The 71877-nt window shown below is 44.7% G+C and overlaps 3 protein-coding genes across 4 annotated transcripts; 1 reads left to right on the top strand and 2 right to left on the bottom strand.

Annotated features, from left to right (window-relative positions):
• Positions 1-6109: 6109 nt before the first annotated feature.
• Positions 6110-14887, bottom strand: cenpt (centromere protein T). Its single transcript, XM_080021345.1, has 13 exons — positions 14779-14887; positions 13196-13376; positions 12880-13003; positions 12690-12756; positions 12426-12574; positions 10422-11098; positions 10136-10187; positions 8250-8318; positions 7820-7907; positions 7472-7639; positions 7235-7339; positions 6839-6969; positions 6110-6354 (listed from the first exon to the last, which is right to left on the bottom strand). The coding sequence occupies exons 1-12, from the start codon at positions 14862-14864 to the stop codon at positions 6840-6842; spliced, it is 1896 nt and encodes a 631-aa protein (XP_079877471.1). The 5' UTR covers positions 14865-14887; the 3' UTR covers positions 6110-6354; position 6839.
• Positions 14888-18857: 3970 nt separating this feature from the next.
• On the top strand, positions 18858-22989 carry LOC307245791 (uncharacterized protein). Its single transcript, XM_080021468.1, has 6 exons — positions 18858-18989; positions 19082-21589; positions 21791-22010; positions 22318-22403; positions 22758-22822; positions 22913-22989. The coding sequence occupies exons 1-6, from the start codon at positions 18939-18941 to the stop codon at positions 22971-22973; spliced, it is 2991 nt and encodes a 996-aa protein (XP_079877594.1). The 5' UTR covers positions 18858-18938; the 3' UTR covers positions 22974-22989.
• Positions 22990-36054: 13065 nt separating this feature from the next.
• LOC307245792 (RUN domain-containing protein 3A-like) lies at positions 36055-62452 on the bottom strand. 2 transcript variants are annotated; one of them, XM_080021469.1, is made up of 11 exons: positions 62272-62452; positions 52564-52679; positions 52145-52272; positions 50690-50775; positions 50114-50203; positions 49952-50032; positions 38290-38440; positions 37835-37992; positions 37181-37324; positions 36945-37042; positions 36055-36814 (listed from the first exon to the last, which is right to left on the bottom strand). In XM_080021469.1, exons 1-11 carry the CDS (start codon positions 62346-62348, stop codon positions 36711-36713), a joined length of 1233 nt encoding a protein of 410 aa, XP_079877595.1. In that variant the 5' UTR covers positions 62349-62452; the 3' UTR covers positions 36055-36710. The 2 variants fall into 2 exon arrangements, with proteins under 2 accessions (XP_079877595.1, XP_079877596.1); XM_080021470.1 differs by having other exon boundaries at positions 36680-36814; positions 37181-37265.
• Between the last annotated feature and the right edge of the window lie 9425 nt (positions 62453-71877).

The raw sequence follows: 71877 nt of genomic DNA, 5'->3' as shown, positions 1-71877 counted from the left end.
GTGTAGTGTTACAACTAGTGTCTAGTATTATAACTACTATGTGTAGTTCTATAACTGTATGTCTAGTTTAATAACTAGTAGTTAGATCGAATTGACTAGTTGTATAACTTGTATGTGTAGTTGTATAATTAGTATGTCTAGTTTTATAACTAGTTTGACTATTTTTATTACTATGTCTACTGTAATAACAAGTGTATTTTTAACTAGTATGTTTAGTTGTACAATTAGCATGTCGAGTGTTATAACTAGTGTTAGATCTAGTGTTATAACTAGTTATAACTAGTATGACAAGTTTTATAACTACTATGTCTGTGATAACAAGTGTATTTTTAACTAGTATGTTTAGTTCTACAATTCACATTTCTAGTGTTATAACTAGTGTTATAACTAGTGTTATAACTAGTGTTATAACTAGTTTTATAACTAGTATGTCTGCTGTATTTTTAACTAGTATGTTTAGTTGTATAATTAGCATTTCTAGTGTCATGACTAGTTTTATAACTAGTATGACTAGTTTTATAACTAGTATGACTAGTTTGATAACAAGTGTATTTTTAACTAGTATGTTTAGTTGTACAATTAGCATTTCTAGTGTCATGACTAGTTTTATAACAAGTATGACTAGTTTTATAACAAGTGTATTTTTAACTAGTATGTTTAGTTGTACAATTAGCATTTCTAATGTCATGACTAGTTTTATAACTAGTATGACTAGTTTTATAACAAGTGTATTTTTAACTAGTATGTTTAGTTGTACAATTCGCATTTCTAGTGTTATAACTAGTGTTATAACTAGTTTTATAACTAGTATGTCTGCTGTTATAACAAGTGTATTTTTAACTAGTATGTTTAGTTGTATAATTAGCATTTCTAGTGTCATGACTAGTTTTATAACTAGTATGACTAGTTTTATAACTAGTATGACTAGTTTTTTAACAAGTGTATTTTAACTAGTATGTTTAGTTGTACAATTAGCATTTCTAGTGTTATAACTAGTGTTAACTAGTATGACTAGTTTTATAACTAGTATGACTAGTTTTATAACAAGTGTATTTTAACTAGTATGTTTAGATCTACAATTAGAATTTCTAGTGTTACAACTAGTGTTAACTAGTATGACTAGTTTTATAACAAGTGTATTTTAACTAGTATGTTTAGTTGTACAATTAGCATTTCTAGTGTTATAACTAGTGTTAACTAGTATGACTAGTTTTATAACAAGTGTATTTTAACTAGTATGTTTAGATCTACAATTAGAATTTCTAGTGTTACAACTAGTGTTAACTAGTATGACTAGTTTTATAACTAGTTTTATAACAAGTGTATTTTTAACTAGTATGTTTAGTTCTACAATTAGAATTTCTAGTGTTATAACTAGTGTTATAACTAGTGTTAACTAGTATGACTAGTTTTATAACTAGTATGTCTGCTGTTATAACAAGTGTATTTTAACTAGTATGTTTAGTTCTACAATTAGAATTTCTAGTGTTATAACTAGTGTTAACTAGTATGACTAGTTTTATAACTAGTATGACTAGTTTTATAACAAGTGTATTTTTAACTAGTATGTTTAGTTCTACAATTAGAATTTCTAGTGTTATAACTAGTGTTAACTGGTATGACTAGTTTTATAACTAGTTTTATAACAAGTGTATTTTAACTAGTATGTTTAGTTGTACAATTAGCATTTCTAGTGTTATAACTAGTGTTAACTAGTATAACTAGTATGACTAGTTTTATAACAAGTGTATTTTTAACTAGTATGTTTAGTTCTACAATTAGAATTTCTAGTGTTATAACTAGTGTTAACTAGTATGACTAGTTTTATAACTAGTTTTATAACAAGTGTATTTTTAACTAGTATGTTTACTTGTACAATTAGCATTTCTAGTGTTATAACTAGTGTTAACTAGTATGACTAGTTTTATAACTGGTATGACTAGTTTTATAACAAGTGTATTTTTAACTAGTATGTTTAGTTCTACAATTAGAATTTCTAGTGTTTAACTAGTGTTAACTAGTATGACTAGTTTTATAACAAATGTATTTTTAACTAGTATGTTTAGTTTTACAATTAGCATTTCTAGTGTTATAACTAGTGTTAACTAGTATGACTAGTTTTATAACTAGTTTTATAACAAGTGTATTTTTAACTAGTATGTTTAGTTCTACAATTAGAATTTCTAGTGTAATAACTAGTGTTAACTAGTATGACTAGTTTTATAACTAGTTTTATAACAAGTGTATTTTTAACTAGTATGTTTAGTTCTACAATTAGAATTTCTAGTGTTATAACTAGTGTTAACTAGTATGACTAGTTTTATAACTAGTTTTATAACAAGTGTATTTTTAACTAGTATGTTTAGTTCTACAATTAGAATTTCTAGTGTTATAACTAGTGTTAACTAGTATGACTAGTTTTATAACTAGTTTTATAACAAGTGTATTTTTAACTAGTATGTTTAGTTCTACAATTAGAATTTCTAGTGTTTGAACTAGTGTTAACTAGTATGACTAGTTTTATAACAAGTGTATTTTTAACTAGTATGTTTAGTTGTACAATTAGCATTTCTAGTGTTATAACTAGTGTTAACTAGTATGACTAGTTTTATAACTAGTTTTATAACAAGTGTATTTTTAACTAGTATGTTTAGTTCTACAATTAGAATTTCTAGTGTTATAACTAGTGTTAACTAGTATGACTAGTTTTATAACTAGTATGACTAGTTTGATAACAAGTGTATTTTTAACTAGTATGTTTAGTTGTACAATTAGCATTTCTAGTGTCATGACTAGTTTTATAACTAGTATGACTAGTTTTATAACAAGTGTATTTTAACTAGTATGTTTAGTTGTACAATTAGCATTTCTAGTGTTATAACTAGTGTTAACTAGTATGACTAGTTTTATAACTAGTATGACTAGTTTTATAACAAGTGTATTTTAACTAGTATGTTTAGATCTACAATTAGAATTTCTAGTGTTACAACTAGTGTTAACTAGTATGACTAGTTTTATAACAAGTGTATTTTAACTAGTATGTTTAGTTGTACAATTAGCATTTCTAGTGTTATAACTAGTGTTAACTAGTATGACTAGTTTTATAACAAGTGTATTTTAACTAGTATGTTTAGATCTACAATTAGAATTTCTAGTGTTACAACTAGTGTTAACTAGTATGACTAGTTTTATAACTAGTTTTATAACAAGTGTATTTTTAACTAGTATGTTTAGTTCTACAATTAGAATTTCTAGTGTTATAACTAGTGTTATAACTAGTGTTAACTAGTATGACTAGTTTTATAACTAGTATGTCTGCTGTTATAACAAGTGTATTTTAACTAGTATGTTTAGTTCTACAATTAGAATTTCTAGTGTTATAACTAGTGTTAACTAGAATGACTAGTTTTATAACTAGTATGACTAGTTTTATAACAAGTGTATTTTTAACTAGTATGTTTAGTTCTACAATTAGAATTTCTAGTGTTATAACTAGTGTTAACTGGTATGACTAGTTTTATAACTAGTTTTATAACAAGTGTATTTTAACTAGTATGTTTAGTTGTACAATTAGCATTTCTAGTGTTATAACTAGTGTTAACTAGTATAACTAGTATGACTAGTTTTATAACAAGTGTATTTTTAACTAGTATGTTTAGTTCTACAATTAGAATTTCTAGTGTTATAACTAGTGTTAACTAGTATGACTAGTTTTATAACTAGTTTTATAACAAGTGTATTTTTAACTAGTATGTTTACTTGTACAATTAGCATTTCTAGTGTTTTAACTAGTGTTAACTAGTATGATTAGTTTTATAACAAGTGTATTTTTAACTAGTATGTTTAGTTGTACAATTAGCATTTCTAGTGTTATAACTAGTGTTAACTAGTATGACTAGTTTTATAACTAGTATGACTAGTTTTTTAACAAGTGTATTTTAACTAGTATGTTTAGATCTGCAATTAGCATTTCTAGTGTTATAACTAGTGTTAACTAGTATGACTAGTTTTATAACTAGTATGACTAGTTTTATAACAAGTGTATTTTAACTAGTATGTTTAGATCTGCAATTAGAATTTCTAGTGTTACAACTAGTGTTAACTAGTATGACTAGTTTTATAACTAGTTTTATAACAAGTGTATTTTTAACTTGTATGTTTAGTTGTACAATTAGAATTTCTAGTGTTTTAACTAGTGTTAACTAGTATGTTTAGTTGTACAATTAGCATTTCTAGTGTTTTAACTAGTGTGTCTAGTTGAATAGCTTCCAATTAGTCTTTCATTGTTGTTTCTACGTAGCGCTCGCTGTACATAGTGTGAGCATTAGCATGTAGCTGAGTGACAGGAGGGAGGTGGAGCACCGGGAGGTGGAGCACCGGGAGGTGGAGCACCGGGAGGTGGAGCACCGGGAGGTGCTCAACTCCGTTATTACCAGACATTGTCCTTCAGAAATAAAAAACGCTGTCGACCAATCAGGATGCAGGACTCAATGTTTAATAATTCACACAACTTTATTGAATGAATAAACAAATAAAACAGAACAAAAAACAGATTGGAGAACTGTTCCTCCACCTCCTCCACCTCCTCGTGTCTGGTGGAGTCGGGTTCTGCTCCTGTATCATCTGTCAGGGACCGGAGACACATCAAAGTCGAGCAGTGAAAAGAGGAGGTCCACAGCCACCTCCACCCCTCCACCCACAGGACGCTCCACCCTGCTGCAACCAGGATGAACCAGGATTTGTCTCAGTTTCATTTCATCCTTTTATCCTCCCAAAACCTCCACCTGCTCCTCCCAAAAACATCCTTATATTCCACATAAAATTCCACACAAAACATCCTGGTGCCCCTCCCAAAACCTCCACCCAAACCCCCTCCATATCTCTCACAAAACAGAAGCCCAGTGAATTAGTGTCCATCTGCCATCTAATCTCTGCAGCAGATCTGGTTTCAGCCTCTCAGGACTTGCAGGAAGAGGGTGGAGGAGGGTGGATGATGACACAGCATCTCTAACTCCATCAGCGTCTGGAGCCAGTGATGGAGGCAATTAGCCTCGCAAGCTAATTAGCTAAAAGCTCGTCAGGAGCATTAGGAACATCCTTAGTCCGTGCAGTTACTGGCTAAACTGCACTCAGCGTGGGTGGAGCTTCAACAAGAAGCAGGTGGAGGAAGAGGAGAACACTGATGAATGGACAAAAGCAGATGGGATGAGGGAGGGAGTGAGGGGAGGGATGAGATGGAGGGGAGGAGGGAGGGTGGAGGCAGCTGGATGGAAGAAGATGAACCTGCTGCTCTTCTAATTCTTAAACATCCACCATGACGGAGATGAGTTTCCATCATGAACAAAGCATAGTGGGCGGAGGAGGAAGAAGAGGAGAAGCAGATGGTAAACAAGCTGTGATGGCTGCTAAAAGGTCAGCCACCCACAGGTTGACCCACAGGAAGGAGGTCAGAGGTCAAATGGAGCAGCCACAAGGCAAGGTCTTCAGCCATAACCCCCATTTTCAGCCCTCAAACCGAGCGCGACCAGCAACAGCCTGAAGGTCACACTGTTAGTGACAGTGTATCCAACAACAGGCAGACAGCTTGGAGGCTGCGGACGTCAGCAGGTGGAGCTTCCTTCTCACTGTGCTTCCAGGAGGCTTCAGATCAAGTATCTACGCTGTATGATGTACATACAACAAGCGGTGCTGCTCAGTGACATCATCGAGGCTTCCTCAAGGTCCTCATGTTTGCGGTTGCCATGGTTCCTCAGGTCCCGTCATGTAAATAAACGTTGTTTCTGATGGTGGTGTCTGAGCAGCTCAGTGGAACGTCACAGGGTTGAACACGTTTCACAACCTGCCGCTCACCTTCCATCCGCTCTGCACAATACCTCTAGCCACCCTCCCATTCAAACAGGTTTCCAGGCCACCGCGTCAGGGTCGGCCAATGACAACCACCGATCTAATATGGGGCGGGGTTCATACGATGACAATGCAGAGGAGAGCTGCGGAGGCACCTCACCAAGATGGCCGCCGCTGACGTGGAACGGTTCATTTACTGCTGTCACTATGGCGACAGCAGTAAACAAACTGGACGGTTTATTTGGAGGTCCATCCGATGCTCTGATTGGTTGGAGGTCCATCCTACGCTCTGATTGGTTGGAGGTCCATCCGACGCTCTGATTGGTTGCCCAGACGATGCCAGGCTACATGATTCAGCCTCTGCACCAGGCTCCAGTCAGTCCATCCATCTCTTTGTCGTCTGTAGTTTGACACCGTTTGCTTGTCTGTCGTCGTCCCCAGCAACAGCAAGTGGGTTTGGGATTAACTCCTTCCTCACCTTCCTGTTCCATAACTAATAACAACATAAAACTACCACAGTACACAGCCTGGTTAAAAGAAAAAACTATATTTAAACTCTTATATTCTCATTTCATCAACCTGAATTCATTCATAACTTTGATCTCCATTCAAATAAAACTGCTTCTAGTTCAGTTCTTTGAATTTCACAGAGTTTCTGTGATTTTTGGGTCAGTGTACTGCTGCCCCCTGCTGGCCAATCCACACACTGCACCTTCTACTGCCTCGGGGAAAAAAACGGTTTCTTTTCTCGGTTCATCAATAACATTAATCAATAATCATATACGTCATTGACATCAACCATCATAAAACAAGCAACATTTTAAAGACGGGTCATTCTGAAAGGGTCAAAGTATTAACATTCACCACAACCTTGGAAGAAATTAGACAGCTTTAGTAATAGCGACTAGCAATAGAACCTAGAAATAGTAACTAGTGATAGTACCTAGTAAAAGTACCTAGTATGATAACTAGTAATAGTAACCACAGGCCACACCTCATTTCCTCATCTTGGGGATGACCACGTTGCCACTGGTTGCCACAGGGATGAGCAGCTTCCTGGATTCCATCGGGAGATACTTCTCAATCAGAACCTCGACAGGAACCTCATCTGTGATGTAGCCCTGTCTGCAAACACAGGAGGTGGAGGAGGAGGGTTAGAGACAGGAAGTAGATAAAGATGGAGGAGGTAGAGATAGAGGTGGTAGATTAAGATGGAGGAGGTAGAGATAGAGGTGGTAGATTAAGATGGAGGAGGTAGAGATAGAGGTGGTAGATTAAGATGGAGGAGGTAGAGATAGAGGTGGTAGATTAAGATGGAGGAGGTGGAGGTAGAGATAGAGGTGGTAGATTAAGATGGAGGAGGTGGAGGTAGAGATAGAGGTGGGAACACCTCCTGAGCAGCAGCTCAACGTCCTCCCTCTCGATGGTTTTACTCTTTCTATGTTTTGCGAACGTCTCCAGGTCGTCAGCGAGTCGATCCAAGAATATTTCCATCCTGAACAGGAAACAGCAAACAGCTGATCGGTGTTGGTGTTTTGAAGATCCGCTCCTAACGACAGTTCCAGATGTGTGTGTGTGTGTGTGTGTGTGTGTGTGTGTGTGTGTGTGTGTGTGTGTGTACACTTACACCTGCTCCAGGGCGGGGCCGACGTCCTGCGACACCCTGGTCTTTGCAAAGTGTTTGAACCTGTTGACCAGGAAGCTCCTGGGGAGGCGGGGCTTCCTGTCAACAGGAAGGCGGGGCTTCTTCTGCCTCCTGGGGGGGTGGGGTGGGCGAGGGGTTTGGCTGCCCGAGCTGCGGCAGGATGAGACGGAAGAAGACCACAGATTTTGGGGGACCTGATATGTTGACGTTAAGTTAAATCCCACCTGCATGGCTGCAGGTGGGATCAGCTAGCCTAGCTCCTGGGAAACGCACCCTCCAGCATCTGAAAGTGAAGGAATCAACTATCCAAGGTGTAGTTTTTAGACTCACTCTGTGGTAATGTTGGGAGAAGCAGCTTGAGGGACTACAGGGAAGATAATCTTCTGCCGCACGAAGGCCGGCGTCTTCATAGGAGGTTCTGTGGAGGATCAACATCCTGTTTACATCCTTGGTCAACACCAGTATCTACAACAAACATCCTGTTTACATCATACATAGTCAAGTTAAAGAGCCTCTAAAGCCAGAAGCCTGCTCTCAAGGTGGGCAGGTTTTTTGTGGGTGGGTGTGGCTAGAAGATCGTAGGACACACCCCTCAACCACTGTACTGACTTACCGGACTTACCTGTAGGGGCGACACTTTAGACCACGCCATGGCTACCACAGCTACTTCCTGCCTACCACAACTACGACACCACGGCTACCTCCTGGCTACCAAAGCTACTACCACCTGGATGTTAATGTGGCTCAGAAGCAGACTGACCTTCCTCCTCCTCCTCCTCCTCCTCCTCCTCCTCCTCGCTCAGCAGCAGCTTAGGCTCCACCTGGGGGACTAAAGGGGGGACGGGGGGTCAGGGAGTGAAGTTAAAAAAGCTAGAAGCCTGCTCACAAAGTGGGCGGGTTTCCTCTGGGTGGGTGTGGCCAGTGGACACGCCCCTCATCCACTTACCGTAGGCCTGTGCAAACGGGCGCCAAACCAAAGTAAATTCATGCACAGACCATGGAGAGCTAGTCTGGATTCACCTGTAAGGGCGCCACTTTAGCCCGCTGCGTTATTCTTCATGATTCAGGATTTTTGTTTCTGAAAAATGTCCCTTAAACTATAAACTAAAATAACGAACACATTGTTCTGATGTTTCTCCAATAAATACAGGTACTCCTCACTTAACGACCGAGTTCCTAGGACCAGGTCGTTCAGTGAGAACAAATTGAGTCCTTATTTCACAGTAAGGGGGCATGTACATGGAAAAACAAACATAGAAACAAACAACAACATGTACATGGAAAAACAAACATAGAAACAAACAACAACATGTACATGGAAAAACAAACAGAAACAAACAACAACAACATGTACATGGAAAAACAAACATAGAAACAAACAACAACAACATGTACATGGAAAAACAAACATAGAAACAAACAACAACATGTACACGGAAAAACAAACATAGAAACAAACAACAACATGTACATGGAAAAACAAACAGAAACAAACAACAACAACATGTACATGGAAAAACAAACAGAAACAAACAACATGTACATGGAAAAACAAACATAGAAACAAACAACAACAACATGTACATGGAAAAACAAACATAGAAACAAACAACAACATGTACATGGAAAAACAAACATAGAAACAAACAACAACATGTACACGGAAAAACAAACATAGAAACAAACAACAACATGTACATGGAAAAACAAACAGAAACAAACAACAACAACATGTACATGGAAAAACAAACAGAAACAAACAACATGTACATGGAAAAACAAACATAGAAACAAACAACAACAACATGTACATGGAAAAACAAACATAGAAACAAACAACAACATGTACATGGAAAAACAAACATAGAAACAAACAACAACATGTACACGGAAAAACAAACATAGAAACAAACAACAACATGTACATGGAAAAACAAACAGAAACAAACAACAACATGTACATGGAAAAACAAACAGAAACATCAGACGACAACATGTATCGACAAAACAGAATTAATTAAGTCCAGGAAAACTGGAACTACAACTGGTCACGTGGCCTCTTCCCGTCATAGTTATGGCAGCAAATGAGGGAGAAAAGGAGAGGGATGCAACCAGGAGGCTGCTGGGGTGTTCAAAGCAGGTGCTGGGTGTGTGTGTTCACCAGTGAGTGTACAGGACGTGTTCCAGTTGGTTGTGGTGTGTATCAGGTATTATGCGGTGGCGCCTCCAAGCAGCGGAAAAAGCAGCCCCCAGGCCCAGCCCCGAGGAGCATAACCCAGTCCAGGGGCGCGACGCGACGCCCCTGGACTGGCGCACACATACAACCCACACCCAAGTGCAGGCACAATACGCAGCCATAGGCATTGAACCCGGGTCGCGGACGCCAGGCAGGGACTGCAGGCTCAGATCTGCGGCGACAGACTAACCCCGCCCGCACCCCCCACCTGCGCTCTGCGCAAAGGCGCCCCAGCCAGCAGGGGGCCCAGCCGGCTTACCACGCCCCCAGACCAACCCACCAGTGCCCCGCCACCCTGGATTTCACTCAGGTTTCACATGTTTTATGAATAACATTTCTAAAAAAAATGAACTATTGCCAGCGAAATGGGGCCTGCCACACCCCCACAGTGATATGGTATGCAGACTCACCAGTATCCATGGCGATGGGATCTTCCTCCAGAGTTAGGCATCCTCTTCCTCCCTGAAGAGCCTCAGAGCCAATCACACACTCTGAGGGCTGATCTTCCTCCACTGCCTCCTCTGCCTCTGATTGGCTCTCTGCTGCCTCCTCTGCCTCTGATTGGCTCTCTGCTGCCTCCTCTGCCTCTGATTGGCTCTCTGCTGCCTCCTCTGCCTCTGATTGGCTCTCTGCTGCCTCCTTTGTCTCTGATTGGCTCTCTGCTGCCTCCTCTGCCTCTGATTGGCTCTCTGCTGCCTCCTCTGCCTCTGATTGGCTCTCTGCTGCCTCCTTTGTCTCTGATTGGCTCTCTGCTGCCTCCTTTGTCTCCGGTTGGCTCTCTGCTGGCCCCTCTGCCTCTGATTGGCTCTCTGCTGCCTCCTTTGTCTCTGATTGGCTCTCTGCTGCCTCCTTTGTGTCCGGTTGGCTCTCTGCTGGCCCCTCTGCCTCTGATTGGCTCTCTGCTGCCTCCTTTGCCTCTGATTGGCTCTCTGCTGCCTCCTCTGCCTCTGATTGGCTCTCTGCTGCCTCCTCTGCCTCTGAATGGCTCTCTGCCGCCTCCTTTGTCTCCGGTTTGCTCTCTGCTGGCCCCTTTGCCTCTGATTGGCCCTCTGCTGCCTCCTCTCCCTCTGATTGGCTCTCCGCTGGCCCCTCTGTCTCCGATTGTCTCTCTTTTGGCCCTTCTGCCGCCCCATCTGCCTCCGATTGGCTCTCTGCTGGCCCCTCTGCCTCTAATTGGCTCTCTCCTGCCTCTAGAGGCTCTTCCTGTCTTGGCTCTTCCTCTTCCTCCTGCAGGCTTCCGTGCACACTGGTAGGCTGAGCGTACAGCGCGGTGTCATTGTTGATGTCGTCAGCCGTGATGTCATCGACAGACAAACTAATCAGATCGAAAGTAGAAAGTCTCTCAGTGCCAATAGTCTGGTGGAGAGAGTGATCTGAGAGAGAGAATAATGAAAGCAATGATGAATAACAGTAGCAAACAGCAATGGTATTGAATTGAATGGTATTCAACTTACTGTATTACGTTTTAGGAGTCAGTTAGTCGGTCTATTAGAAAGGAATTCTTTACTTTTATTTCTTTTTTTCCTAGGACATATTGTGTGCTATCACCGGGTGCGTTGCATTACATTTCACTGCATATATGTATGAAAGTATGTATATGTATGTGACAAATAAAAATCTTGAATCTTGAATCTTGAATCTTGGACCAAGTATCACGCCCTGTGCGCCCCCTTCTGGATGGTTAACGTATCACGTGTTTCTCTTTAAAAAGCTAGTAGCAGTCTACTCACCAGGATGTTGGGCCATCTCCCTCCGTTGCACCGCTGCACCAAACTCCACACTGAGCGCCGGGTGTGCACGGCTGGAGCGTGCATGGCCGACCCTCCTCAGCCCTCCGGTCACATTGGTAACATCCCCAGTCGGAGTCATCAGACTCTGCGTCACAGATCTGAAAAGAGACCGACTGTATGTGTGTGTTGGCCACAGCTACTATTCCCTGGCTACTATTCCCTGGCCATCACAGCTACTATTCCCTGGCTACCACAGCTACTATCCCCTGGCTACTATTCCCTAGCTACCACAGCTACAACCTGACTACCAGTAGGGATGTGCACAATTAGTCGATTAAACTTTGCTACCCTCGCTAATCAGCACCAGATATACTTCTCGGTCAAACTTATTAGGATCAGCAGTCTCAAAGTAACACACCCCTAGTCTAAGTTTAAACTTCCATTTAACGTCAGGGAAATTACTTGTTAGGAACATCCCTAGCTACCACAGCTACTACTCCCTGGCTATCACATTTGTTGATAGAGACAAGTTTCAGACTCTGGCTACAAACCGAACGTAAATAAATTTTACCCCAAAGAGACAGAAGACACTGAGCACAGCTCATGTCCCGATTCTTCAGCTGCTTCACACTCTATAGGGAAAACACACACACACACACACACACACACACACACACACACACACACACACACACACACACACACACACACACACACACAGTGTGTCAGTACTGTGTGTGTGTGTGTGTGTGTCAGTCCCTCAGTCCCTCACTCAGTCTTTACCCAAACGGTGGTACTCATACCTCTGATAAAAAGATTGAAGATGTAATTTGAAAGCTATTACTTTGGAATATACAATCTTATTTACATGAAGAAAAACATTTTTTAAATGAAATCATTTCTTTCAATCCTAAATAGGAACTGACTGGTGTTTTACATGTTGATTTTGGGGCTTTCTTATAATCCTGACCGGCATCCTGCTGCAGCTTCCTCTCCAGCCTCCTCACGAAGCCCGTGGCGTTCAGGCTGCGACGCGGCCGCTTCCTGGCCAGTGGCGGCACGCTGGCGCCGGCGTTGGTGTCCATGTGGGCCAGCGTCATGTCAATACTGGACAGTCCGCTAAGAGAGAGAGACCGTTCAGCGGGGTCGCAATCACTGGCCAGAGACCCCACACCATCACAAAGAACCCAGCGATTGTTTTTTGGGGGGTTTTTTTTTAATAAAACAAACTCACCTGGTGCCGGTGATCTCAGCTTCACTGGCCTCTAGTCCCTGCTGCACGAGAGGAGAAACCTCTGGTTCTGGAACCCAGAGAGATGCTATTTAACACACACACACACACACACACACACACACACACACACACACACACACACACACACACACACACACACACACACACACACACACACACACACACACACCTGTCTGCAGGATCTTCCTGAACAGGTGACGTGGTGTGACGTCGTCGTCGAGGAGTGACGTCGTCGGTCCAGGAGTGCGGATCTTCTTGCGTCCAGCAGGGGGCACCGAGGCCCGAGACGCACTCTGGAAAACACACAGGACCAGTCAGAACCTCCTGGGACCAGTCGGGGCCTCCTGGAAGGGCTTAGTCTGACAGTTGTAAAACGGTGAAGTCTGTTCTCTTTGGCTTAGTGCCTCCTAGTGGGCGTGGTAGGAACAGCACCCCCTGCCGTGCAGGGCGGCGTCTGCGTCTCAGGTGCTGCCATGACAACAAACCTGCAGCAGCTTGTGCTTCAGGCATCGCTTCAGGACGCTCTGCGGCGCCGGAGGAGCAGTGGAGCTCCTACGCTTCCTGCCGCTGCGCCGCAACACGCTGTCATCCCACGCTCCGCCCTGGGGCCCTCCTCCGCCCTGGGGCCCTCCTCCGCCCCGGGGCCCTCCTCCGCCGCGGGGCCCCCTTAAAGTGACAGTTTGAAAGGTCCAGAAGGTGAAGCAGAGACATGTTTCCATGTTTTCTCTAGGTATTACTGCATCATTACATTGTGGTCATTTATAGGGTCATTTATATGGGGATGGTAGCTCAGGAGGTAGAGCTGGTGGTCTAGTCATCTAAAGGTTGCTGGTTGGATCCCAGGCTCCTCCTGCTAGCATGCTGTAGTGTCCTTGAGCAAGACACTTAACCCCTCATTGCTCCTGATGGCTGCGTCCGTCAGCGTTTGAACAATTGTAAGTGGCTTTGGATAAAAGCGTCTGATCAATGACTAAATGTAAATGTAAATGTTATAGTTAATAACCTTCCAGTAGCATCTGATTGGGGCAGTTAGTAGTACTACTAGTAGTAGTATTATTATTAACAGTTAGTAGTCATAAGTTAGTAGTACAGTAACAGTTAGGTCTAGCAGTTAGTAGTACTAACATTTTTTAGTAGTAGTAGTAGTAGTAGTAGTAGTACTAGTAGTACTAACGGTTAGTGTTAGTAGTGTGTTAGTAGTAGTAGTACAACAAACCATTAGCGTTAGTAGTAGGAGTACAAACAGTTAGTGTTAGTAGTACCAAAAGTTAGTGTTAGTAGTTGTAGTAGTAGTTGTAGTCCTAACAGTTAGTGTTAGTAGTAGTAGGAGTAGTAATAACAGTTAATGGCAGTAGTAGCAGCACTAAAAGTTAGTGTTAGTAGTAGTACTAACAGTAAGTGTTAGTAGTAGTAGTAGTAGTAATAGTAGTAGTAGTAGTAGTATTAGCAGTACTAACAGTACGTGTTTGTAGTAGTAGTAGTGGTAGCAGTAGTACTAACAGGTAGTAGAGGTAGTAGTAGTAGTAGTACTAACACTAAGTGGGGGATGGTAGCTCAGGAGGTAGAGCTGGTGGTCTAGTGATGTAAAGGTTGCTGGTTGGATCCCAGGCTCCTCCTGCTAGCATGCTGTAGTGTCCTTGAGCAAGACACTTAACCCCTCATTGCTCCTGATGGCTGCGTCCGTCGCTGTTTGAACAATTGTAAGTGGCTTTGGATAAAAGCGTCTGATCAATGTAATGTAATGTAATGTAACTAAGTGTTAGGGTTAGTAGTAGTACTAACAGTTAGTGTTAGTAGTAGTAGTAGTACTAACAGTTAGTGTTAGTAGTAGTAGTACTAACAGGTAGAAATAGTAGTAGTTGCAGCACTAACAGGTAGTAATAGTAGTAGTAGCAGCACTAAGTAGTAGCAGCACTAAAAGTTAGTGTTAGTAGTAGTACTAACAGTAAGTAGTAGTAGTAGTAACAGCTAGTGTTAGTAGTAGTAGTAACAGATAGTAATAGTAGTAGTTGTAGTAGTATTAAAAGGTATTAGTAGTAGTAGTAGTAGTAGTAGTAGTAGTACTGACCTCCTAGTGACCGGGCTCCGGGGCTCCTCTGTGAGCAGGATGTTCCTCACGAGAAGCCGAGCAGAGCACTCCTCAGCCGGATCCATTTAGAGAGCAGAGCCGCTGGACTGGAGCTTTCACCGGATAGGCCAAGCCGAGCTGGACCCGAGCTGGACCGTTGGAACGAGGAGTTCAACCGAGACACGCACTGTTTGCAGCGGAGCTTCACCTTAGCTTAGCTTAGCTTAGCTTAGTCAACAGTCCCGCGTCAAATTCAAGTGTAATCTCGCGAGAGTGAGGCGAGATTTGGGGTTGTATATCGGGAACTGTTGTTTATTAACGCAAGCAAACGTTAAAAACCAACTTCACTGTTTTTATATACATACATACATATGTATGTATATATATATATATATATATATATATACATACATACATATGTATGTATGTATATATATATATATATATATATATATATATATATATATATATATATATATATATATATATATATATGTATGTATATATGTATATAAAAACACAAACAAGCTAACTTATCTCTCTCTATATATGACAGAGTCGTCAGCCCCTGGATCATTAAAAAGGGTTAGGGGGTAGCAACTGGGGGATGCTGTCACATGCTTGTGACGTCACTACACGAGCGCCCAAAAACACGGTTGCGTAGCAACGGATTTAAACAGGTTTTAATTGATAATCGTCAAACGATGTGAGCGCGTAATTTATATTTTATATATTCATGATTTCTATATGAGATCATACAAATAAACAACAATAAACCTGAACAATAACCCTTACTTAAGAATTAATTTAACCTCAAAATACAGAGTGAACAAAAGAGCGAGGGGGTGGGGGTGTTCTCCATCCTGCTGCGGGGGCCGGCCGGAGCCTCCACCCTCATCCCGCTGACATCCAAAAACAAAACAAAACAGGAGCCTTTCTGTGTGGAGTTTGCATGTTCTCCCCGTGTTCACATGGGGTTTCCTCCACCTCACGTCAGTAAGGACCCCCACCAAAAACATGCACCATCATGGTCTGACCAGCAATGGACACTTATCACCTGGTCCCCGGGCGCGTCCACGTACGCTGCCCACTGCTCCTGGCTGTGCCCCCGGAGGAAGGACAAGCCAGGATGGGTTAAAAGCAGAGGAGCCATTTCACCGGCCACCATCAAGCATGTGTGTGTGTGTGTGCAAGCATGTGTTGTGGAGTGTCGTGTGATGATTAAAGACTGTTTCTTCTTTCTTCTGTTTCATCCAATGAGACGGAACAGATGGGGGACGATGAATGGGTGGAGCTGCGCAGCATCTGCGCCGTCCAGAAGTCCAACCAGGCGGAGCAACGGCTACGAAGAGCTACGCATTTAGAGCTTTGCCTTAGCTACATCTTTAAAGCTACACCTTGAGCTACACCTTTATAGCTACGCCTAGAGATACACATTTAGAGCTACTCCTAGAGATACACCTTTAGAGCTAAACAAACAGAAGGTAGGAGACTACAAAGAAAAAGTAGGAGACTAGAAACAGGAAGTAAGACGAACAGGAAGTAAGAGACTAGAAACAGGAAGTAGGAGATTAGAAACAGGAAGTGGAGACAAGAAACAGGAAGTTGGAGATTAGAAACAGGACGTAAGAAACTGGCCCTTTCTCAATCTGCGTTCTTGTCTGTACTTGTGTTCTTGTGTGTACTTGTGTTCTTGTGTGTACTTGTGTTCTTGTGTGTACTTGTGTTCTTGTCTGTACTTGTGTACTTGTCTGTACTTGTGAAACGTCATCAGTCGCTGCCCAAGTACTGTTCCAATTCAAAGTACTGATCAAGCCAAGTCCAGTCCAAATGCCAGGATGTGGACTTGCTCCGTCCACTTTATGGAGGATGCATCGGTGGTGACTTGTGTGGACTTGGGACAGACAAGTATCCCACAATGCATTTGGCACCAAGCGGTGGTCATGGTAATGGTCCACGGGAGTCTGTACTCCCCAGTCCAACTTGCCAAGTCTGAACTACCAAGTCCGCAAGTCCGGACTTTGCGTACTTGGTATTGAGAAACAGCTACTATAAACAGGGAGTAGGAGACTGGAAACAGGAAGTAAGAGACTAGAGACAGGAAGTAGGAGATAAGAAACAGGAAGTAGGAGATTAGAAACAGAAAGTAGGAGACTAGAAACAGGAAGTAAGAGACTAGAAACAGGAAGTAAGAGACTAGTGACAGGAAGTGGTAGATTAGAAACAGAAAGTAGGAGACTAGAAACAGGAAGTAAGAGATTAGAAACAGGAAGTAGGAGACTAGGAACAGAAAATAAGAGACCAGAGACAAGGAGTAAGAGACTAGGAACAGGAAGTACAAGACTAGAACAGGAATTGGGAGACTCGTAGCGTCCACCAGCGCCCTCCCACCCCAGAAAACCCCAGTGCTCAATGTGTGCTGTTGGTAAATGCAGTTAAAATGGTGGGGATGGTAGCTCAGGAGGTAGAGCTGGTGGTCTAGTGATCCAAAGGTTGCTGGTTGGATCCCAGGCTCCTCCTGCTAGCATGCTGTAGTGTCCTTGAGCAAGACACTTAACCCCTAATTGCTCCTGATGGCTGCGTCTGTCGGTGTTTGAACAATTGTAAGTCGCTTTGGATAAAAGCGTCTGCTAAATGACTAAATGTAAATGTAAATGTAAAATTGCGGGGTGTGGGGGTGCGAGTCCTTCAGGAAAGTTGAACCCGAATCAGTCGCACCCTCCTGCCCCGCAGACCCTGGTCTGGTTGAGTGTTGTTCAGAGTAGGATTCGTGAATGAGTCTATGCATTCTAAGATGATATGAGTGGTATTAAAATTGCAGGATGGATGAAAAGCACGTCGGGGCAGGAGCGTGATGGGAAGATGGCAGCCACCTGCCACATCCCCACCCACATAGCTCGCACTCCACCCGTCCCACAAACCCTCGGCCTATTGTGTGGTTTATGTACTGGCACTTGGAGAAATAGGCAAAAAACAACCAGATCAAGGCAGGAGTGCAACAGGCCGAGCAACGGCCACGCGGACCTAGTAACCCTTACCCCCACGAGGCATGCCACCCCCTGCCCCTGTCCTCTTGGCACCCCCCGGACGTTCTTAACCAAGTGTCCTGCGAGGTTCGATGCGTTTACTTTTTAAAAATTAGAGTGTTCAAAGCAGGTCCATCTGCACTGAATACCGCAGCTAGGAATAATGGAATAGGACTCTTTCTTTCGGTTCTATTTTGTGGGATTTCTCTCTGAACTGGGGCCACGATTAAGAGGGGCGGCTGGGGCATTCGTATTGCGCTGCTAGAGGTGAAAATCTTCGACCGCCGCGAGACGGACTAAAGCGAAAGCATTTGCCAAGAATGTTTTCATTAATCAAGAACGAAAGACGGATATTCAAAGACGATCAGATGCTGACGGCGGCGTTATTCCCATGACCCGCCGGGCAGCTACCCGGAAAAACCAAAGTCTTTGGGTTCCGGGGGGAGTATGGTTGCAAAGCTGAAACTTAAAGGAATTGACGGATGGGCACCACCAGGAGTGGAGGCTGCGGCTGAATTTGACTCAACACAGGAAACCTCACCCGGACCGCACAGGGAAATGATTGACAGATTGATAGCGCTTTCTCGATTCAGTCGGCGTCAAAAACTTCTTAGAGGGACAGTGGCAACCCTATTAGAGACCCTATTTATTAAGGACGGACAGAACGACAACATGGGTTAAAATGTCAAATACCCAAAATGTTTTAATTGAGTTAAAATAATCTGTAAAATAATCATGACAATAATCATGAGAAAATATGAGGCTGTTTAAAACAAACTGTGTGGGTGTGGGAGCGTCCATCCCAAATAATAATAATAATAATAATAATAATAATAATAATAATAAATAAATCCAACTTTTAAAGATCATTCCAGCATTATGAGGAAAATGTAAATATTTTTTCAAATGTCATCAGAATATTATTTCAGTGCTCTCAGGATCTTAGTGATGCTTTAAGATGGCAGTGGTTTGTCTGAGGCAGTGCACTGAGGCTCTATGTTTAAATTCTAGGGTTTGTAGATCTGTGCTTCAGCTACTTCCTCAAAGTGAAGAAGCAGGAAGTCAGCGTCGCTGTGGAGGAACTTTCTGCGGCGCTTCCTCTTTCAGCACTGGACCTGGACTTGGAACCAGAACATGGATCCTGAAGGTCCGAGCAGAGTGGCCAGGTCTCTGTGGACGATGTGGGTGAGTCCCCTGCACCGAGCGCCTTCTGGTTCTGCTGCTTGACCGTCCATTACTTATTCATCTGCCACCCCCCCCCCCCTTTCCCCCCACAGAGGTACATCAGTGAAGCTGTAGGGAGGTTCCTCAGAGCAGAAAACACAGAGCAGGACCCCCATGGACCAGAACCAGAACTCCTGCAGGACCCCCATGTACCAGGACCAGGACTCCTGCAGGACCCCCATGGACCAGGACCAGGACTCCTGCAGGAGCAGCTGGAGCGGCAGAGCCGCAGGAAAAAAAGCCAACTCTCTGGTCAGGATGAGGAGGCTGATGATGATGGAGAAGATGATGATGACGAGGATGATGAAGATGATGAAGAAGAAGATGGAGGCGTGAGGAAGTCACGTGTCCAAGAAGGAGCTGAGCAGCCACTCAACATCTCCCATCCGGGGCCAGAAGGAGAGGACCTCCCCAGGGCCGTGAGTCCAGAGACGGGTGAAGACGCTGATGGACAGAGAGACAGACAGTCGACAGGAACAGGTGGAGGAGGAGGAACAGGTGACCGTGGATTCCATGAAGACAAGTCCACCTCTGATGCGGGTGGGTCAGATCCTGGTTATGCGCTGGTCCAGGAACTGCCCCCGCCCCCTGAGGACGGAGAAGGAGCTGGAGACATCGCTGCTGAAGCTGAAAATCGGGAGGAGGAAGAGGAGGGACCATCTCAGAGTGGAGATGCTGAGATGGAACAGAAGTTCACCATAGAAGAAGAGAGTCCACAGCAGGGTGACGTAACTAAACAGGAAGTGGTCCTGGAGGTTGTGAAACAATATTTAGAAGAAGAAAAGGTTGGATGCGGAAAAAAAGATGGAGGCAGAGATGAGAAGGCTGAAGTTCTGGAAAGAGGAAGAGTCTGTCAAGTGAAGACCGGATCAGATGTTCCAGAAATTCAGAGTTCTGAAATCAAAGAAGAAAGGATGGGGAGCACAGAGAAAGAAAGGGTTGTGGAGATAGACTCTGCCTTTCCAGGGAAAGCGGAAAGCAACAATGGAGGGGAAATCAGCGGAGAACTTCCAGATGTTTCCCTGGGGACGTGTGAAACGAGCCAAGTTCCTGAAGACAACAATGGACCTGGCCGAGAAGAGGGTGGAACAAGGGTCCGAGAAGTGGATCCTGGAGGAGAGAGGATCCCCCAGTCCCCAGAAGAGGTGGGTAGCAGAGAGACCGATAAGAGCTGTGACAACCTAGTCGTTGGCCCAGAGGCTCCCCATCCAGCATTCGGAGAACATGGGTCCATGGTCCTGGAGGGCGGAGCCCTCCCAGCCCCCTCCTCAAACGCTGCAGAGCCCCGGGGAACCAGGAGCGAGGTGAATAGAAGAGCAGAACACGTGGATCCAGGCGTGAAGGTCACACGGAGAGACCGTTCAGAGGATGAGGCAGGAACATCTGAGACTGAGGAGCCTTTGTTTGGATCTGGACTAGACAGAGTGCCACGTGGATCTGGATCTGCTGCTGGACTCCACAGTGTATCACACGAAAAGACAGTGTTTACAGAGCATGATGTGACTAGATCATCTGAGAAGATCTTCAAACAGGAAGACCTTGTAGGACCAGACCTGGTCGATGGTTCGCTGGAGGACCAGATGGATTCACTCGGGGCTCAGCAGACAGGACTCATGGATCCAGAACCAGAGATGCCAGTTGTCTCTTTGGAACAGGAGTTCAATGGTGATGGAGCTGAGGAGGAAGCATCTGGGAAAAAAGACATAGAGGGACGAGGAGCTGAAGAACCTTCTGTGATAACAGCTTCAGACGGAACCAAGCTGGAGACGTGGCATGAACCATCAGATGGACCAGCAAATCCAGCAAAACCAGAGGGGGTTTCTGAGTCCTCACCAGAGACAGCAGAGTGCAGAAAAAAGAAGAATGAAGATATTTTGGAGACTGTCCTGTCACAGGACGCAGAGTCTAAAACCATCATAGAAACCAGAGGGCGGGAGAGCGAAGCTGTAGACACCAAAACATGCTCCTCAGACCAGGAAGCAGAAGAATCTGAACCAGAATCAGCAAGTGAGACGGGACTAACAGAGCGTCTCACAGGTGACCTTCTCCTGAAGCCTCCTGGTCCTGGATCGGCGGGTCCTGGATCTTCTGGAGCAGCTCGGGACTTACACCAGGTGACAGATGGTCCAACAGAGACAGCAGAACAATTTGGTTCCCAGGAGACTCTGGTGAAGGAACCCATTCATGTCAGAGACCATGGAACCTCAAACGAAACACCAGAGAAGGAGTCATCTGACGCTGAAGGTCCTGGTGATCCAGACCAGGTCAGGGCTTCATCTCCAGAATCCGAACACGATGCAGTTCGTCCAGAAAATTCCTCCAGGAAGGAAGCTGTAGGACCAAAGGCTCCTTCGCTGATGTGGTCAGAAGGTCATCACCGTGGAGACGAGGAGAGAGATGGCCATGGTCCAGTACCATCTACTGGGACTGAATCTTGTGGACCAGTTCCACTGGTGGAGGGCTCCTTCTGGTCCAGAAGGTTGGCGGTTCCAGCTTCAGGAGAGAGGACGAAACACCGGCACAGTTCACCATCAGGGAGCGTATTTGGAACTGAGTTCCAGGTTTATACACATTATCCATTATCCTACACACTATCAATTATTATACACATTATTCTAAACATTATCCTACACATTATTCTACACATTATCCTACACATTACTCATTATCCTACACATTACTCTACACATTATGCTATACATTACCCTACATATCCTACGATCAGAAAGACATGGAACTGACTTCACTTCCTGTTGCCTCAGGACAGTTCATCAGGTCTGGACTTCACCGCCCAGAGGTCCAGGATGTCAGTAAAGAACCCCAGCGTCCGGCCACCGTCGGACCCCCGCTCCCTCCTGCAGAGACCCTCCTTGGAGCCCACTGCCCCCGTGGAGGGTCCCCTGGGGCATCCCCTGGGGGGTACCCTGGGGCTTCCGCTGTGGGGTCCATTGGGGGGGCCAGGCCTCAGGCTGAAACTCCCCGGTTGGAACATCTAATCTTAGAGGAGTTCTGTTGGGTCATGATGTTTGTATTAGTGTACTTTTGAGTTAGTAATCCTACTCATACTTAATATTTATAACATTTCAGAGTACTCTATGTACAGTGGTTCTCAACGTGGGGTCTGGTGACCCCCGGGGGTCCTTACAGGGAGTCATCATAGATGTATTACTGTTTTAAAAGGAGAACTGTTCTCTTTACCTACTTGGTATGCATATAATACTGCAGTATTTCTTCCTGTTTGCTTGTATTGGTACTTGTATTTCCAGTAAATGACCAGTTGATCTTTCAGGTATTTTTCCTGCGTTGAAAGAGAAGGAGGAGGAAGAGAAGAAATACGGGACAGAAGAAGAAGGAGAAACAGGAAACTCCTCTCAGGTGAAACTTGGGATGAACAAACATTCGGTCAATAACAATAATTGATCATTTGATACGTTTGTCGGTTTTATTTGATTAATTTAGTGATTTTTAAAACACGAGGAAAAAAATTCAAAAAAATAAATCCATCAATACGAATCACAATAACACTGTCAAAAACCTTCGCATAATAATAATAATATTATATTATTATTATTATTATTATTGATAATAATAATAATAATACAAACAATAATAACAATAATAATAACAATAACAATAATAATAATAATATATAATATATAATACTAATAATAATAATAACTGTAATTTATAAGACCCTAGAGTTGGTTTAAAGATGTGATCTTCCCACAGGAAGCTGTGTCAGCATCGCAGCTGAATGCTCCAAAGGCAAAATGGCTTCCCCCAAAGCATCATGGGTAAAAACACCATCTGTATCTCACACCAAGCTTCCCCCGATCAATGAAGTCGATCAGTTTGATCGTTTTGACACGTTGTGATTTTTATAGATTTGGAAACCCCCTGATGTCTGAACTGAAGAAGAAACTGAAGAAAGCAGAAGAGGGATGAAGAGGAGGAAGAGGAGGAGGAAGAGGAGGAGGGGGAGGAGGAAGAGGAGGAGGAAGAGGAGGAGGGGGAGGAAGAGGAGGAGGGAGAGGAGGAAGAGGAGGAGGAAGAGGAGGAAGAGGAGGAGGGGGAGGAGGAAGAGGAGGAGGAAGAGGAGGAGGGGGAGGAGGAAGAGGAGGAGGAAGAGGAGGAACAGGAGGAGGGGGAGGAGGAGGGGGAGGAGGAAGAGGGGGATGAGGAAGAGGAGTAACTTTCCTTTCACTGCTTCAAACCAAAACTTTTATCAATAAAATGTTTTAATTCAGTTAAAATAATAAAATGTTTTTATTGGGTTTAAATAATAAAATGTTTTAATTTACGTAAATTAATAAAATGTTTTGTGTTAAAGTGATAAAATCATGAAATAATTATAAGTAATATAGTAATATAATCAATTATGATTTAGTAGTATAATAATTCTAAGTAATATAGTTGTATAATTATAAATTAGTAGTATGATAATAACAAATTTAGTAATATAAATGATTATAATTCAGTCGTTAATAATGATAAGTAATAGTTATAGAATAATTATAATTTAGTAGTATAATAATTATAATTAAGTAGTTTAAAAATTCTTTATATAATAATTTGAATCTAGTAGTATAGTAATTATAATTATTTATAACAATTATAAGTAATATAGTTATTACTATTATAATAATTATACTACTATGTTATAATTATTATAATTTAGTAATATAATAATTATAGTTTGTAAATATAATAATTAAAATGTACTAGTATAATAATTATAAGTAATATAGTTATATAATTATAATTTAATAGTATAATAATGAGTAATATGGTTATTTAATAATTATAGTTTGTTGAGATCATAATTATAATTTAGTAGTATAATAATTATAAGTAATTGTTATATATAGTTGTCAATATAATTATTATAGTTTTGTAGTATAACAATTACAAAAAATACTAGCCACTGGGGGTGCACATGGGGAAGCATGGAAATGTTTAGGTGAGATGGCAGTGGCCTTCCTAACAAGGCTGTTTAACACCCTCCTGGAGAGGGAGAGGATGATGGAGGAGTGGAGAAGAAGTTTACTGGTACCATCTTCAAGAATAAAGGAGACGTCCAGAGCTGTAGTAACTACAGGGGAATAAAGTTGATCAGCCACAGCATGAAGCTATGGGAAAGGGTGGTGGAGGCTCGGTTAAGAGGAGAGGTGGGGATCAGCGAGCAGCAGTATGGTTTCATGCCAGGAAAGAGTACTACAGATGACATGTTTGCTTTAAGAACACTGATGGAAAAGTACAGGGAAGGACAGAGGGAGTTGCACTGCGCTTTTATGGATTTAGAGAAGCATATGATAGGGTGTCGAGAGAGGAAGTGTGGTATTGAATGAGGAAGTCAGGGGTGGCAGAGAAGTATGTAAGAGTAGTAAGGTGTGCAGTAGGCGTGACCAAGACATCAAAGTGGAGGTGGGACTGCATCAAGGATCAGCTCTGAGCCCTTTCTTGTTGCAGTGGTGATGGACAGGTTAACAGATGAGATCAGACAGGAGTCTCTGTGGACTATGATGTTCACGGATGACATTGTGATCTGTAGCGAGAGTAGGGAGCAGGTGGAGGAGAGCCTGGAGAAGTGGAGGCAGCTTTAGAGAGAAGAGGAATGGAAGTCAGCAGGAGTAAGACACAATACATGTGCCTAAATGGGAGGGAGGGCGGAGAAAAGCTGAGAATGCAAGGAGTGGAGGTGGAGAAGGCGGAGGAGTTCAAGTACTTGGGGTCGACCGTCCAAAGCAGTGGAGAGTGCGGGAGAGACGTGAAGAAGAGACTACAGGCAGGGTGGAGCGGGTGGAGAAGACACTACAGGCAGGGTGGAGCAGAGAGAAGAGTGTCCGGAGTGATCTGTGACATAAGGGTTCCAGCCAGAGTGAAGGGGAAGGTGTACAGGACGGTAGTGAGGGCAGCCATGTTGTAGGGTTTAGAGGCAGTGGCACTGACTAAAAGGCAGGTGGATGAAGTGGAGGTGGCAGAGTTGAGGATGTGGAGGTTTTCATTGGGAGGGACAAGGATGGACAGGATTAAGAACGAGGACATTAGAGGGACAGCTCAGGTTGGACAGTTTGGTGGAAAAGTGAGAGGCCAGATTTAGATGGTTTGGACACGTGTGGAGGAGACATGAGAGTTACATTGGGAGAAGGAGGCTGAGGGTGGAGCTGCCAGGCAAGAGGAAAAGAGGAAGCCAAAGAGAAGCTTGATGGAGGTGCTGACGGAGGACATGCAGGCGGGTGGTGTCAGGGAGGAAGATGCACAGAACACAAGGTGTTGGAGGCAGATGATCTGCTGTGGCCACGATTAACAGGAGCAGCACAAAGAAGGGGTAAAGAAGAATTATAATTTAATTGTATATTAATGAGTAATATAGTTATTTAATAATTATAGTTTGTAAATATCATAAATAATTTAGTAGTATAATAAGTAATAGTTATATATAGTTATATAATATATAATATATTAATATAATAGTTAATATAATAATTATAGTCTCGTAGTATAACAATGACAAGTAAGAGTTGTATAATTATTATAGTTCGTTCATATAATAATTTAGTAGTATAATAATTCTAATATAGTAATAACATAATTATAATGTAGTAGTATAATAATTCTAATATAGCAATATCATTAATTAGAATTTAGTAGTATAATAATTGTAATTTAGTAGTATAATAATTATAACTAATACAGTAATATAATTATAATTTAGTAGTAGATTCAAGAGGTTAATTCGTCACATACATATACATACTTCCATACATATATGCAGTGAAATGTCAATGCAGCCGGTGTTTACGCACAGTATGTTCTGGACTTAACACAATAGCTACCTCATTTCTACTTGACTAACTAACTGAAATGCAATGAGTAAATTGAATGATATAGAATAAAATAAAATAACTCAAAGGTAATGCAGAGTGGGGGTATAAGATAGAAATACAGGGAATAGACTTATGTCTATGGGATGGGTATTATGTATATACAGATATGTGCAGTAAAGTGGCATGTGAATGCTTTGGATGGCCACCATCCAAAGCATGTGCATGTGTTGTAGCGTGGTGTGTTGTGTGACAAATAAAGACTGTTTCTTCTTCTTCTTTCTAATACAGAACAGCAATACGGTACAGCATGCAGTAACCCAGAACAGTGATACAGTATGCAGTACAGTATAAGTCCTGCAGGGAGGGGAGGGTAGTTGCAGTGGTAGGTTCAGCTGAACACACCACCCTCTGCAGGGCCCTCCTGTTCTGAGTATTACAGTTCCTGAAGTGTCTGGGAATGAGTGCAAGGAATCAGCTTTGATTTATGACTGCGCGTAACTGCATTGGGCTGGGCTGTTCAGACGGGGAGCTGAAACAGGATGTTCGTTCGCTGACGACCAGTGCAAACTGGAAGCCGTGCCTAATTTAAGAGGTGGAGCAAGGGGTGGTGCTTCATACAGAGTGGAACTTAGTCAACTCCCCCTGACAAGAGGGGTGGAGTAGAAGTATGATAGAAGAAAATAAATAAATGAATATTGAAATAAAATAAAATAAATAGAAATAAAATGTAATCATTATAAAAATAATGAATTAGGTGATATTAGATTGACTAATATAGTCTTTAGAATTAAATGCGTTGTATGAATAAAAGTAAACATTGCTTTATTTCAAATGTGCGAGAAATAAAAAAGCTAATAATGTATGTCTCATTGAATTGTATTATAGTATGTATAAGAATTTAGAGTGGTCTTAAGACACTGAACTCTTGTGTTGTTCTTTTTGTCTTTTCTTTCTTCCTCTCTTTTACTTTGCTGAGTGAAAGCTGAGGGAACGACAGAGAAGATGGAATGTGTCTGAATTGAATCATCCAAGGGGCAGATGACAAAACATCTGGCAGTTCTTCACAGACACCAGGAGCTTGCGGATGACAGCGCATAAGAATTCTGAATCCACAGTGAATCAGGCCAGTACGGATTATCCAAAAACTCTCTTCAATAGACACCTGCATTTACCTATATGTGTGTACATCTAGTTATAACCTACATGATTGCTTGTTCTCACATATAGGATTACAGTAGTTATTTTTCTTATATTGCATTTGCAATTAGTCAGTAAGAGACTTGGCAACGGACTGACTAATCAAGGCATTCGCCTAATTAATCGAGTATTACTGATTTGATTTAAATACGGTTCAGTGCTGTGAATATTCGTTTCATTTTCTGAGTATGATTTACCTTGATTGAGGCTGTTTTGAGAGTGAACATTGACGGACATTTTGATAATTGAAGATAAATGAGTATGATCAGATGTATCAGATCATGAACAAGTGAAGTTGCTTTCATAAGTGGGAAGCTATTGGTCTCCTTTGGGGTTGGAAAATTCAGTTGTTTTTGGTGGAGTGTGATTACACGGTGCTTTATAAATAATTTTTAAATAAATCAATTTGATTTAAAATAAAATAAATGGATACAAAAATTACAAAAGTAATCACTCCTATTGATGTAGTGTGAAAGAATAATCCTCTTATTAAAGATATTGCAAAAATATCAGGAAAATGGAGCAAGCGGTGGCCTGATATTGAACAACCAGGGCCAGCTGAAGGAACTCTTAACCCGGATGTGATTAAAACAATGTAGGTGCTTGTGTCCACATATATAGTAAATCAAAAGAAAGGAAAAAGAGGAAAGAGACGCACAGAGAAAAAGACAAATGGAACTTGGCATTCTGCAGCTGTTCTTAAAGGAGGGACAGACATGGTTCGAAGCTGCAAAGGAAAAAAGAGAACAAAGTAGACAAGAAATAAAGAAAAATGAAAAGGAAGCAGAAAAATTAATGGAGAAGATTACCGCAACCTTCTCACATACAGCATCTGTAAAGAAGCCCCCGCCTTATGAGAAGGAGGTGAAGTTCACTGATGTTTATACCCAGCTCCCATTGATGACAACGGAGGGCAACTATCTCTTCAAAGATGAGGATGAGCAAATAATAGAGAAGGGCAAGGCTACAACAACCATAAAGATTTATCAGAGCTGCAGTATCAAGAGAGGGAACCGTTTGGGAAACAGACAACAAGACAGAAGCCTGGAAATAGGAGAAGAGAGCATGAGTGATTCGGACGAAGCTATTGGAGGATACGACCCAGCAGTCAGACGGATGTGGGCTAAAGCGATGGAAGGAACAAGACCAGGAGACTCTCAGAAAACTCAGCCAAATACAGTTGGTGGATAAGAACAATGAGGAAAAGAAGGCCAAAGAGAAGGTTTATATATGAGCAGAACAGAAAGAATTGTAGGTAGATAATGCACTGCGGCACCCCTAAGTGGAGCAGCCGAAAGAAGAGGATTCTTGGTGGTGGAATGAGGAAGTAAAGGAGCAGCTGTGAAGATAAACACTGATGATTATCTTGATCAAGAACGTGACATTGAGAAAAGTGTGCCACATATGACTTTAATGGTGGCAGGAGGATTTGAGCAGAAGCATGTGGAGAAATCATGAAGGACTGATGGTAGAACGCCCAGACCTACTAGGTTTGATGATTCAGGGAGCACAGTTAGCCTATGTTGATAGGGGGGAGGTAAGAAGAAAAATCACGAAAGAGTATGGGTTTTTGGGCACCGTACTTGCTTGAGCAAATTGGTTATGTCATAGGCAGATGTACGTTTGGTCTGAAAAACAATGTTCGGAGGGGTGTGATGAGTTCACCCGGTCACATTCCAACTCCGACAGGTCCCATGCGTGAGTTGGTCGTGGATTTTGTTGACATGATAAGACCAGTAGGAGTTAATAGATACATATTAGTGGACGTGGATAGATTTTCATGGTGGACTGAAGCATGTCCAACCAAGCGTAAAGATGCTCAGTCAGTTGCCAAGCCAAGTTTTTGTGTCGTGAGGTCATAAGCAGGTGGGGACTTCCAGATCGCATATCTTCAGATAATGGGAAAGAGTTTGTGGATAAAACAGTAAAATTAATTCAGCAAAAATTGGGAATTAAACAATGTCTAGGAGCTGTTTATCATCCGCAAAGCCAAGGTATTTGTGAAAAATTGAATGGTGTGCTGAAAAATCGCATTGTTAAAATCTGTCAGCATACAGGTCTGAATTGGGTAGAGGTGTGTAGTTAGGCGCAAACACTAGTAGAGAAATATCCATTCTGAATATCTGATTCCGTCATAGACTCAATACTATTTTTGACTGAGAAAATTCATGGACAAAGGGGGGAAAAGGAAAGTGTTAATCATATATTGGAATAATGTTGAAGCGTAACGCAAAAGTGAAATTATTATACTGTATTTGATGTGTGTGCAAGATACTGGCTGGTGAATTTTTCTTTCAGGACCAGTCTGAGGTTGGCTGTGTCCAGAGATCGTAACAGCGTAATGGACTTGAACACTCAAACATGGACATTCAAAAAGACACTCTGGTGAGAAAGGCGAGGCAGCGTCTCTACCACCTCAGGCAGCTGAGGAAATTCCGGGTCTCGGTGAGGATCCTCAAGTCCTTCTACTCTGGAGCAGTGGAGAGCATCCTGACAGGCAACATCGCTGCCTGGTTTGGGAACTGTACTGCCCAGGACAGGCGGGCCCTGCAGAGGGTGGTGCGTTCAGCTGAACGTACCACTGGAACTACCCTCCCCCCCTTGCAGGAGTTATACACCAGGAGGTGTAGTAGCAGAGCCCGTAGGATCATGAAGGATCCTCATCACCCCAACAACGGACTGTTTCAGCTGCTGCGGTCAGGCAAGCGCCTCCGCAGTCACGCAGCGAGAACAGAGAGACTGAGACGGAGTTTCTTCCCTCAAGCCATCAGAACTGTCAACGCTGACCTCACCAGGGGTCCTAACTGAGCCATGCACTAGGCCCCACTACCTACTGTACTGTATGTAGCATACTGTACCGCATACTGTGTCACTGTTCAGGGTTGTTCGTGATGTCGTATTGCTGCGCCGTACTGTTGTATACTGTGCTGTATTATCGCAAACACTACCTCACACTATTCACATTCACATGCCACTTTAATTCACATGCCACTTTAAATGCACATATCTGTATATACATAGGCATATTCCTTCAACCTATTCCATTTTATTTCAATTTATTTTTTATTGTATTTTATTCTATATATTTTTTATCTTATTCTATAAGTATTCCACTTACTTTATTACGTTTTAGGAGTCAGTTAGTCGGTCTATTAGAAAGGAATTTTCTACTTTTTATTTTATTTTATTTTTGTACTTTTTCCTAGGACTTATTGTGTGCTATCACCGGGTGCGTTGCATTACATTTCACTGCATATATGTATGGAAGTATGTATATGTATGTGACAAATAAAAATCTTGAATCTTGAATCTTGAATCTTGAAAAATGGAGGATGAAAATGGAAGACGGACCCTAAATGAGGACATCATGATCAGGAGTGTCGAGTGAAATAGCATTGAAGATTGATGGTGTTAAAAAGCAACAGTTCAATACATACATAGGTGTTATGCAGGTTTTTATAATATTGGAGTTTGTTTATTTCAATGTAACCTATATTATTGATGAAAAGTCTGTACTCTACAGTAGATATTTTTAGCAGGACATATTACTTTGATTTAGTATTGTTTTCTATGAAATTTTCTGTAACAGGGTGAAATGAATATATTGGGACCTCAGGTGTTTTATTTTTTTGCAGGATTTTGAGGGACATTGATGATAGGAAGGGATAGGTTCATTGGAAGGTCCGATGGGTCGACCAGCCTGACTTTGGACAAAATTTTTGATTTATCTCTGAGGTTCTGAATGTATGCATTTACATGTAACATCCTGTACAGTTGTCTAAGCCCTTCTTCTTTGCGGTTAATTGATTTGGAGTGCTATAGGTGGTTGCCTGGGGCAGAGGAACCATGACAGAATTTTCCTGTCTTGATTGTTGTTGAAAGAACTAAGAAAGGAAGCTGCCAGGTGGGTTTTTCACTCTCACACTCCACAAATTTATTGTATTGCTACGACTAAGTATGTTCAGAAGGGTATATTATAATCAGTCTGTTTATTAGTAGGTGATTTCTATTAAGCCAATTAACGTTGTAAGTTCAATGACTTTTGTCTTTGTCGAGACTTTGTGTAGTCTCGAAGGGGGGAAATATGAGGTGTCTGGGAATGAGTAGCGTCCCAAGACAGTGCCCATTGTATAAAATAATAATTATTAACAGACAATGCCAGGGGTCTCAAGAGAGAGACAGAGCCCATTGTCAAGGGTCCCGGTGATAAGGGAGGTGAAAACGTGAACGGTGACCTATGTAGGGGAATCAGATAGTCAACATTGTGTCTGGCTTAGCATAAAAGCACCTGCCTGAGTCTCATTCACAGAGAATCCGCCCGGCTCGGTTCTCTCCTGGACATCCTAGGCAAGTCCAGTCTGATGCTGTTCTTTTGTATTATAAATGTTTATTACATTTCACTGCATATATGTATGGAAGTATGTATATGTATGTGACAAATAAAAAAAAATCTTGAATCTTGTAATAAATCCATTATTTTACTCAAGTCAGAGTCAGCAGTCTCTCCTTCTTCATCAACACATCAAATTCATCAAGAAACTACATTCCCAAAGCAGGCAGTGGTGTTGACTGTCAGGATGCTCTCCACCGCTCCACAGGAGAAGGACTTGAGGATCCTTACCCAGACCCGGAATATCTTCAGCTGAGGTGGTAAAGACGCTGCCTCGCCTTCCTCACCAGAGTGTCTGTTTGTAAAGTCCATGTTAAGTCCTCTGTGATGTGGACTCCCAGGTACTTGAAGCTGCTCACCCTGTCAAAATAAGTCCAATTAATCACCAAGGGCGTGTGCGTCCTTGGTTGTAATCCTCTCCTAAAGTCCTCAATCAGCCCCTTAGTTTTGCTGACGTTCAGGTGGAGGCTGCTGTCCTGGCACCAGAGTGACAGGTCAGCCACCTCCGAGCGGTAGGCCTTCTCATCGCCGTCGGTGATCCGCCCACGACAACGGTGTCGTCAGCGAACTTGATGATGGTGTTGGAGCTGGACCTGGCCACACAGTCATGTGTGTACAGGGAGCAAAGTAGGGTGCTGAGGACGCAGCCCTGGGGGGATCCTGTGTTCAGAGTGAGGGAGCTGGACATGTGCTTCCCCACCCTAACCCCACCCTAACCACCTGGGCTTGGCTGAGAGGAAGTCCAGGATCCAGGCACACAGCAGAGTGTTCATTCCAAGCTCCTGCAGCTTGACAGCCTGTCTGGAGGGGACTATATAGTATGATTTTATACTATATTATATTACATATAAAATTCTAATTCTAAATATATACTATTTAGCATAATAATAAGTAATATAATAATAATTTAGTAGTACAATAATTATAAGTAATAAAGTAATATAATTCATTATAATTTAGCAGTATAATAATTATAAGTTATAGGAATTCATCAGATAAATGGGCTCTTCTTGGCATTAGATGAATTACTATCACCGATGGAGGTGGAGGCAGTTCAAAGAGGAGTGAGACCGAGGAGTGAGACCGAGGAGTGAGACAGAGGAGTGAGACAGGGGAGTGAGACAGAGGGGTGAGACAGAGGAGTGAGACAGAGGAGTGAGACAGGGGAGTGTGACAGAGGGGTGAAACAGAGGAGTGAGACAGGAGAGAATGCAGGGGCTGAACTATGGTATGACGCCACCTGACGTGTGTGACGTAGTTTACATTTAAATGTCTGATGTATGCTTTATATTATTATTATGATTATTATGATTATTATTTTATTGATTATTATTATTATTGTATTGGTTGCTATTAATAGTATTTTATTGATTATTATTATTATTGTATTGGTTGTTATTAATAAGCTTTTTTTGATGATGATGATGATTGTATTGGTTATGATATAATGACATGGTGGTGTTGGACAGGTATTTGTCAGGACACAGCTGGGACAGTACCGGACAGACCGGGCCGTTTGGTCACCGTCGTTCAAAGTCTCATGTGCTGTAGTACATTTGTTAAATGACGTGCAGCCTGTATCCAGACCATAATACAATTGTCACAGTTGTTTTAAGGTGGTTATGGGCCAGGGAGCGGCGTAGGGAGCGCGCAGGGAGCGCGCGTTCACAAGAAGCTCGTCCCCGAGATGCTGTGCTCGTAACACTGAGGTTCTACGGAGAGCGTCAAGGGTCAAATCGAACTTATTAAAGGCGTTTGTTTATTACTGTGAACGGGAAATGTCATGAGTGTTTACTTGTAGTTTGAAAAGGGAAAACAACCTGTGTTTGTTGTTTCATGTCTTAACACCAACAAAGACTGTTATTTCTATTAATAAATAATATTGTATTTGAGTTTTCTCTTGAATGTTGTAGACTTCTGGAAGAAATGTCACATAATTACGATTTGCTAAATATGCGATGGTATGAAATGGGACAATACCTGGACGTGTTGATCATTTTTCTATTTGCTCTTCTTCGTGTACTACTTCCTGTGGTGTTGTGATGATGACGTGTTTTTATGTCGTGTTTTCAGGATTGATCTGGCGACGCAGGCCCCCTTCTTTAACCCCACCATGAGTTCTCTGAGCGACCTGGACCGCACAACCACAGGAGAACTGATCCCTGCAGCTGCTGCTTCCAGTGACCGGACCCTGGACTGTGGGTCTTCTCAGCCGGGACTCTGGACCCAGAGACCGGACCGACCAGGCTCCTCCCAGCCCTAGAGGGGCTCCGCCCTGCAGCGCTGTCACACTGCTTCCCCTGAAGGGTCCGAGAGACCAGACACCAGCAGGACACCCTACCAGGCCGTCCCCCTGCTGATGGACGAGACGCTCCCTGAAGTGACCCTGCTGGACCTGACCAACGTGACAGATCCTGAGGGGTGTGTAGCCCCCTCCCCTGGCACAGCCATGTGCACATGGCAAGGGGCGGGACCTTACGATAGCCGCGTATCAACACCCACCACAGGTGGTGGAGTCAGGGCGCGGCCTTGGACCCCCGGCCCCAGACCTTGGGCCAGTTGGAAAACGAAACCTTCCCTGATGACAGCACCATCAATTGGACTGTCGAGACCTCCAACCAGTCCTGTGTTGTGTTGAGTCCTGCCCCGTCCTCTGCCGGCATCCTAGTTGACCAGGCTCCACCCGACTCCTGCAGGGGGATGGGTCTAATTCTGGCTTCTGGAATCTGCTCCTGGATCCTGCATACGAGCCGGCCCCCGTCTGGTCAAGGTAACTGTGGAGATACGGACCCCGACAGCACTGGTCTCCAAAGCGTCGTCACAGAGCCCTTCAACATGGACGTTATGCCGCATGTGGCTTCCGGCTCCAGCGGGGCGCCATGCTCTGAGGTCCAGAAGAGACTGCCCCGGCCGCCCGCCAGGACCTCCATGCTGCCAATCAGGTGCACGGTGCTCCCTGCAGGCGGGGCCGGCCTCCTAGTCGACCAGGCTCCACCAACTCCTGCAGGGGGATGGGTCAAATACTGGGTTCTGGAAAACGGATCCTGGAATCAGCTCCTGGTTCCAGGTTCTGGAACCAGGAGTCTACCGACCACGCCACGTACCGTCCATGCCACCTACCGTCCATGCCATCTACCGGCCACGCCATTTACCGGCCACGCCACGTCCCGGCCTGTACCGGCCACGCCACGTACCGGCCACGCCACGTCCCGGCCTGTACCGGCCACGCCACGTACCGGACACGCCACGCCACGAAGGGCCACGAAGGGCCACGTACCGGACACGCCACGTACCGGACACGCCACGCCACTAACGGCCACGCCACGAACGGCCACGCCACAAACGGCCACGCCATGTACCGGCCACGCCACGTACCGGCAACGCCACGTACCGGCAACGCCACGTACCGGCCACGCCACATACCGGCCACGCCATGAACGGCCACGCCATGTACCGGCCACGCCACGTACCGGGCACGTAACCCCCCGGATGCTGCGCTCATCAAATGAGCGTGGCCTGGCTCTGCCGGCTGTACAACCACGGCCATCCAGTCTGTTCTCATTTGTAGTTCCACGTTGGTGGAACCAGCTGCCAAAAAAACCACCAGAGCAGGGGCTTCCCTCTGTCTTTAAGAAGCACTTGAAGAGCCAGCTCTTCAGAGAGTACCTCCTCTCCTAACTTACAAGTACTTAGCACTACTTAGCAGTATTTATTTACTGTTACACTAATGTCTCTGTCGCAATGCAGCTTCAATGTTATTCTCCCTTGTAAGTCGCTTTGGATTAAAGCGTCTGATAAATGACTAAATGTAATGTAAATGTAAAAAGGAAACGCCCGAAAATTATGGGCTGTGCTGCCAGCTGTCAAGCAATGGTGTGTGTGTGTGTCTGCTGCTCAGCTCCATCTCTGTCCTGATTGATTTGATTGGCTCCAGGTGCTCCACTCCTGGAGCAGACAGGTAGAGGAGGGAGAGACAGGTAGAGGAGAGACAGAGACAGGTAGAGAGGAGAGGGACAGGTAGGAGAGAGAGACAGGTAGAGGAGAGCGACTCCTGACCTGTTTACACATTTTTCATCTGCCAAATAGAAATAATAATAATAATTATGATAACAATAATAACTATGATAACAATAATAATAACCCAACAGGAGATCCTCCAACAGGAGGTCCAGGAGGTGGTTCAGGGTCTCCAGTGCCACCTTCCTCAGATTTGGGCAGAGATGCTCTCGCAGAACTCTGGGCTTTACCAGCTTCTCCAAAGCCTCTATGGGGAGTTTTGGGGAAGATCTCCCATGAGCCTCCTGGTGCTCAGAGTGTCACAGACTCTCAGCTCGTTGGTTCCTTTGGGGTCAGTTTGGTCAGTGTCCCACCGGGTGGAGCCTCCTGGACGATGATCTTTTTACTTTTCTCAATGCATCAAACAGTTGCAGAATAGGAAGAGAAGGTTGAAGGTTCTAAGCCGTGACCTCCCTCTGACTGCGTCCTGGAACCTTCCCATAGCTTCATTTTACTCATTATCCACTTTTATTCAGCTCATGTTTTATTTGTGACCCGACATGCGGCTCCCAAGCTGCATGTTGATGCAAGGAAACACGCAGGCCATGAAAAGAGATATTAAAAAACGTTTGGCAGTTTAATTCAAGGCAAATACAATCTAAAATAACAGTCAATATTAAATGAATTAAAGTGATCTACCAGAGCAGAACAAACATGGTCACATTTCTATATCTCTGGAACAAAACATTGTGTTTGCATAGTCACATCTTCAAGCATCAGAACCAGAGAGCTCCAGATCCGTCCTCGAAAGGGCAAAGCATTTACTGAACTCGTCTCATTTGGACTCAACCCTATGATAAAGACTATTTTCTAGCGACACAACTACCTCTGGTTTTCAGAAGGACAGTAACAACAGGACGGGTCACTAGAGAGAAAGAATCTGTCCGGGTTCCCAATCATCCACACATTTGCGCAAATTCAGAAAATGGTCAATTTGGTCCATAACTCCCGGAGCTGGAGCGTCGTCATCATGCTTGGTAGCTCTGTTGGTGAGACCATGCAGAGACCAAGACACATGCAGGTTTTAGTGGCGTCAGTATGATAAGTAGAAGTGAGAACTACAGCTGGGATGAGTGGGGCGTCGGCTCGAGGCGGCAGAGCAGGAAGTCTTAAAGGGACGGTCTGCTTTGGTTTTCCACTCTGAATTGTCTTTCAGTGTCTGCGGTTCAGGTTCAACCGGGCTCGCTGGAGGTGGAGCTTCTTTGGCGCCCCCTAGCTGGGAGATACGGCGGGGCTGGTGTCAGTGCTGATGTGGACCAGAAACTCGCTGGACTTGAGGCTCAGAGACCTGGAGCTGGAGGAGGGGCCATCCCCACCTAGAGACAATCAATGGAAATATTACTTGTTAAATAATCAATACTAATTTATCATGTTTTTAACCCTAAAATCCAACACAGTTCCATCTAATCTATCAGATTGAATCTGTAATTCTGTTTGATCATGCACCTGTCCTACTCCAAGCTCTGCCCCCTTGCAGCTCCGCCCCCTCATCCGACTCCAGGCTGATCTGCACCGACAGCAGCTCTGTGCTGGGAAAGCACCCCCTGCAGGTTACAGGATGTCATTTTCAACCACTAGATGGAGAGCTAGTCTATCATAACCTGATCAGAACAAACCAAGAAGACCACAGTCTGCTACTTGTGGATAGCGGGAGCTGCCCAGTGCAACTACATGGTTGGTACCTGCGGAAGAGCTGCTGGTCCTGGTGGTCCAGGTGATCCCGGTGGTCCTGCAGCTGGGTGGGTTCCAGCGGAGTCCACAGCCCCTCTAGGGGGGTAGAGACCCCTTTAGTCATACGGTTCGAGTCGCATGGAATCAGGCTCGTCCTGAAAGCAGAAGCTCCAGTAAGAAGCGCTAACCTCTCGCATTAGCATTGAGCATTAAGAGTGTGTGGTGTGGGGATGGTGTGGTTTGAGCAGCCACATCGGTCTTGGGTCTAGGTAATTGGGGCCCAGGATCAGTGTGGCTGTACACCTGTTGCTCGTTGATTGGTCTAAGGAGCAGCAGGTAACACCCCATCAACAGGTAAAACGTCCATCAAGAGGTAAAACTCCATCAACAGGTAAAACCCCCATCCTCACACACACACAGGAGAGGAGCCCTTATCATGACGTGTGTCCATCTGCTTTAGGCTTGTTCTACCTGGCCCACTCTCTACAATAAAACTGGTGTTTTCAACCCAGTCGTCTTGTGTTTCTGTGTTGGAGGACCCTGGAAACGCCACTCGGAAGGCGTGTGGCAGGTGGAACTGCCACAGTCACTTCCTGTTCAGGTGAGTAACTTCTTCTTTGGGAGAGTGACTTCCTGTTTGAGGGCCGGGCTAACAGTGTACTCACAGCTGCTCCTGCAGCTCCAGGACGACAGCCTCCAGCTCCCTCTTCTCCTGCTGGTTATGGCTCTGGACTTCCTGCAGCTGAATCTTCAATTTCCTGCTCTCAGACTCCATGTTCTTCAGCTGAGACTCACGCAGACGCACCAGTTCCTCCAGGTAACCCTGGCAACAGACATCATGGAGACAGAGCGTGAACAGGTCATATCGACCTGTAGAGCAGCATCAGAGTGTTGTTAAAGTTACAGGGTGATATTCTTAACCACTAGGGGGGGGGGTCACTAGTCTATCATAACCTGATCAAAACAAACCAGTAAGTAAAGTACTGACATGTTATACCAGTGACCTCACATTTCATGTTCAAATGTTCAACACTTCATCCAATAAAAGCTTTTCTAACGCGAGGCAGTAGTGATATAGAAGAGAAGGTGTTAAGCCTTTCGGAACAAGATGGCCGCCTACCTTCTGGGCGTTGACAATCTTGAACCTCTGCTCCATTTTACGACAGCGGCTGCTCCAACCCTCCTCCTCCGTCACCAAGGGAACATAAGGATGCTCGGCCATGCTGTCCTCGCTGCCGCTGCTGTCCTCATCCTCACTCAGGTGGTCGTAGCTGGGGACAGAGAAGGTAGGATAGGGGAAGCACAGGAGGTCACCAAACCTGCTGCTAAATACTGGAACTACCTTGTCACCCTACCTGCTGCTAAATACTGGTCCAACCTGTCACCCTACCTGATGCTAAATACTGGTCCTACCTGTCACCAAACCTGCTGCTAAATACTGGTACTACCTTGTCACCAAACCTGCTGCTAAATACTGGTACTACCTTGTCACCCTACCTGCTGCTAAATACTGGTCCAACCTGTCACCCTACCTGATGCTAAATACTGGTCCTACCTGTCACCAAACCTGCTGCTAAATACTGGTACTACCTTGTCACCCTACCTGCTGCTAAATACTGGTCCTACCTGTCACCAAACCTGCTGCTAAATACTGGTACTACCTTGTCACCCTACCTGCTGCTAAATACTGGTACTACCTTGTCACCCTACCTGCTGCTAAATACTGGTACTACCTTGTCACCCTACCTGCTGCTAAATACTGGTCCAACCTGTCACCCTACCTGATGCTAAATACTGGTCCTACCTGTCACCAAACCTGCTGCTAAATACTGGTACTACCTTGTCACCAAACCTGCTGCTAAATACTGGTCATACCTGTCACCAAACCTGCTGCTAAATACTGGTACTACCTTGTCACCCTACCTGCTGCTATATACTGGTCCTACCTGTCACCAAACCTGCTGCTAAATACTGGTACTACCTTGTCACCCTACCTGCTGCTAAATACTGGTACTACCTTGTCACCCTACCTGCTGCTAAATACTGGTACTACCTGTCACCCTACCTGCTGCTAAATACTGGTACTACCTTGTCACCCTACCTGCTGCTAAATACTGGTCCAACCTGTCACCCTACCTGCTGCTAAATACTGGTCCAACCTGTCACCCTACCTGCTGCTAAATACTGGTCCAACCTGTCGACCTACCTGCTGCTAAATACTGGTCCAACCTGTCGACCCACCTGCTGCTAAATACTGGTCCAACCTGTCAACCTAACTGCTGCTAAATACTGGTCCTACCCGTCACCCTACCTGCTGCTAAATACTGGTCCTACCTGTCACCAAACCTGCTGCTAAATACTGGTACTACCCTGGCACTCTACCTGCTGCTAAATACTGGTCCTACCTGTCACCAAACCTGCTGCTAAATACTGGTACTACCTTTTCACCCTACCTGCTGCTAAATACTGGTACTACCATGTCACCCTACCTGCTGCCAAATACTGGTCCAACCTGTCACTCTACCTGCTGCTAAATACTGGTACTACCTTGTCACCCTACCTGCTGCTAAATACTGGTACTACCTTGTCACCCTACCTGCTGCTAAATACTGGTCCTACCTGTCACCCTACCTGCTGCTAAATACTGGTCCTACCTGTCACCAAACCTGCTGCTAAATACTGGTACTACCTTGTCACCCTACCTGCTGCTAAATACTGGTCCTACCTGTCACCAAACCTGCTGCTAAATACTGGTACTACCTTGTCACCCTACCTGCTGCTAAATACTGGTACTACCTTGTCACCCTACCTGCTGCTAAATACTGGTCCAACCTGTCACTCTACCTGCTGCTAAATACTGGTACTACCTTGTCACTCTACCTGCTGCTAAATACTGGTACTACCTGTCACCAAACCTGCTGCTAAATACTGGTACTACCTTGTCACCCTACCTGCTGCTAAATACTGGTACTACCTTGTCACCCTACCTGCTGCTAAATACTGGTCCAACCTGTCACCCTACCTGCTGCTAAATACTGGTCCAACCTGTCGACCTACCTGCTGCTAAATACTGGTCCAACCTGTCGACCTAACTGCTGCTAAATACTGGTCCTACCCGTCACCCTACCTGCTGCTAAATACTGGTCCTACCTGTCACCAAACCTGCTGCTAAATACTTGTACTACCTTGTCACCCTACCTGCTGCTAAATACTGGTACTACCTTGTCACCCTACCTGCTGCTAAATACTTGTACTACCTTGTCACCCTACCTGCTGCTAAATACTGGTACTACCTGTCACCAAACCTGCTGCTAAATACTGGTCCAACCTGTCACCCTACCTGATGCTAAATACTGGTACTACCTTGTCACCCTACCTGCTGCTAAATACTGGTACTACCTTGTCACCCTACCTGCTGCTAAATACTGGTCCTACCTGTCACCAAACCTGCTGCTAAATACTGGTACTACCTTGTCACCCTACCTGCTGCTAAATACTGGTACTACCTTGTCACCCTACCTGCTGCTAAATACTGGTCCAACCTGTCACCCTACCTGCTGCTAAATACTGGTACTACCTTGTCACCCTACCTGCTGCTAAATACTGGTCCAACCTGTCACTCTACCTGCTGCTAAATACTGGTACTACCTTGTCACCCTACCTGCTGCTAAATACTGGTACTACCTTGTCACCCTACCTGCTGCTAAATACTGGTCCTACCTGTCACCCTACCTGCTGCTAAATACTGGTCCTACCTGTCACCAAACCTGCTGCTAAATACTGGTACTACCTTGTCACCCTACCTGCTGCTAAATACTGGTCATACCTTGTCACCCTACCTGCTGCTAAATACTGGTCCTACCTGTCACCAAACCTGCTGCTAAATACTGGTCCTACCTGTCACCAAACCTGCTGCTAAATACTGGTACTACCTTGTCACCCTACCTGCTGCTAAATACTGGTCATACCTTGTCACCCTACCTGCTGCTAAATACTGGTCCTACCTGTCACCAAACCTGCTGCTAAATACTGGTACTACCTTGTCACCCTACCTGCTGCTAAATACTGGTACTACCTTGTCACCCTACCTGCTGCTAAATACTGGTACTACCTTGTCACCCTACCTGCTGCTAAATACTGGTCCAACCTGTCACCCTACCTGCTGCTAAATACTGGTCCAACCTGTCGACCTACCTGCTGCTAAATACTGGTCCAACCTGTCGACTTACCTGCTGCTAAATACTGGTCCAACCTGTCAACCTAACTGCTGCTAAATACTGGTCCTACCCGTCACCCTACCTGCTGCTAAATACTGGTCCTACCTGTCACCAAACCTGCTGCTAAATACTGGTACTACCTTGTCACCCTACCTGCTGCTAAATACTGGTACTACCTTGTCACCCTACCTGCTGCTAAATACTGGTACTACCTTGTCACCCTACCTGCTGCTAAATACTGGTACTACCTGTCACCAAACCTGCTACTAAATACTGGTCCAACCTGTCACCCTACCTGATGCTAAATACTGGTACTACCTTGTCACCCTACCTGCTGCTAAATACTGGTACTACCTTGTCACCCTACCTGCTGCTAAATACTGGTCCTACCTGTCACCAAACCTGCTGCTAAATACTGGTCCAACCTGTCGACCTACCTGCTGCTAAATACTGGTCCAACCTGTCGACTTACCTGCTGCTAAATACTGGTCCAACCTGTCAACCTAACTGCTGCTAAATACTGGTCCTACCCGTCACCCTACCTGCTGCTAAATACTGGTCCTACCTGTCACCAAACCTGCTGCTAAATACTGGTACTACCTTGTCACCCTACCTGCTGCTAAATACTGGTACTACCTTGTCACCCTACCTGCTGCTAAATACTGGTACTACCTTGTCACCCTACCTGCTGCTAAATACTGGTACTACCTGTCACCAAACCTGCTGCTAAATACTGGTCCAACCTGTCGACTTACCTGCTGCTAAATACTGGTCCAACCTGTCAACCTAACTGCTGCTAAATACTGGTCCTACCCGTCACCCTACCTGCTGCTAAATACTGGTCCTACCTGTCACCAAACCTGCTGCTAAATACTGGTACTACCTTGTCACCCTACCTGCTGCTAAATACTGGTACTACCTTGTCACCCTACCTGCTGCTAAATACTGGTCCAACCTGTCACTCTACCTGCTGCTAAATACTGGTACTACCTCGTCACTCTACCTGCTGCTTGATACTGGTACTACCTGTCACCAAACCTGCTGCTAAATACTGGTACTACCTTGTCACCCTACCTGCTGCTAAATACTGGTACTACCTTGTCACTCTACCTGCTGCTAAATACTGGTCCAACCTGTCGACCTACCTGATGCTAAATACTGGTACTACCTTGTCACCCTACCTGCTGCTAAATACTGGTCCTACCTGTCACCAAACCTGCTGCTAAATACTGGTACTACCTTGTCACCCTACCTGCTGCTAAATACTGGTCATACCTTGTCACCCTACCTGCTGCTAAATACTGGTCCTACCTGTCACCAAACCTGCTGCTAAATACTGGTACTACCTTGTCACCCTACCTGCTGCTAAATACTGGTACTACCTTGTCACCCTACCTGCTGCTAAATACTGGTCCAACCTGTGACCCTACCTGCTGCTAAATACTGGTCCTACCCGTCACCCTACCTGCTGCTAAAAACTGGTCCTACCTGTCACCAAACCTGCTGCTAAATACTGGTACTACCTTGTCACCCTACCTGCTGCTAAATACTGGTACTACCTTGTCACCCTACCTGCTGCTAAATACTGGTACTACCTGTCACCAAACCTGCTGCTAAATACTGGTCCAACCTGTCACCCTACCTGATGCTAAATACTGGTACTACCTTGTCACCCTACCTGCTGCTAAATACTGGTCCTACCTGTCACCAAACCTGCTGCTAAATACTGGTACTACCTTGTCACCCTACCTGCTGCTAAATACTGGTCATACCTTGTCACCCTACCTGCTGCTAAATACTGGTCCTACCTGTCACCAAACCTGCTGCTAAATACTGGTACTACCTTGTCACCCTACCTGCTGCTAAATACTGGTACTACCTTGTCACCCTACCTGCTGCTAAATACTGGTCCAACCTGTGACCCTACCTGCTGCTAAATACTGGTCCAACCTGTCGACCTACCTGCTGCTAAATACTGGTCCAACCTGTCGACTTACCTGCTGCTAAATACTGGTCCAACCTGTCAACCTAACTGCTGCTAAATACTGGTCCTACCCGTCACCCTACCTGATGCTAAATACTGGTACTACCTTGTCACCCTACCTGCTGCTAAATACTGGTACTACCTTGTCACCCTACCTGCTGCTAAATACTGGTCCTACCTGTCACCAAACCTGCTGCTAAATACTGGTACTACCTTGTCACCCTACCTGCTGCTAAATACTGGTACTACCTTGTCACCATACCTGCTGCTAAATACTGGTCCAACCTGTCACTCTGCCTGCTGCTAAATACTGGTACTACCTTGTCACCCTACCTGCTGCTAAATACTGGTACTACCTGTCACCAAACCTGCTGCTAAATACTGGTACTACCTTGTCACCCTACCTGCTGCTAAATACTGGTCCTACCTGTCACCAAACCTGCTGCTAAATACTGGTCCAACCTGTCGACCTACCTGCTGCTAAATACTGGTCCAACCTGTCGACTTACCTGCTGCTAAATACTGGTCCAACCTGTCAACCTAACTGCTGCTAAATACTGGTCCTACCCGTCACCCTACCTGCTGCTAAATACTGGTCCTACCTGTCACCAAACCTGCTGCTAAATACTGGTACTACCTTGTCACCCTACCTGCTGCTAAATACTGGTACTACCTTGTCACCCTACCTGCTGCTAAATACTGGTACTACCTTGTCACCCTACCTGCTGCTAAATACTGGTACTACCTGTCACCAAACCTGCTGCTAAATACTGGTCCAACCTGTCGACTTACCTGCTGCTAAATACTGGTCCAACCTGTCAACCTAACTGCTGCTAAATACTGGTCCTACCCGTCACCCTACCTGCTGCTAAATACTGGTCCTACCTGTCACCAAACCTGCTGCTAAATACTGGTACTACCTTGTCACCCTACCTGCTGCTAAATACTGGTACTACCTTGTCACCCTACCTGCTGCTAAATACTGGTCCAACCTGTCACTCTACCTGCTGCTAAATACTGGTACTACCTCGTCACTCTACCTGCTGCTTGATACTGGTACTACCTGTCACCAAACCTGCTGCTAAATACTGGTACTACCTTGTCACCCTACCTGCTGCTAAATACTGGTACTACCTTGTCACTTTACCTGCTGCTAAATACTGGTCCAACCTGTCGACCTACCTGCTGCTAAATACTGGTCCAACCTGTCAACCTAACTGCTGCTAAATACTGGTCCTACCCGTCACCCTACCTGCTGCTAAAAACTGGTCCTACCTGTCACCAAACCTGCTGCTAAATACTGGTACTACCTTGTCACCCTACCTGCTGCTAAATACTGGTACTACCTTGTCACCCTACCTGCTGCTAAATACTGGTACTACCTGTCACCAAACCTGCTGCTAAATACTGGTCCAACCTGTCACCCTACCTGATGCTAAATACTGGTACTACCTTGTCACCCTACCTGCTGCTAAATACTGGTCCTACCTGTCACCAAACCTGCTGCTAAATACTGGTCCTACCTGTCACCAAACCTGCTGCTAAATACTGGTACTACCTTGTCACCCTACCTGCTGCTAAATACTGGTACTACCTTGTCACCCTACCTGCTGCTAAATACTGGTCCAACCTGTGACCCTACCTGCTGCTAAATACTGGTCCAACCTGTCGACTTACCTGCTGCTAAATACTGGTCCAACCTGTCAACCTAACTGCTGCTAAATACTGGTCCTACCCGTCACCCTACCTGATGCTAAATACTGGTACTACCTGTCACCAAACCTGCTGCTAAATACTGGTACTACCTTGTCACCCTACCTGCTGCTAAATACTGGTACTACCTTGTCACCCTACCTGCTGCTAAATACTGGTCCAACCTGTCACCCTACTTGCTGCTAAATACTGGTCCAACCTGTCGACCTACCTGCTGCTAAATACTGGTCCAACCTGTCAACCTACCTGCTGCTAAATACTGGTCCAACCTGTCACCCTACCTGCTGCTAAATACTGGTCCAACCTGTCGACCTACCTGCTGCTAAATACTGGTCCAACCTGTCAACCTAACTGCTGCTAAATACTGGTCCTACCCGTCACCCTACCTGCTGATAAATTCTGGTCCAACCTGTCACCAAACCTGCTGCTAAATACTGGTACTACCTTGTCACCCTACCTGCTGCTAAATACTGGTCCTACCTGTCACCAAACCTGCTGATAAATACTGGTCCTACCTGTCACCAAACCTGCCGCTAAATACTGGTACTACCTTGTCACCAAACCTGCTGCTAAATACTGGTCATACCTGTCACCAAACCTGCTGCTAAAAACTGGTACTACCTTGTCACCCTACCTGCTGCTAAATACTGGTACTACCTGTCACCAAACCTGCTGCTAAATACTGGTACTACCTTGTCACCCTACCTGCTGCTAAATACTGGTACTACCTTGTCACCCTACCTGCTGCTAAATACTGGTACTACCTTGTCACCCTACCTGCTGCTAAATACTGGTCCAACCTGTCACCCTACCTGCTGCTAAATACTGGTACTACCTGTCGACCTACCTGCTGCTAAATACTGGTCCAACCTGTCGACCTACCTGCTGCTAAATACTGGTCCAACCTGTCAACCTAACTGCTGCTAAATACTGGTCCTACCCGTCACCCTACCTGCTGATAAATTCTGGTCCAACCTGTCACCAAACCTGCTGCTAAATACTGGTACTACCTTGTCACCCTACCTGCTGCTAAATACTGGTCATACCTTGTCACCCTACCTGCTGCTAAATACTGGTCCTACCTGTCACCAAACCTGCTGCTAAATACTGGTACTACCTTGTCACCCTACCTGCTGCTAAATACTGGTCCAACCTGTCACCCTACCTGCTGCTAAATACTGGTCCAACCTGTCGACCTACCTGCTGCTAAATACTGGTCCAACCTGTCGACTTACCTGCTGCTAAATACTGGTCCAACCTGTCAACCTAACTGCTGCTAAATACTGGTCCTACCCGTCACCCTACCTGCTGCTAAATACTGGTCCTACCTGTCACCAAACCTGCTGCTAAATACTGGTACTCCCTTGTCACCCTACCTGCTGCTAAATACTGGTACTACCTTGTCACCCTACCTGCTGCTAAATACTGGTACTACCTTGTCACCCTACCTGCTGCTAAATACTGGTACTACCTGTCACCAAACCTGCTGCTAAATACTGGTCCAACCTGTCACCCTACCTGATGCTAAATACTGGTACTACCTTGTCACCCTACCTGCTGCTAAATACTGGTACTACCTTGTCACCCTACCTGCTGCTAAATACTGGTCCTACCTGTCACCAAACCTGCTGCTAAATACTGGTACTACCTTGTCACCCTACCTGCTGCTAAATACTGGTACTACCTTGTCACCCTACCTGCTGCTAAATACTGGTCCAACCTGTCACTCTGCCTGCTGCTAAATACTGGTACTAGCTTGTCACCCTACCTGCTGCTAAATACTGGTACTACCTGTCACCAAACCTGCTGCTAAATACTGGTACTACCTTGTCACCCTACCTGCTGCTAAATACTGGTACTACCTTGTCACCCTACCTGCTGCTAAATACTGGTCCAACCTGTCACCCTACCTGCTGCTAAATACTGGTCCAACCTGTCGACCTACCTGCTGCTAAATACTGGTCCAACCTGTCAACCTACCTGCTGCTAAATACTGGTCCAACCTGTCACCCTACCTGCTGCTAAATACTGGTCCAACCTGTCGACCTACCTGCTGCTAAATACTGGTCCAACCTGTCAACCTAACTGCTGCTAAATACTGGTCCTACCCGTCAGCCTACCTGCTGATAAATTCTGGTCCAACCTGTCACCAAACCTGCTGCTAAATACTGGTACTACCTTGTCACCCTACCTGCTGCTAAATACTGGTCCTACCTGTCACCAAACCTGCTGATAAATACTGGTCCTACCTGTCACCAAACCTGCTGCTAAATACTGGTACTACCTTGTCACCCTACCTGCTGCTAAGTACTGGTCCAACCTGTCACTCTACCTGCTGCTAAATACTGGTACTACCTTGTCACCCTACCTGCTGCTAAATACTGGTACTACCTTGTCACCCTACCTGCTGCTAAATACTGGTACTACCTTGTCACCCTACCTGCTGCTAAATACTGGTCCTACCTGTCACCCTACCTGCTGCTAAATACTGGTCCTACCTGTCACCAAACCTGCTGCTAAATACTGGTACTACCTTGTCACCCTACCTGCTGCTAAATACTGGTACTACCTTGTCACCCTACCTGCTGCTAAATACTGGTCCAACCTGTCACCCTACCTGCTGCTAAATACTGGTCCAACCTGTCGACCTTCCTGCTGCTAAATACTGGTCCAACCTGTCGACCTACCTGCTGCTAAATACTGGTCCAACCTGTCACCAAACCTGCTGCTAAATACTGGTACTACCTTGTCACCCTACCTGCTGCTAAATACTGGTCCTACCTGTCACCAAACCTGCTGCTAAATACTGGTCCTACCTGTCACCAAACCTGCTGCTAAATACTGGTACTACCTTGTCACCCTACCTGCTGCTAAATACTGGTCCTACCTGTCACCAAACCTGCTGCTAAATACTGGTACTACCTTGTCACCCTACCTGCTGCTAAATACTGGTACTACCTTGTCACCCTACCTGCTGCTAAATACTGGTCCAACCTGTCACCCTACCTGCTGCTAAATACTGGTCCTACCTGTCACCCTACCTGCTGCTAAATACTGGTCCTACCTGTCACCAAACCTGCTGATAAATACTGGTACTACCTTGTCACCCTACCTGCTGATAAATACTGGTCCAACCTGTCACCCTACCTGCTGCTAAATAGTGGTCCTACCTGTCACCCTACCTGCTGCTAAATACTGGTCCAACCTGTCACCCTACCTGCTGCTAAATACTGGTCCTACCTGTCACCAAACCTGCTGCTAAATACTGGTACTACCTTGTCACCCTACCTGCTGCTAAATACTGGTCCAACCTGTCACCCTACCTGCTGCTAAATACTGGTCCTACCTGTCACCAAACTTGCTGCTAAATACTGGTCCAACCTGTCACCCTACCTGCTGCTAAATACTGGTCCAACCTGTCACCCTACCTGCTGCTAAATACTGGTCCTACCTGTCACCCTACCTGCTGCTAAATACTGGTACTACCTTGTCACCCTACCTGCTGCTAAATACTGGTACTACCTTGTCACCCTACCTGCTGCTAAATACTGGTCCAACCTGTCACTCTACCTGCTGCTAAATACTGGTACTACCTTGTCACCCTACCTGCTGCTAAATACTGGTCCTACCTGTCACCAAACCTGCTGCTAAATACTGGTACTACCTTGTCACCCTACCTGCTGCTAAATACTGGTCCTACCTTGTCACCCTACCTGCTGCTAAATACTGGTCCAACCTGTCACTCTACCTGCTGCTAAATACTGGTACTACCTTGTCACCCTACCTGCTGCTAAATACTGGTACTACCTGTCACCCTACCTGCTGCTAAATACTGGTCCAACCTGTCACCCTACCTGCTGCTAAATACTGGTCCTACCTGTCACCAAACCTGCTGCTAAATACTGGTCCAACCTGTCACCCTACCTGCTGATAAATACTGGTACTACCTGTCACCAAACCTGCTGCTAAATACTGGTCCAACCTGTCACCCTACCTGCTGCTAAATACTGGTCCTACCTGTCACCAAACCTGCTGCTAAATACTGGTCCAACCTGTCACCCTACCTGCTGCTAAATACTGGTCATACCTTGTCACCCTACCTGCTGCTAAATACTGGTACTACCTGTCACCCTACCTGCTGCTAAATACTGGTACTACCTTGTCACCCTACCTGCTGCTAAATACTGGTACTACCTGTCACCCTACCTGCTGCTAAATACTGGTCCAACCCGTCACCCTACCTGCTGCTAAATACTGGTCCAACCCGTCACCCTACCTGCTGCTAAATACTGGTACTACCTTGTCACCCTACCTGCTGCTAAATACTGGTCCAACCTGTCACCCTACCTGCTGCTAAATACTGGTCCAACCTGTCACCCTACCTGCTGCTAAATACTGGTCCAACCTGTCACCCTACTTGCTGCTAAATACTGGTCCAACCTGTCACCAAACCTGCTGCTAAATACTGGTACTACCTGTCACCCTACCTGCTGCTAAATACTGGTCCAACCCGTCACCCTACCTGCTGCTAAATACTGGTCCAACCCGTCACCCTACCTGCTGCTAAATACTGGTACTACCTTGTCACCCTACCTGCTGCTAAATACTGGTCCTACCTTGTCACCCTACCTGCTGCTAAATACTGGTACTACCTTGTCACTCTACCTGCTGCTAAATACTGGTACTACCTTGTCACTCTACCTGCTGCTAAATACTGGTACTACCTTGTCACCCTACCTGCTGCTAAATACTGGTCCAACCTGTCACCCTACCTGCTGCAAAATACTAGTCCAACCTGTCACCCTCCCTGACTAACGTTTTTAGGAAATTCCGGAGGACTGAAAGTGCGGAAGTCAAAGTGACGCCACCTCTGGATGAACTTGAGGTACGGCGTGTAGTCGATGACGGCAGTGGACATCCCGTCCAGTGCTTCTCCTTTCAAACAGAAACTACAGGAAACAAACGACAGATGAAAACTCTGTTGAAGAAACATCAGCTTTATGTTTCCTGGACGTTGTGCGAATTCTGACCTGAAGTCTATGGCTCCAAGACCGATTAGCATCCCTGTTAACACCGTAGCCTCCTCCCGCAGCATGATGGCTCCTTCACCGTAGAACCTCCTGCATCCAGGGACCAGAGAACATGGTGGTACTGTAGTACCCAGGCCTCAAGAAGCCACCATATTACAGCACTAGGACCGTAAATACAGATGCACCATTTGCATTGTGGGTAACAGCAAGAAGAATCACAGCATCCAAACAATGGAGATGTGTTGTGATACCTTGGCTGGCGGAGCATTAAAGGGAAGCTTCGGTTTATTGGGACATATTTACAGGAGCTAGGCTAGTTGATCCCCTGTGCGACCATGCATTGCGCTAACACAGTTAGCATGCAGCCCGTCGCTATCTCGCTATTTCGGATGCACATGAATGAACTTGGTACGAACAAAAGGGTTAATTTTCCCTTGGAGATCATTATGTTTAAGGTGATTCAAATACCGGGTTAACACAGAACTTCAGTTGGCCAAGAGGACAGGACTGTCTGGATTGTCCGCTAGGGAGCGGTGTGAGAAACTGTGTTGGTACAGTGCTAGGTGGTCCTCCTACCTGGTGGTCCTGGTGTCCCTGAGGGCCGTGGCTACGTACTCTGAGAGCCTCTTCTCCATCAGGGCCACTCGAATCCAGGCCTGGCCCTGACAGAGGAAAGGCCGGAGGTCAGCTCCAAAGCTGCTAGTCATGCGCTAAACAGGGAAGCTACATGAACAAATGTGACCCACTGCAGCAAAGCCGCCATCTCGCGCATTTCTAAAATGGCCAGGAGCAGCCAATAAGTTGAAAAGCCTTTCTTTAAGGAAAATTTGATTTTTCCAGATTCAGCTCCTTTGTGTTTTTTTTTTAATTTCTCAACGTATTTTCAAAACAGAGTTTGACTTATCAATAGTAGAAAAATGTTAAACCGTGGAGTTAAATATTCCGGTTAGATGACATGAGGAAACGCAGTTCACTTACCAAGACGCTGAACAACAACGATCGATGGTTTGCTTCAAAGCGAGAGTCCAGGTGAAGATCATTCCTCCATATTCCATGTGATGTGAAGTCACAATGTGGAACCGTTTTGATAGAGCTGAAGCTTTAAATCGTAGTACTGACGTCGCTTCCGTAAACAAGACGAAGATCCGGTTTCACTTGTCTATGAAAACTTTCAATTCCCTTGTTGTTATGGATGAGGAGCAGCGGGTGGAGCAAGATCTGAATCATATTTCGGACCTTAATTTGACCAGATCCAAGTCATTGTAAGCAGCGCGTACTGGACTTCATGTTCCACCATGACAGTCAGTTCTCCCACAGCGACGCTGAATGTGATATTACTCCGGACTTGGAGAACATTTCAAACAGCGGATTTCAACCCGAATGTGACGATGAAACAGAATATTTTTGAAGAACCACCAGAGGAGACCGATCATACGCCCGTTGATCGGAAGAAGCTGATGACGTGATGAAGTCCGTTGAGGTTGGTGATTTAAAATAAAATAATTCCACTTTTATAAAACATGTACATTCATACTGTTAAATTAAAGCTTTTTTCAAAACAAAAATACGTTTAACATTAGCTCAAAACAAGAACAAAGCAGTGATTGGCCCATTCAGCAGTATGTTAAGTAGCCATGAGGCTTTGGCTCCTCCATTTGTTGTGGGAGCTGAATGAATGAACCTGGTGAAAGTGAAACTTTCAAGGTGATTATGTCAGAATGACAGTTTGCCACAACCTTGTCATTAACAAGTCATAGCTTTAAAAATATTTGCTTGATTTGCACAAGTGACACCTTGTTTGGAAGCTCTGATTCTCCACTTTCAAATGATGCGGGGAAAAAAGTCGAAGCCGCCAAATGACCCTTAAGTCTGCGGTGGGTCACAAATACACAAAACTAACACACTGTAAATCGAGGCTTGTGCGGTCATGTGGTCATGTGGAAAAGCATGGACCTGGACCAGGGTGTCATTCCCAGAGGACCAGGGTTCCAGCCCGAGAGGACGTGGACAAGGGTGTCCTGGAAGACCTACCTTGGCCCTAGAGGTTCTGATGTTCTCCATGCAGTCGATGCTGCTGACGCAGCTGTGAGGCAGCTTCCCGCAGGCAAGATGGATGAAGTCCCAGAAGCTGCGTTGGCCGTCAAACCAGCTCCCGGACCCTGGAAACACAGGAAACACCTCAGTGCTCTGTTGCCATGGCAACCGCTCCCTGACAACCCGCTGCTTCTGGGGTCACTGGTCCCGTTGCATATGGAAGCCGACATGGTGGGTTTCTAGGAAACAAAAGACCAGAACCAGCCAGCAGACACTTCCTGTATGGCTAAAAAGGTCCACCCAGTCGGAAACCAGTCAGAAACCAGTCTAAACCAGTCTGGACCCTGTGTAAACCAGTGTGAAACCAGACTGAAACCAGTCTGACACCGGTCTAAACCAGTCCACCTCATCTGTACCTTTGAAGCGGTGGCTGAGGATCTGTTCCAAGATGGCGGCAAAGTTGACGAACTCCTCGGCCGAATCGTCAATGGGTTCAGCGGTGTACCGCTCTATCAGCGTCTTAACTGAAAACCTGCAGAGGAAGAGGACAGGAAACAGGAAGTAGGAGGAGAGGAAACAGGAAGTCAAGAAAGACAGGTCAGATATCTGAGTTTTTTAAGCTTTGTGGTACCAGACCCTAAGGAAAAGAAGCCGTCTGTCTGGACGCTGGTTATCAGTAAATAATAACTAACCCCAACCCCAACTATGACTAGTTTATAACTAGTATCCTGCTTAATACACACTACTAACTGAATACAATACACTGAGAAGGATTTATAACTAGTATGACTAGTTTATAACTAGTATCCTGCTAATTACGCACTACAAACTGAATACAATACACAGAAGGATTTATAACTAGTATGACTAGTTTATAACAAGTGTGACTAGTTTATAACAAGTGTGGGGGCTGGTAGCTCAGGAGGTAGAGCTGGTGGTCTTGTCATCTAAAGGTTGCTGGTTGGATCCCAGGCTCCTCCTGCTAGCATGCTGTAGTGTCCTTGAGCAAGACACTTAACCCCTCATTGCTCCTGATGGCTGCGTCCGTCGCTGTTTGAACAATTGTAAGTGGCTTTAGATAAAAGCGTCTGATCAATGTAATGTAATGTAATTATATTACATGATATTGTATTATATTATATTATGTAATATACATGTACTTCTCACTTAACAACCTGTTTAATGACCGTTCAGACTTGGACCAGCTCTCTGACCAGTCTGTATTGTACACTGCGTATATACACTATATATACACTACTGTATATACACTATATATACTAAATACACAATATAGTCAAGTCAAGTTAGACTTTATTTATAGAGCGCATTTCATACCAGGGCAACACAATGCGCTTGACAAAGAAATACAAAAAAAAGAGAGACCGTAGTTGTCAGCCGCTCATTACAAAACAATGCCCCTGAAACAACAGCAACAACAAAGACAACAAGAGCAACAACAAAGACAACAACAAAGACAACAACATCAACAATAAAAGCGACTCCAACCACAGTGTCAGCAACAGAAAACAATGGCAGCAACAACAGCCACCGAAACAACAACAACAGCAGCAGTAACATCGACACCAGCAGCAACAACAACAGCAGCAACATACACACAAAGACATCACCAGAACCGGAAGTGGTAGCTCTCACCGGAACCGGAAAGGTCACTCAGGTTACGTTAAGTTGAGGTATAAGGTTACGTTAAGTTGAGGTATAAGGTAAGCGAGAGTTAAGTTGAGGTATAAGGTTACGTTAAGTTGAGGTATAAGGTAAGCGAGAGTTAAGTTGAGGTATAAGGTTACGTTAAGTTGAGGTATAAGGTAAGCGAGAGTTAAGTTGAGGTATAAGGTTACGTTAAGTTGAGGTATAAGGTAAGCGAGAGTTAAGTTGAGGTATAAGGTTACGTTAAGTTGAGGTATAAGGTAAGCGAGAGTTAAGTTGAGGTATAAGGTTACGTTAAGTTGAGGTATAAGGTTACGTTAAGTTGAGGTATAAGGCTATGTTACGTTGAGGTATAAGGTAACGTTAAGTTTAGGTATAAGGCTTTGTTAAGTTGAGGTATAAGGTTACATTAATTTGAGGTATAAGGTAAGCGAGAGTTACGTTTAGGAATAAGGTTACGTTAAGGTATAAGGTTACGTTAAGTTGAGTTATAAGGTAAGTAAGAGTAAAGTTTAGGTATAAGGTTACGTTAAGTTGAGTTATAAGGTAAGTAAGAGTAAAGTTTAGGTATAAGGTTACGTTAAGTTGAGGTATAAGGTAAGCGATAGTAAAGTTTAGGTATAAGGTTACATTAAGTCGAGGTATAAGGTTACGTTTAGTCGAGGTAAAGGGTTACGTTAAGTAGAGGTATAAGGTTACGTTAAGTCGAGGTATAACGTTACATTAAGTCGAGGTATAAGGTTACGTTTAGTCGAGGTATAAGGTTACGTTAAGGTATAAGGTTACGTTAAGTTGAGGTATAAGGTAAGTAAGAGTAAAGTTTAGGTATAAGGTTACATTAAGTCGAGGTATAAGGTTACGTTTAGTCGAGGTAAAGGGTTACGTTAAGTAGAGGTATAAGGTTACGTTAAGTCGAGGTATAACGTTACATTAAGTCGAGGTATAAGGTTACGTTAAGGTATAAGGTTACGTTAAGTTGAGGTATAAGGTAAGTAAGAGTAAAGTTTAGGTATAAGGTTACATTAAGTCGAGGTATAAGGTTAGGTTAAGTCGAGGTATAAGGTTACGTTAAGTCGAGGTATAAGGTAAGCACGAGTTAAGTCGAGGTATAAGGTTACGTTAAGTTGAGGTATAAGGTAAGCGAGAGTGAAGTTGCGGTATAAGGTTACGTTTAGTTGAGGTATAAGGTAAGCGAGAGTAAAGTTTAGGTATAAGGTTACATTAAGTTGAGGTATAAGGTAAGCAAGAGTAAAGTTTAGGTATAAGGTTACGTTAAGTTGAGGTATAAGGTAAGCGGGAGTAAAGTTTAGGTATAAGGTTACGTTAAGTTGAGGTATACGGTAAGCGGGAGTAAAGTTTAGGTATAAGGTTACGTTAAGTTGCGGTATAAGGTAAGCGGGAGTAAAGTTTAGGTATAAGGTTACGTTAAGTTGAGGTATAAGGTAAGCGGGAGTAAAGTTTAGGTATAAGGTTACGTTAAGTTGAGGTATAAGGTAAGCGGGAGTAAAGTTTAGGTATAAGGTTACGTTAAGTTGAGGTATACGGTAAGCGGGAGTAAAGTTTAGGTATAAGGTTACGTTAAGTTGAGGTATAAGGTAAGCGGGAGTAAAGTTTAGGTATAAGGTTACGTTAAGTTGAGGTATAAGGTAAGCGGGAGTAAAGTTTAGGTATAAGGTTAGGTTAAGTTGAGGTATAAGGTAAGCGGGAGTAAAGTTTAGGTATAAGGTTACGTTAAGTTGAGGTATAAGGTAAGCGGGAGTAAAGTTTAGGTATAAGGTTACGTTAAGTTGAGGTATAAGGTAAGCGGGAGTAAAGTTTAGGTATAAGGTTACGTTAAGTTGAGGTATAAGGTAAGCGGGAGTAAAGTTTAGGTATAAGGTTACGTTAAGTTGAGGTATACGGTAAGCGGGAGTAAAGTTTAGGTATAAGGTTACGTTAAGTTGCGGTATAAGGTAAGCGGGAGTAAAGTTTAGGTATAAGGTTACGTTAAGTTGAGGTATAAGGTAAGCGGGAGTAAAGTTTAGGTATAAGGTTACGTTAAGTTGAGGTATACGGTAAGCGGGAGTAAAGTTTAGGTATAAGGTTACGTTACGTTGAGGTATAAGGTAAGCGGGAGTAAAGTTTAGGTATAAGGTTACGTTAAGTTGAGGTATAAGGTAAGCGGGAGTAAAGTTTAGGTATAAGGTTACGTTAAGTTGAGGTATAAGGTAAGCGGGAGTAAAGTTTAGGTATAAGGTTACATTAAGTTGAGGTATAAGGTAAGCGGGAGTAAAGTTTAGGTATAAGGTTACGTTAAGTTGAGGTATAAGGTAAGCGGGAGTAAAGTTTAGGTATAAGGTTACGTTAAGTTGAGGTATAAGGTAAGCGGGAGTAAAGTTTAGGTATAAGGTTACGTTAAGTTGAGATATAAGGTAAGCGGGAGTAAAGTTTGGGTATAAGGTTACGTTAAGTTGAGGTATAAGGTAAGCGGGAGTAAAGTTTAGGTATAAGGTTACGTTAAGTTGAGGTATAAGGTAAGCGGGAGTAAAGTTTGGGTATAAGGTTACGTTAAGTTGAGGTATAAGGTAAGCGGGAGTAAAGTTTGGGTATAAGGTTACGTTAAGTTGAGGTATAAGGTAAGCGGGAGTAAAGTTTGGGTATAAGGTTACGTTAAGTTGAGGTATAAGGTAAGCGGGAGTAAAGTTTAGGTATAAGGTTACGTTAAGTTGAGGTATAAGGTAAGCGGGAGTAAAGTTTGGGTATAAGGTTACGTTAAGTTGAGGTATAAGGTAAGCGGGAGTAAAGTTTGGGTATAAGGTTACGTTAAGTTGAGGTATAAGGTAAGCGGGAGTAAAGTTTAGGTATAAGGTTACGTTAAGTTGAGGTATAAGGTAAGCGGGAGTAAAGTTTGGGTATAAGGTTACGTTAAGTTGAGGTATAAGGTAAGCGGGAGTAAAGTTTGGGTATAAGGTTACGTTAAGTTGAGGTATAAGGTAAGCGGGAGTAAAGTTTGGGTATAAGGTTACGTTAAGTTGAGGTATAAGGTAAGCGGGAGTAAAGTTTGGGTATAAGGTTACGTTAAGTTGAGGTATAAGGTAAGCGGGAGTAAAGTTTGGGTATAAGGTTACGTTAAGTTGAGGTATACGGTAAGCGGGAGTAAAGTTTAGGTATAAGGTTACGTTAAGTTGAGGTATACGGTAAGCGGGAGTAAAGTTTGGGTATAAGGTTACGTTAAGTTGAGGTATAAGGTAAGCGGGAGTAAAGTTTGGGTATAAGGTTACGTTAAGTTGAGGTATAAGGTAAGCGGGAGTAAAGTTTAGGTATAAGGTTACGTTAAGTTGAGGTATAAGGTAAGCGGGAGTAAAGTTTGGGTATAAGGTTACGTTAAGTTGAGGTATAAGGTAAGCGGGAGTAAAGTTTGGGTATAAGGTTACGTTAAGTTGAGGTATACGGTAAGCGGGAGTAAAGTTTGGGTATAAGGTTACGTTAAGTTGAGGTATAAGGTAAGCAGGAGTAAAGTTTGGGTATAAGGTTACGTTAAGTTGAGGTATAAGGTAAGCGGGAGTAAAGTTTGGGTATAAGGTTACGTTAAGTTGAGGTATAAGGTAAGCGGGAGTAAAGTTTAGGTATAAGGTTACGTTAAGTTGAGGTATAAGGTAAGCGGGAGTAAAGTTTGGGTATAAGGTTACGTTAAGTTGAGGTATAAGGTAAGCGGGAGTAAAGTTTAGGTATAAGGTTACGTTAAGTTGAGGTATAAGGTAAGCGGGAGTAAAGTTTGGGTATAAGGTTACGTTAAGTTGAGGTATAAGGTAAGCGGGAGTATAGTTTAGGTATAAGGTTACGTTAAGTTGAGGTATAAGGTAAGCGGGAGTAAAGTTTGGGTATAAGGTTACGTTAAGTTGAGGTATAAGGTAAGCGGGAGTAAAGTTTAGGTATAAGGTTACGTTAAGTTGAGGTATAAGGTAAGCGGGAGTAAAGTTTGGGTATAAGGTTACGTTAAGTTGAGGTATAAGGTAAGCGGGAGTAAAGTTTGGGTATAAGGTTACGTTAAGTTGAGGTATAAGGTAAGCGGGAGTAAAGTTTGGGTATAAGGTTACGTTAAGTTGAGGTATAAGGTAAGCGGGAGTAAAGTTTGGGTATAAGGTTACGTTAAGTTGAGGTATAAGGTAAGCGGGAGTAAAGTTTGGGTATAAGGTTACATTAAGTTGAGGTATACGGTAAGCGGGAGTAAAGTTTGGGTATAAGGTTACGTTAAGTTGAGGTATAAGGTAAGCGGGAGTAAAGTTTGGGTATAAGGTTACGTTAAGTTGAGGTATAAGGTAAGCGGGAGTAAAGTTTGGGTATAAGGTTACGTTAAGTTGAGGTATAAGGTAAGCGGGAGTAAAGTTTGGGTATAAGGTTACGTTAAGTTGAGGTATAAGGTAAGCGGGAGTAAAGTTTGGGTATAAGGTTACGTTAAGTTGAGGTATAAGGTAAGCGGGAGTAAAGTTTGGGTATAAGGTTACGTTAAGTTGAGGTATAAGGTAAGCGGGAGTAAAGTTTAGGTATAAGGTTACGTTAAGTTGAGGTATACGGTAAGCGGGAGTAAAGTTTGGGTATAAGGTTACGTTAAGTTGAGGTATAAGGTAAGCGGGAGTAAAGTTTGGGTATAAGGTTCCGTTAAGTTGAGGTATAAGGTAAGCGGGAGTAAAGTTTGGGTATAAGGTTCCGTTAAGTTGAGGTATAAGGTAAGCGGGAGTAAAGTTTGGGTATAAGGTTACGTTAAGTTGAGGTATAAGGTAAGCGGGAGTAAAGTTTGGGTATAAGGTTACGTTAAGTTGAGGTATAAGGTAAGCGGGAGTAAAGTTTGGGTATAAGGTTACGTTAAGTTGAGGTATAAGGTAAGCGGGAGTAAAGTTTGGGTATAAGGTTACGTTAAGTTGAGGTATAAGGTAAGCGGGAGTAAAGTTGAGGTATAAGGTTACGTTAAGTTGAGGTATAAGGTTAGCAGCACCAACAACAGCATCAGCAGCAGCAGCAGCAGCAGCAGCAAGGACAACACCAGCAGTGACACTACCAGCCGCAGACAACAGCAGCAACAAAAACAGCAACAGCGCACAAGCGAAGACGTCACCGGGACCGGAAAAGTCACTGAGGTTAGTTACTATGTACACTATATATACCATATACACTATATATACACTTTATACACTATATATACTATATACACTATATACACTGCACTACATACACTACATCCTATCTACACTTTATACATTATATATATTATATATACATTATATACACTATGCTATATACACTTTATACTATATACACTTTATACACTATATATACACTATATATACTGTATACATTATATACGCTTTATACACTAAATATACACTCTATACATTATATACACTATACATACAATATACATTATATATACTATATACACTTTGTACACGATATACACTATATATACTATACACACTACACTATATACTATGTACACTCTATACACTTCATATACTATATATACTATATACACTACACTATATACTATATAGACTTCATATACTATATATACACTATATAGACTATATCTGCTATATATACTATTATACACTATATGACACAGGTCATCGTTTATCGACCAATTCGCTTAACAACCTGGTTGTAGGTTTGTTAAGTGAGGAGTACCTGTTATGTGATATAACATTATATTATTTGATATCCTATTATATTATGTAATATAATGTGATATAATCTAATATTATTTGATATTTTTTATTATATTATATTATGAGGTATAAGGTTACATTAAGTTGAGGTATAAGGTAAGTGAGAGTAAAGTTTAATAATGTTGTTTAATAATATAAGTAATATAATAATAATATAATACATAAAACAATGTTACTATATACTTTGTATATTATATATATATTATATTATATAATAATATAATGTAATATAATAATATTATATTTTATCACATTACATGTGTGATATAATATACGGCCGGATTGCATAGCTGGCCACACCCAGCTGTGATGTCATTACACATCTCGTTTCCATGGCGACGCTCTGATCCGGAAAGAGTCCAAAAGTATTTTCAACATGGAATAAAACTGCTCATGCTAAAGCAGCCAGAGAGGCAGAGGTCCAGAGTCACTGCTGGACCTGGAGGAGTCCAGGACCTGGACTCCTCCAGGTCCTGGACTCCTCCAGGTCCTGGACCAATACACACACACACACACACTGCTGTGACAGACACACTCTCTGTTCAGAAGAACAAAGATCCTTCAGTCTGCGAGTGTAAGCACAGTACCACACGCAGTACCACACGCAGTACCACACGCAGTACCAAAAGCAGTACCAAAAGCAGTACCACACGCAGTACCAAAAGCAGTACCACACGCAGTACCACACGCAGTACCAAAAGCAGTACCACAAGCAGTACCACACGCAGTACCACACGCAGTGCCAAAAGCAGTACCACACGCAGTACCACACGCAGTACCACACGCAGTACCACACACAGTACCAAAAGCAGTACCACACGCAGTACCACACGCAGTACCACACGCAGTACCACACGCTGTACCACATGCAGTACCACACGCAGTACTTCACACAGTACCACACGCAGTACCACACCCAGTACCACAGGCAGTACCACAGGCAGTACCACAGGCAGTACCAAAAGCAGTACCACACACAGTACCAAAAGCAGTACCAAAAGCAGTACCATACATATGTATATGTATGTGACAAATAAACCTCTTGAGCCTTGAACAAGCAGTACCACACGCAGTACCACACGCAGTACTACAAGCAGTACTACAAGCAGTACAACAAGCAGTACAACAAGCAGTACCACAGACAGTCCCACACGCAGTACAACAAGCAGTAATACACACAGTACCACACGCAGTACAACAAGCAGTACTACACACATTACCACAAGCAGTCACACACGCAGTACCACATGCAGTAGCACACGCAGTACTATGTGCAGTACCACACACAGTACCACAAGCAGTACCACAAGCAGAGCCATGCAGTACCACAAGCAGTACCACAAGCAGTACAACAAGCAGCACAACAAGCAGTACTACACACAGTACCACAAGCAGTCACACATGCAGTACTACAGACAGTACAATGAGTACAATGTTGACGCCAGTGTTAATGGCTTCCATGTTAAAAACAGCAACAGTATGACAGAAATACATAATAATAATAATAATAAGAAGAAGAAGAACCGTCGGTTCTTTCTTTAATCGCTCTCCTTGTGCGGGGATGGGGGCCACGCCCGCTTCGGGTTGGGAGGAGGGCGTTGGGAGTTGGCGTTTTCGAGAGAACCGCCATGAGGGCTCCGGGGGACCTCACCCCTGCTGCGTGCTGCCTGGAGGAAGCACGGACGCTCCTGCTGTACCATTGGCTGTTTGTGCCACATGGTTAAAGTGACGTATATACGTAGATTTACCATAACAGTCAAATTGATGTCATTTATTTGTGTTTATAGAGTCTTTTACTTGGATTACCTTTTCATTAAGTTATGTTTCCATGAAATACCAAAAACGTTGATGTTTTTTACTGACCTGTGAGTAATTACCATTTCACGTCTTCTATTTTTCCGATGCCTCGCTGGATCGTGAACACATCACTGAATCACACATTCCAGTGGTTGTGAATGGATGTGGTCACGAGTTTTGAAGGATTTTTTTTTATTCGATTTTTCATAAATCCAGTGAAGTAATGTGGAGCAGGGATTTCAAATATCAATCTAACAGATCTACTGACATCTACCAGGTAAGAAGCTGTATAAATATATCATATATCATATATAATATATAATATATATTGGTAATGCCGCACACTGGACACGGTCCAACTGGACATTCTCAATCAGAATCTGTACGTTTATAGTAAATAATATGATGATGTCATAAAGTGTCTTACAGTAAATCTCATTTATAGTAAATAATATGATGATGTTATCAAGCGTCTTACTGTAAATATCATTTATAGTAAATAATATGATGATGTCATGAAGCGTCTTACAGTAAATCTCATTTATAGTAAATAATATGATGACATAATCATGCGTCTTAATGCAAATATAATTTATGGTAAATAACATGATGACATCATCAAGCGTCTTACTGTTAAACTCATCTTGTTCATTTTGTTCATTTATAGTGACGTGTCAGTCAACAAGGATCTGCTGAATATTTGGGCTCAAAGTTGTTTGGTTTTTCTCTCATATCTGCTCCGTATGTGGATCCATTTGGATGAAACTTAAACCACGAGGTGTTTGTGACGCACGGGTTCAAACAAGACGTCAACTGTGTTCGTATCTTAATAATAATAATAATAATAATAATAATAATAATAACACAATATGATAAAATATGTGATCAGAGTAAATGATGGGATGCATAGGTGTGATGCCATGATGGTTGCATCCGTTGTGCACCGGGAGCGGGTCCTACCTGCACACCGTCAGCAGGTTCCTCCGCTCCACCGCAACGTTCCGGGAGCTTCTGCTGGATCCTCCCCCGGAAGCCATCACTGCACCGGGAAAGAGCTCCGCTCCCAAGAACTGGGTCCAGGTCCAGGTCCAGGACCGGGTCCGGGTCCGGGTCCGGGTCCGGGTCCGGATCCGCAGGGTGCTCTCCTCTCGGTCCGCTTCTTGTTTCTATTCTTCTCTTGTTTCCGTCTCCTTGGGTGTGACGTCACCGCATCGCGACGAGTCACATTTTAAAATGATATAAACAATCATCTGTTGATTTATTATTATTATTCTTGTTATTGTTATTTGTATTAATATTTTTATGATTATTATTGTTATTGTTATTGTTATTAATTATATTATTATAATTGTATTTGTTTTATTATTCCTTATTGTTTTAATTTATTTCTGATTTACTTTATTTATGTCCAGTCCTTCTCCTCTGTTTCTATAAAATATAATCATTAAAAACACATGCAGCTGAGCGCACGGCAGTGACGTCACTCTTTCTCTCTCCCCTCCCCGCTCCCTCCCTCTGGCGTGGGGGGTGATGACAGGGTGTGGCGCTAACTTCTCAAAGTTATTATTCACTGCTTGTTTCCTTGAGTTGCTCAGTTTTGGGAGGTAACTGTTTTGTGTGTTGTGGCGGTTCCTGTCTGCGGTGCAGGTCAGCTGCCTGTCTGCCGTGCAGGTCAGCTGTCTGTCTGCCGTGTCCAGGATGAACAGAGCGGGGGTGGTGTTTGTGAAGGAGCAACGCTTTGTGGCTGGGCTCATGTAGCACCTGAGCTGACCGCAACCGGATGGAACCGTCACAATCACTGACAAATAATATGAATAATTTACAAGGTTACAAAGGGGATGAACAAAGGGTGTTCATTTTTAAAGACTGAAGGAACTCGGTCGGAGCACGCTTTAAAACTCTGAAGGACATGGATGCCCCAAGTGCTTTTTTCTGGGAAAGACCTCTCTCAGAGAAAGCACATGGCCTGCCTACGCCTGCCTGATGGAGGAGTGACCACTGACCCCACGGAGATGAGATGAGATGATCGTTGGACTTCTACACCGCCCTCTACAGGGCGGAGGAGTGCGCCCAGGGCAGCGCAGTGCTCCTCTTGGAGGGTCGCCCCCAGCTGGGGGCAGAGGAACGGTCAGCGCCCGACTCCGGCATCACATCGAAGGAGCTCACATCTGCGGTGGAACAACTCTCTTCGGACAGGAACCAGCTATTGACAGGCTTCAGCTGGGGCATCCTTCCTGTTTCCTGTCAGCGCACACTTTTGACATTGTTGCAAAAAAAAAAAAAGGGATCCGGCACGAGGAACTCTGTGTGCAGACCACAAGACCCTTTCAAAGGTCCTAGCAAACAGACAAAGAGACTGGTCCATAAAGACCAGTCCTACTGCACCTGCAGGTCCATCATGGACAATCTGTTTTTAATGAGAGACATCTTGAGAGTTCATGGGTCAATGCTGGTGTTTTTTCACGGGACCAGGAAAAAGCTTTTGATGGCGTTGATTATGTCTTTCTGTTTTCTACACTGAGTGTGCTTGGGTTTGGTGAAGGGTTTATATCACTTTTAGGTTTGTTATACCACAGTGCATCATGATAGTTAAGGTGGGCGTGGGCTAAGTTGTTCCATTCCTGTGAAAGGGGATAAGGCAGTGGTTCACTATTTCAGGTTGGTTGTATTCCCTGGCAATCAAACCGTTTCTGTGTCAAATTAGAAATAAATCAACTGGACCCACAGATACACAAAGTCAACCACTAATAGACTCAGCGTATGCTGATGATATCAATGTTTCAATCAAGAATCAACAGGACATTGTTGTAGCTGACAGTTCTATCAGGAGGAGGAGGTTCTATCCTCTGCCAGGAGAAGCTGGGAGAAGAGTGAGGCTGTGTGGGGAGGACACAGGGGCCAAGAGGCAGCTCCCAGCCTGCCGGCAAATATGAAATGGGGCAGCGGGGGCATGAGAGTCCAGGAGTGTTCCTAGGAAATTAGGATTTTCAATAAAATTATTGGGAAAGGGTAGTGGAGAAGGTTTGCGTCCTTTGGCACAGACTGATAGTCTTACCTCCACCAGCAGGCCTAATACAACAGCTGCAGAGAATCATTGTGGACTTCTTTTGGTGAGGACAGCACTGGTTGAAGGCACATACTTTGTACCTGCCAGTGACGAGGGAGGACAGGGGCTTATTGACATTTTCTCCCAAATAAAGTCTTTCAGGATCCAGGCTGCACAGAGACTGCTATACAGCTATGGACTCAGCTGGCTGATACTGCCCAGGTGCTGATCAGACCAGCAGGCCGCTTGGCTTATTAACACCTGTTCTTCCTTCTGTACAAAGAAACTGACATGACTGGGCTGTCAGACTTTTACCTGTCAGTGCTCAGTACCTGGCAGATATTCAAGACCCAACGCGATCCAGATCCAACACCAGGGAGGTGTCTTTTTGAAGAGCCCCTGTTCTTTAATGCCTTCATGAACACACCGAGTCTGTCATCACCCAGCCTGAGGTCCAGTCTGAGGTCGAGACTGAGAGCCAGTCTGAGGTCCAGCCTGAGGTCAGGGCTGAGATCCTGTCTGAGGTCCAGCCTGAGGTCCAGCCTGAGGTCTTGAGGTCCAGCCTGAGGTCCAGCCTGAGGTCTTGAGGTCCAGCCTGAGGTCCAGCCTGAGGTCCAGCCTGAGGTCCAGCCTGCGTGAAGCTGGCATCATCAAGCTAGGCCATTTTCTCGGGTCAACAACGGACAGGTTGGGAGAGTTGACTGGCATACGGTCCAGAAGGTTCCTGGAGAGATCGGTGAAGGGGGTCTGTGCGTCCCTGCCGAGGCCCCTGAGAGCACTTGCTGAGACCCGTACTCTATGTGATTAGTGGGATGATGAATGTGAGTATGTTTTCCCCTCTCTAACTGTCTCTCCTGCTGTAGGGGACTGGCAGGAGGAGGGGATGGGTTCCTCTGTCCGTCACAACTCCGGTGCAGGGAGAGTTTGAAAATATCAGCAAGAAAGCAGCAAACCAGGCATGTGTCAGTGTCACACTGAGACTCTATGGTAAAGATGAAGGCATCCAGGTGGACTGAGTGTCTCTCGCTCCATCTGTCTGTCTGTCTGTCTGTCTCTCTCTCTCTCTGGGAGGGGGCACTGATGGTGAGGGCAGAACTGGGGGGTGAGGTGTTCTGTTTTTTCAACATGTATGCACCGACCCAGGGCACAGAGCGGATGGCTTTATTTAAACAGTCTCAGGGCGCTTTTAGTGCAGCAGGACACCGGGGAGCACTTCATTTTAGAAGGGGACTGGAACTGCACCGTAGATTGTACTGTAGACAGGACTGGTGAGGAACCCCACCTCCAGTCCACCACCACACTGTCTGCACTTCTCACCCTGTTCAGTTTGGGTGATGCTTAGAGGATGAAACACCCTGACTCCAGGAGGTGTTCTCACAGTGGAGATGGAGGGGAGGAACCCCACCTCCACCTCCTACACCTGGGGTGAAGGTGTCAGGGGCCAGGGCCTTATGGACATCGAGGCCCAGGTCGCGCCATTCAGGCTCCAGGCGGCACAAAGGCTCCTCTACACCCCAGGACTGAGCTGGCTAGACACCACCAGGCTGTTGAGGAGGAGGGCCTGCTGGCTGGCCTACGACAAACACCTGTTCCTCCTCCAGTAGCAAGAGATTGACTTGACCGGGTTGATACCATTCTACCAATCTGTGTCCCAGTCCTGGCAGGTGTTCAAGGCCCAGTGCAAGGCCAGCCCTACTCCAGCAACGTGGATCTCGGAGAAACCACTGTTCTTCAATGCCGGCCTGCGAACCCAGAGCCTGTTGTCTCCAAGCCTGAGGACCAGTCTGCGGGAGGCCGCGTCAAACTGGGCCACCTCCTCAGATCATCGACAGCGAGATTAGGAGAGCTAACGGGGACCCGCTCTGGGAGGGTGCTGCAGAGACTGGAGGAGGAGGTGCGAGCGGCCCTGAACGGACCAATGAGAGCGGTGGTTGAGGACTGAACCATATCTGACCGCTGGGAAGATTAGTATGAGTACATGTTCCCCTCTCCGACAGTCTGGCCTGCTGTGGAGGGGTGGACAGAGGAGAGGGGGCAACTCCTGTCCTTCACAACTTCACATCTGGGCTTGGAGACAGTGGGGAAGAGAGCAGCCGACCACACCTGCAACAAGGTGCTACACCGGCGCCCTCTCAGAGGGATAAGGGCCTCCAGGTAGATTGACTCCTTTGGCCCGGACTCTTCTCGGGCAGGGTGGTGCATGGGATAATAGCCACCAACAGGTACATGGTGCACCTGGATCCAGGTAGAGGGGAGGGCTATCTTTTTTGCCACGATGGAGAGACTGTGGAGCACCTTTTCTTGCATTGTGCTAGGCTAGCAGGGATGTTCAGGTTGCTGCAGGGATGGTGTCAGCGGCAACGTTTGTTTTTTTCACAGCAGTTCTTTATTTTGGGCCCCAGGTACACAGCAAACAGAAAGCAGGTCCACGTTCTGATTCATTTTTTGTTTAGCGTTTCCAAACTGTCTATATGGAAGACTAGGAAGAACCGGATCCAGGAGCAGGGCTCTCTGGACCCGGTTCTCTTGCTGACCCGCCTGCTGGCAGCTCGCCTTTGGGTGGAGTTTGCCTTCTACACCCTCACCAGCAGCTGGAGGCCTTCAAGTCCACCTGGACTGGATCGGACAGGTCCTGTGTTCCGTCCAAGACGATGTCCTACAGCTGCACTTCTGATTATGACCAATGAATAATCATTATTATTATGTATTTATTCATGAGTATTTCTTTATTTTAGTTTCTCTTTTTCATCCATTTGATTTATTTATATTTATTCTTAGTTGTTTATTCCTTTTAATATTTTTATTTTACTATTTACTTATATATGTATTTATTTATATCTACTACAGTTGTTCCTTTTCATACTTTTTATTTTATCCACTTATTGATTTTGATCGCTATCACTACTGTAGCTATGAATGTATTTGTTTACTTCTATTATCATCAATAATACCACTCAATATGTCTTTGTTTATCTTATGTCCTTCATGGTTATTTATTCTGTTGTGTATGTTCTCACTTTCTCTCATTATTTCAAACTCAAAACATTAAACAACGTGTTTTGGATGTTTGTGCATTAACATTTTTTTTTAAATCACCCCCTCCCTCCCATTCTCCTAAATGACGTCACCTGAGGAGCAGATGAAACATGACATAATAACAGTATAATCCTCGTTAATAACTTCTACTCAGTATGACAGTATTGTACGATATAACTATAATACTATAAATAGTATTATAGACAGTTACATCAGTATTTATCAAATGTTTATTTCCATTTACTGTCACGGTATAACATTGTTTAATATAACTATATTAATAACAATAACTATATTGATAACTACACTCAAAACATGTTTAGTGTCTTTTAATAATTGATGTGCAACGTGCACTTTGTCCAGCAGGGGCAGTACTCTCACACCGCACTGTCATCACCGCCTGATGGATTTTAATTATTAGAACAAAAACCAAGGATCAGGACAATAAATCCACAATCACAGTGTTAGGGTAAGTAAATACAGAAAATACAGTAAAACTTACAGAAAAAACAGTTAAATACACTAAAATACAGTAAATAAAGTGAATATAGTAAAACATACAGAAAAACACAGTAAATACTGTAAAATGCAGTAAAATACAGTAAAACACAGAAGTCAAATCTAGAAATACTGAAGAGAAACAGTCACAAATAAAGATACAATAAAAATATAGAAATATTGAATACCTCCTTGTTACTGGAACCAGCTAAGGTGTAATGGATAGTACACGGAGATGGCCTGACGACCTGGAGGCGGTCAGATGGTTGTGAGATGGTTGTGAGTCGGTCAGACGGTCTAGAGACGGTCAGATGGTTGTGAGACGGTCAGATGGTTGTGAGACGGTCAGAAGGTTGTGAGACAGCCAGGTGGTCTGCAGACAGTCAGATGGTCTGGAGAGAGTCAGACGGTTGTGAGACGGTCAGATGGTTGTGAGACGGTCAGATGGTTGTGAGACGGTCAGATGGTTGTGAGACAGCCAGGTGGTCTGGAGACAGACGGTTGTGAGACGGTCAGATGGTTGTGAGACAGCCAGGTGGTCTGGAGACAGTCAGATGGTTGCGAGACAGTCAGATGGTTGTGAGATGGTCAGATGGTTGTGAGACGGTCAGATGGTCTGGAGACGGTCAGATGGTTGCGAGACAGTCAGATGGTTGTGAGATGGTCAGATGGTTGTGAAACAGTCAGATGGTCTGGAGACAGTCAGACGGTTGTGAGACAGTCAGACGGTTGTGAGACAGTCAGATGGTTGTGAGACAGTCAGACGGTTGTGAGACAGTCAGACGGTTGTGAGACGGTCAGAAGGTTGTGAGACGGTCAGATGGTTCTGAGACGGTCAGAAGGTTGTGAGACGGTCAGATGGTTGTGAGACGGTTCTGTCGTTCTTCTCAGTGAATGAAACTTGATGGATTCAGGTTCTTTAACTGCTTCCTGGAGCCTCTGATGACTGGCCCTCAGCCCCTGTGTGGCCCCCAGACTTTGTGTGGTCCCTGGACCCTGTGTGGCCCCCTTCCTCAGCTGCTGTGACCCCCAGCCTTTGGGTGGACCTCAGACTCGGTGTTGCCCTCGGCTCCGGTGCGGCCCTCGGCTCCAGTGCGGCCCTTGGACTTTGTGTCACCCTCAGTTTCTGAGTTGCTCTCAGCTCCAGTGGGTCCCCTGAGCCTTGTATTGCCCTCAGCTGCAATGGGGCCCCTGGCCTCTGTGTGGTCCCCAGCTCCAGTGGGGCCCCTGGTCTCTCCCTGGCTTTCCTCGCTGGCTGCCTGGCTCCTGAGTGCCGGGGCCCCTCTCCCAGACCTCCTGAGGGCCTGCTCCTGTTGCACGTTGCCATGCACATTGCCCGGGAGGCTGGCGAGCGCCTGCACAGAGGGGAGGCGTGGCGGCTTCCCCCGCGCCGGGCCCCCCGCTGGGCCCCCCGCTGGGCCCCCTGCTGGGCCCCCTGCCGGGCCCCCCACAGGCCCGGTATCCCCGGCTGGCCCCGCCCGTGCATGCGGGGCCAGCAGACTGACGCTGTGTGACACCACGCTGCTGCTGGTGAAGCGAACCTTCTGCTTCAGGTCCAGAGACAGGCTCCGCCTCAGCCACGCCTTCTTTACCTCCGCCTGCACCTGCACCACAGGGGGTCAGGCAGACGGGATGTCAGACAGGACATCAAACAGACAGGAAGTCAGACAGACAGGAAGTGTGGTGTTACCTCTCCATTAAAGAAACAGTAGATGAACGCCACGACGAATCCCTATAACACATGACAGACAGACAGACAGACAGACAGACAGACACAGGTTATCATCAACGGAAGAATATTCAAGTGTGGAGTCCCCTCAGTGGGGGCCCCCTGCTGGTTACTGCAGGTGCCTAACAGCCAATCAGGAGGCAGCAGCTTCATGGAGCGGGTGGAGTCCAGGTGTGGTTTGTTTTCCACCGTGTGCTTCATCCACTTCAAGGTTCCTCTTCTGCTGCTTCAGACGAGCTTCTCTGCATGAGGCCTGCTGTCAGCTGGAAGCAGTCTAACCTCTGACCTCTCACTCTTCTGTGGAGGCATCTTGGTTTGAATTCCAAAGACGTTGTGGTGAAGAGCAGCAGGAGCATTAGCAGCAGATGCAGCAGCAGCAGCAGATGTAGTAGCAGATGCGCAGCAGCAGCAGCAGCAGCAGATGTAGTAGCAGATGCAGCAGCAGCAGCAGCAGATGTAGTAGCAGCAGCAGCTGTAGTAGCAGCAGCAGCAGCAGCAGCAGCAGCTTGTCTGGACCATGATGCTGCAGTGACCAGCAGGGGGCGCTGATACACTGACTGAGTGTGTGTGTGTGTGTGTGTGTGACCTGGAAGGAGTTGAAGAACATCTCGTAGTGCATCTGGATCTGCCAGATGACTCCTCCCACCTCGGTGTAGGGCAGAGCCATGAACAGCATGTAGTGAACACCAAACAGCGGCATGAGCACCAGTGTGGACTTCAGCAACTTCCTGTGGGGACAGGAAGTGACAGGAAGAAGTTGCAGGAAGTTGTTTCGCTGTACTGTACCTGGTACCTGTACTGCTGTCTGGGTGTACTGTAAGTTGACCCGGTACCTGTACTGCTGTCTGGGTGTACTGTAAGTTGACCCGGTACCTGTACTGCTGTCTGGGTGTACTGTAAGTTGACCCGGTACCTGTACTGCTGTCTGGGTGTGCTGTAGTTTGACCCGGTACCTGTACTGCTGTCTGGGTGTACTGTAGTTTGACCCGGTACCTGTACTGCTGTCTGGGTGTACTGTAGTTTGACCCGTTACCTGTACGGCTGTCTGGGTGTACTGTAGTTTGACCCGGTACCTCTACTGCTGTCTGGGTGTACTTTAGTTTGACCCGGTACCTGTACTGCTGTCTGGGTGTACTGTAGTTTGACCCGGTACCTGTACTGCTGTCTGGGTGTACTGTAGTTTGACCCGGTACCTGTACGGCTGTCTGGGTGTACTGTAGTTTGACCCGGTACCTGTACTGCTGTCTGGGTGTACTGTAGTTTGACCCGGTACCTGTACGGCTGTCTGGGTGTACTGTAGTTTGACCCGGTACCTGTACGGCTGTCTGTGTGTACTGTAGTTTGACCCGGTACCTGTACGGCTGTCTGTGTGTACTGTAGTTTGACCCGGTACCTGTACTGCTGTCTGGGTGTACTGTAGTTTGACCCGGTACCTGTACTGCTGTCTGGGTGTACTGTAGTTTGACCCGGTACGTGTACTGCTGTCTGGGTGTACTGTAGTTTGACCCGGTACCTGTACGGCTGTCTGGGTGTACTGTAGTTTGACCCGGTACCTGTTCTGCTGTCTGGGTGTACTGTAGTTTGACCCGGTACCTGTACTGCTGTCTGGGGTCCAGTTTCCCGGTGTTGGTTTTCCACAGTTTGGAGGCGAGGACGCGGATGATGTTGAGGAACAAGAAGAAATTCACCTGAAGAAAGGCAGATTTAAACAGTAAAAATAATACTGATACTAATAAAATACTAATAATACTGACACTAATAAAATACTAATTATACTGATGAAATACTAATAAAACTGGTACTAATAAAATACTCATAATACTGACAGTAATAAAATAGTAATATTACTGATACTAATAAAATACTAATAAAACTGATACTAATAAAAGATGTTGGTGCTCTCACAACGATGGCTGCCAGGATGGGAACCTGGTAGATCCACTTCAGGCTCCCTGCACTGATATCCCAGCACCTGGAACAGGAAGTAGAACACATAGTTCAAACACTTGTTCCCTCATTCCCTCATTCACTCATTGACTCACTCATTCACTCACTGAGTGTCTGCTAGAGAAGCACGAGCGCTGACCCAGATAGAGACAAACACTGCAGGAAGACCTGGAGAGAGAGAGAGAGGGAGAGAGGGAGAGACTTTTTGACATTTAAGGTTTGTTTATTTGCACTAGGTCATGTCACAACAGCAGAACCAAGATCATGAAGGAGATAAAAGAGAGATAAAAGAGAGATAAAAGCCACAGGA

This window comes from Zeus faber (assembly GCF_960531495.2).
Source record: "Zeus faber genome assembly, chromosome: 20".
Taxonomy (NCBI): Eukaryota; Metazoa; Chordata; class Actinopteri; order Zeiformes; family Zeidae; genus Zeus; species Zeus faber.
Note: the sequence above shows the minus strand (reverse complement) of the source record. Positions and strands in the feature narration are given on the sequence as shown.

Coding starts and splice junctions, on each gene's coding strand:
- LOC307245791 (XM_080021468.1), top strand. CDS start 18,939: ATGGATCCTGAAGGTCCGAGCAGAGTGGCCAGGTCTCTGTGGACGATG. Junction 22,011..22,317: donor CCTCAGGCTGAAACTCCCCG/GTTGGAACATCT, acceptor TTGATCTTTCAG/GTATTTTTCCTGCGTTGAAA. Junction 22,404..22,757: donor AAACAGGAAACTCCTCTCAG/GTGAAACTTGGG, acceptor ATCTTCCCACAG/GAAGCTGTGTCAGCATCGCA.
- cenpt (XM_080021345.1), bottom strand. CDS start 14,864: ATGGATCCGGCTGAGGAGTGCTCTGCTCGGCTTCTCGTGAGGAACATC. Junction 13,377..14,778: donor CGGAGCCCGGTCACTAGGAG/GTCAGTACTACT, acceptor TGTCACTTTAAG/GGGGCCCCGCGGCGGAGGAG. Junction 7,340..7,471: donor GGCCCCGCCCTGGAGCAGGT/GTAAGTGTACAC, acceptor TTTCCTGTTCAG/GATGGAAATATTCTTGGATC.
- LOC307245792 (XM_080021469.1), bottom strand. CDS start 62,348: ATGGCTTCCGGGGGAGGATCCAGCAGAAGCTCCCGGAACGTTGCGGTG. Junction 38,441..49,951: donor TACCTCAAGTTCATCCAGAG/GTGGCGTCACTT, acceptor CTCTGTCCCCAG/CTACGACCACCTGAGTGAGG. Junction 37,325..37,834: donor CTGGAGCTGCAGGAGCAGCT/GTGAGTACACTG, acceptor TTCTGCTTTCAG/GACGAGCCTGATTCCATGCG.